This window comes from Sorghum bicolor, chromosome 8, assembly GCF_000003195.3.
Source record: "Sorghum bicolor cultivar BTx623 chromosome 8, Sorghum_bicolor_NCBIv3, whole genome shotgun sequence".
NCBI classification, from domain to species: domain Eukaryota; kingdom Viridiplantae; phylum Streptophyta; class Magnoliopsida; order Poales; family Poaceae; genus Sorghum; species Sorghum bicolor.
This window is the reverse complement of record NC_012877.2, coordinates 45893013-45965101: the sequence shown is the minus strand read 5'-3', so window position 1 is coordinate 45965101 and position 72089 is coordinate 45893013. Positions and strand designations below refer to the sequence as shown.

At 45.2% G+C, this 72089-nt stretch overlaps 3 protein-coding genes across 4 annotated transcripts; 1 reads left to right on the top strand and 2 right to left on the bottom strand.

Annotated features, from left to right (window-relative positions):
* Positions 42225–46699, top strand: LOC8063259 (L-galactose dehydrogenase). Its single transcript, XM_002443138.2, has 5 exons — positions 42225–42471; positions 42561–42792; positions 42894–43193; positions 45383–45511; positions 46200–46699. The coding sequence occupies exons 1-5, from the start codon at positions 42311–42313 to the stop codon at positions 46329–46331; spliced, it is 954 nt and encodes a 317-aa protein (XP_002443183.1). The 5' UTR covers positions 42225–42310; the 3' UTR covers positions 46332–46699.
* Positions 46650–48569, bottom strand: LOC8063258 (protein LIKE COV 1). Of its 2 annotated transcripts, none has more exons than XM_002442089.2 (6): positions 48278–48569; positions 48107–48159; positions 47888–47997; positions 47564–47731; positions 47222–47455; positions 46650–47068 (listed from the first exon to the last, which is right to left on the bottom strand). In XM_002442089.2, the coding sequence occupies exons 1-6, from the start codon at positions 48449–48451 to the stop codon at positions 46968–46970; spliced, it is 840 nt and encodes a 279-aa protein (XP_002442134.1). In that variant the 5' UTR covers positions 48452–48569; the 3' UTR covers positions 46650–46967. The 2 variants fall into 2 exon arrangements, with proteins under 2 accessions (XP_002442134.1, XP_021301916.1); XM_021446241.1 differs by having other exon boundaries at positions 46701–47068; positions 48107–48211; positions 48278–48555.
* On the bottom strand, positions 67044–70133 carry LOC110429871 (15-cis-zeta-carotene isomerase, chloroplastic). The gene is made up of 4 exons (XM_021446568.1): positions 69538–70133; positions 67963–68109; positions 67672–67881; positions 67044–67565 (listed from the first exon to the last, which is right to left on the bottom strand). Exons 1-4 carry the CDS (start codon positions 69958–69960, stop codon positions 67230–67232), a joined length of 1116 nt encoding a protein of 371 aa, XP_021302243.1. The 5' UTR covers positions 69961–70133; the 3' UTR covers positions 67044–67229.

Genomic DNA, 72089 nt, shown 5'->3' with positions numbered 1-72089 from the left:
TTTATGCCACCACAGTGAATGTACTTATGGGTTTTATACCACTCGTTTACTCACATGGGGCTTACTATTTTTTTAACATTTTTATTTTCTTTTTAGTATAGTATGAACATGATTAACTAAATGAACTATTTTAAATAATTGAAAGGGAAAGGATAACTACGAAGTTTACCTTTTGGCAAGGCGTTCGGTGTTTTTAAGTCCTCCGAACGGGACTCTCCGTTTTCTAGTTGTCTTGGGATTCGTTGGGTGGCGTAGTCGGTGCTTTCGGCAGCGCCTCCTCTTCATGTATAGTTGTCTTCTCTCTCCACACCTGACTCGGTGCTACGGTCTCCTCTGGATAATTCTGTTTAAACTGTACGTCTTCTGATCTTATCACTTCTCCTTCGTAGTCTGCCCATCCGTCCTTGATGATCTGCCACCTCTGGTTGCGGTTGCGTCGTTTCCTGACCTGCTTAGAGTCTTCAACGATATTTTACTGTACGCCGCTATTTTACTGACCCTAAGTCTGTGTAGACAAAATGATCGTCTATTTTGACAGAGACATCAGTTACTATTCTTTTAACTTCTCAAAATGTCTGATCTGCCATCTAGAGCTGAATGTATGTTGGTTTTAAGGGCATGGTTCCGAACAAGAGCCGATAGGTGACTGCGGCCATTATGTTGACGCCCGATTCGATGTCGCAAGTTGTTTTGTAGAAGTTGTATCCATTTATGGAGCAATAGATGCTTGGCATTCCTGGGTCGTCCTTCTTGGTCAAAAATGGTGACTTAAGTTGGTGATCTTGACCTCCTTGAACTGCAGTGACCATCTTAGCTGATTCGGTCCACACTTGCTTGTTCCTGTTCCTCCTCTTGGTTCTCTTTCTTGATATACGTCTGGGTTGATCTGGAATTTGTGTAGTCTTCTTCTTGAAGAAAAATGTCTCCTTCCTCCTTTTGATGTAGAAACTGATCTTGGTAGCACTAGCGTAGATGACAGCTCCCGAGGTGTTCAAGAATGGTCTCCCTAAGATGATGGGTGCTCTCTCATCATTACCGGTCTCTATCACCACGAAGTCTGCTAGGGCATATAAGGTACCAACTCGGACACAAAGGTTCTTCAATATTCCTTTTGGAAAACTTAACGCCTGATCTGCAAACTGCAAACACAAGGTTGTTTCTAATAAAGGATATGTAAAGAATTTTTTATAGAGTACCCTGGGTATAATGTTGACACTAGAGCCAAAGTCGCAGAGTGCTTCTGGGACGTCCACCATGCCGATGGAGATCGGGATGACGGGGCGTCCTGGATCGCCTCTCTTGACCGGCAGAAGGTCAGTAGTAACTTCAGTGACGGGGCTACTCCAGTTATTACCTGCATCAAACATGTCTACAAGATTTCCAGATTCTAATCCTTCCAGTTGTGATGGTATACCGGGGTTAGTAGCAGGAACAGCAGCAGCTATTTGATTTAACTGAGATTCAATCATTTTATTAAAGCTAATTTGATTCTTGATGGCAGTAGAGAAATTATCCATTCTATTATTTATATTTTCTAGCAATTTATCATTAGATGTCAATTTCTTAGATAGGTTATCCATTAGCTTTCCTTGATTAGACACTAACTCTCTCAGAGGTGGAAAATTATTATTATTGTTGTAAGAATTGTTACCTTGATAATTACTTGAGTAGTTAGGCCTCTGTTGATTCCAACCTTGATTTTGTTGAGGACGGTTGTAGTTGTTGTTGTTGTTATTGTTGATGTAGTTCACATCCTCAAGCATCTCAGGGCAGTGATTGCCTGAGTGTCCAGTATCTCCACACTCCTCACAAGTCATGTGAGAGTCGTAGATGTGCATAACTTCTTTCTTATCTTTAGCTCTATCATCGAGCTTCTTCATGAGTAGGTCTAGCTTTGCAGACAGCATGTCTACCTCCTTGAGCTGATGCATACCTCCACCTCTCTTGCGTGTCTGGGTCCTTTCTTCATTCCAGCCTTGATTGGACGCCATCTTCTCCACAAGAGTTGTGGCTTGTGGTATGGTAATTGATAGAAATGCTCCTCCGGCTGCAGCATCCATGGTCTCTCGGGCACTATTGCCGAGCCCATGATAAAGCGTCTGCATCAGTAGCCAACTCTCCATTCCATGATGGGGATATTCTAGGATGTAGTCTTGGAAGCGCTCCCATGCTTCTAGAACGGATTCATCATGTTGTTGCTGAAAACTTGTAATCTTCCCACGGAGAGCATTGGTCTTGCCCATGGGAAAGAACTTAGCCAGAAAGTTCATGGAGCAGAGTGCCCACGTAGTATTCTTCTCCTTTGTAGAGTAAAACCACTGCTTCGCTCCTCCTAATAGTGAGAATGGGAAGAGGCGAAGTAGTATAGCATCTCTGGGGACTCCTGATATGGTAAATGTGCTGCAAATCTCCAGAAAGTGTTGGAGATGAGCACTAGCATCTTTATGTGCCTTCCCACAGAACTAGTTGGATTGCACCATGTTGATAAGTCCAGGCTTGAGCTCAAAGTTGCCGTCGATCTCTACAGCCGGTCCAGTACGGATGTTGTCCGTAGTGGGAGCTGAGTACTCACGGATCGATTTGTTCGCCATGACTTCAAACTCTAAAGACAAGTTCTGGTGATCTTCTTGATTGGATGAAGCTCCTTGCTGAAGTGTTGATGATCTCTTCTTGAGCTTGGCTCTAGTTTTTTCTGAATAATGCTTCGGGATTGTCAACAAAATTTTCTGGAAGATGTCTTCTATTCATACATTCCCCTGCACAAGATAAAATAGAGAAATATCGGGGTAAAACTGTATGAGAGAATTGATAAGCTCAATCATATTAGTGATGCGAATGATAACTCAAAAATCTATATCCATTCCTGATTAGTAATCAACCTTCCCCGGCAACGGCGCTGTTGACGGTCCTTAATGCTCACATTTAACCATCAACTAATCATAGAAAAGGATCTAAATGCAACCAACACCTAGACTTAGGGTTTTATCTGACAGAATTCCACAAGTTTTGGTGTTTATCTATTTCTACAGGGGGTTATCAGGAAATATGGAAGAAAGGCCCACACGTCGGGTTTACATAGAGATATTAACGTGTCGCGCAATTTTCTATCATCTAGAAGACTCCAGAAGCCACGGGACCGAAGCGGAGGCCGAGAGGGCTCAGGCACAGGGCGCCCGCCCTAGTCCCTTGGGCGCCCGCCCACTTCCAGAGACCAATTCGGTCACGTTTCGCGGACAACGCTCCGCCGACCTAAAGGATCAAGGAAAACCTTGCGATCAATGTCGGTTTGATCCGACGGCCCAGATTCACTTGAAGGGACTATAAAACCAGACCCCCTGGCCCCTGGAGATCATACCTCTTCTACAGAATCAAAGCTAGGGTTTCAATTCTTCATCCAAGTAGAGAGGATCCCTCTAGTTCTTCTAGTTCTACCTCTAGTTCATCTAGATCTAGTTCTAGTCCATCTAGTTCTAGTTCTAGTTTCTCTAGTTCTAGTTCTAGTTAGTTCTAGTTGTAATCTAGAAAATAGGAAGAGAGAAGAGGAGAGCGGAGGAGGAGCCGGATCTGTCGGATCTTCCTCAACATTATACTTTTGCAGCATCTGGTTCGTTCTTCATCGTTCTCCAGGTTCTTCAATTCATAATTCCTGAGTTCTCTAATTACTTTTATTTACATTCAAGTTATTTATTGGATTCCCGCTTGCATCAAGTGCTCTAATCTTTGAAACATTAGAGTAGTAATTAATAGATTAGACGTGGTGTTTAGTCTTGCAATTACCTGGAATTGCACCCAATCCTGCGGATTGTTGTGGTAGCCCTAGGGTAGTGACAGCCCTATCGGTCGACGTATTCCACCACGTTCGGATCGGTGTTTGTAGGACCGTAGTCAGACCTTCCTAGCCCCCTTCTCATCTCTTTCTGTGGTTAGTGCTCTGATGTCCCGATATAGATAATCTTGAAGTAATTCTTAATTCTTAGATCAACTAGAGAACTCTCAGGAAACTTCCTCTCTTCCCACCAAAAATAATTATATAGTTATCCTTGAGCGATCTTGAGTCTTAATTAGTACACTCACGTTCCCTGTGGAAAATCGATACTCTGGAATACTCCCAGGTGAAGGCTACATCGGTATCCGTGCGCTTGCGGATTTTTCTGTTTGCGTTTAAAATACCCAACAAGCTTTCTGGCGCCGTTGCCGGGGAACGGTAGCTGTGCTAGTTTCGAACCAAGTCGTCCGTGTATCCTTTTTCTTTTTCCTTTTTTACCACACTCACCTTACCATTTTCACCACACCACATGGATTTCACTCTAAGCATTAATGAGCGTGGAGTTTATGTCTTAGCCACTTCATTTACTCCATGCTCATATGCAACATCTTCACAATCCATTGGTCTCTCCAACATCACCACATTCGAGATCTCCAACCCCCTCATCCTTTCTATTTATAAAAACTTTAAAAGGGCGGTTGTCGATGCATATGTCTATAATAAATTTTGCAGATCTCGTTGAGTTGATCTTGATATAGGTCAGCGTTGGAGGGGAAACCACTTCACTGACATAAATTGATGGTTTCCCAAGGACAAGCTTAGTGTCCTAAAATAAGCACTGATCAGATCGTAACATGAGCTTTTAATTATTTGCAACTTTACCTTGTGTTTTGAGCATATAAGGATAATTGTAAAAAAATTCCTTCGGGTATTCTTGTCACTAACCTTTCTAGGATTGGAGCAAGAAGATCGGATGGATGACAAGCACAAGGTATGTCCAACCAATCATCATACAACATTGAATTAAATTCATCCAAACTTGAATTATGCAAAATTCAAACTTGGGGGAGTACTTTATATAAAAACATCATTTGCCATGTTGCTATGTTGGTTGTCCCTACCTTTGAGACATGCTCAATTTGTTAAATAGTAATCACATTATTTCATCTCCACTTGAGTAGATCTCTATAAAAGCCATCACGCTACATTTGTTTATCCTAGTAAGTGTTAGTTTGGAAGTATTGTACATACTTCTATTGGTTTTTAAATTAAGCATGGTGCTTAGGTTAAACAGCCTTCCTTAATCTAATTAGACATGGAGTCTAGTTTGGTTATTGAACTAAAAACTGCTTGTGTAGACATTGGTATATTTTGTTGGACTAACCCCTGCAGGAAAACTTTCAATATCGACCTGGGAAGTCCTGAGATAAACTCACATTGGAGACAAAGAGAGACACACATGAAGTTTAACAATTTACACAAGGAAGGCATAGCTCACAAGAGATGATCCATGGAGGGTGCCACAAACACAATGCACAACCGCTAAGAGAGGAAAGCTTCCACAAGGTGATACTGTACCATCACTCTTCAAGTAAGGTAACATCTTAAGATACTTGACTATCACTTCTATAAGCTTCTCCTTGGTTCTGGCGTTCACATGAATAAAAGAGACAAACATGTATGATCTACCTTTGTGATCCCACACTCCTAATCTTATGAACTAAAATGTTGCACATTCAATCTTTGGAAGATATAAACAAAACATAAATATAGATAGATTATCTTTCCATTAGGTTGAGCGATTTGATCTGACAAATGTTTTAAATGTTACACCCATGATCTTATTATTCATCAACTTTGTCTTGCTCACTATGCTTAAGGTTAGAGAAGAATAAATACACTTTTGGTTTTGTTGGTGTTTTCCACCAACAGGGCCCATGCACTTGATCTCTGCCTTGTCTTTATGAGCAGGTACACTTCGAACAAAATATAAAGGACTTTTACAACTCCCAGACTCCACCAAGTGAAGAACCTAGATCTACGAGCACAAACACACTGGAGATACTGGACACTCAGGCAATCACTGCCCTGAGATGCTTGAGGACGTAAGTACTGGAGTAACCCTGTTGTGGAAGTAATTACTGACCTTCTGCCGGTCAAGAGATACAATCCAGGACGTCCTGTGATCCCGATCTCCATCGGCATGGTGGACTTCCTAGAAGCACTCTGCAACTTTGGCTCCAGCGTCAACATTATGCTCAGGGTACTCTATGAAAAATTCTTTACACATCCTTTCCTAGAAACAACCATGTGTTTGCAGCTTGCAGATCAGACACTAAGTTTCCCAAAGGGAATATTGAAGAACCTCTACGTCTGAGTTGGTACCTTATACGCTCCAGTAGACTTCGTGGTGATAGAGACTGATACTGATGAGAGGGCACCCATCATCCTAGGGAGGCCATTCCTGAACACCTCGGGAGCTGTCATCTACGCTAGTGCTGCCAAGATCAGTTTCTACATCAAGGGGAAGAAGGAGACGTTTTCCTTCAAGAACAAGACTACACAAATCTCAGAGCATTCCCGACATGAACCAAGGAAGGGGACCAACAGGAGGAATAGGAACAAGCAAGTGTGGACTGAGTCAGCTAAGATGGTCACTGCAGCTCGAGGAGGTCAAGATCGTCAACTCAAGTCGCCTTTCTTGATCAAGAAGGATGACCCTGGTGTTCCAAGCATCGAGTGCACAATCAACGGATATTTTTTTCAGAAGACACTCTACGACACCGGATCTGACGTCAACATAATGGCCACAGTCACTTATCAGCTCCTGCATGGAACCATGCCCCTACAACTGACATACATTCAGCTCCAGATGGCAGATTAGACATTCCGTAAGGTTATTGTCAAGGGAGAAGATGAGTACAATCCACCCGTCATCCTTGGAAGACCGTTCCTCAGCACCGTTAAAGCAATCATCTACATTGGAACCAGAGAAGTCCACATAAACTTTCCCTCTGAGAAGGTACGCTGCTATTTTACTGACCCTAACTATATAGTTGAAGACTCTAAGCAGGTCAGGACAAGAAGAAGACGACGCAACCGCAACCAGAGAAGGCAAAATCATCAAAGACGGATGGATAGACTATGAAGCAGAAGTTGTAAGGTCTGAAGACATACAGCTTGAACGGAACTATCCTGAGGAGACCGTAGCACCGAGTCAGGTGTGTAGAGAGAAGATAGTTATACACGAAGAGGAGGCACCGTCGAAACCACCGACTACGCCATCCATCGAATCCCAGGACGAGTGAGGAAACGGAGGGTCTCGTTCGGAGGACTTAAAAACACCGAACGCCTTGCCAAGAGAATTCAAGGATCAAAGAAGACTAACAAACGGAGGACATCCTAATCGCTGTCAGAGTGCTGCCGACATTCAAATACACCTCCGCCACCTGCTAGCTACATCAGAAGGAATTACGGCAAAATCCAGCTTGGGGGAGAGCACCCCCATTTATCCAGCTAAGTGTTTCTACTCACGTTTATACTTTACTCAAATAATAAAATGATGCATAAAGTTTGCTATGAACCCTCATGATAAGCTCTCACATGGAAATGATAGATAGTTGCTCTGCCATGACTAGTTCTCAAAAAATTGAAATCTCTCTCAAGTTTAGCCATCACTGTTATGAATTAAGATTTGCTCTAAACCTGAACTTGTGGGGAGAGTACTTGATCTGAAGTCTAAATCGTTAACGGATATGATATGGGAAGGTTGAGCTGCTGTTTAGCTGTTCCTAGAGATGCTAGAATTCTAGAGAATTTTATCTTTGAAAATCTTTAAAATGTTACATGATGATTTCCTGTATGATGAGAGTTTAAATTCCTACCACAGCCATATATACATGCTTGTTAGACTATGAACCACACATTTACATTTTACTGCTTATGAGCATTGAGTGTGGTCAAGCTGTGTAGACCCTTAGGAGCTTGTCATGTGGTTAAATCAAGATTCACTTGCACGTTCACTCACACATGCTACTTCTACTCCGGAAGTACCATCCACATATATCCATTTCCATCTCTAGAACCACCCAAAAATATTCTACTCCTAATCCGGGAGAGAATAGCCAAAAATATTTCTGTTTTTTCCCTGTGAAATAAATGCTCAAGTTATCTTGTTACTACCACTTGCTATATTATCTCATGAGATGAGTGCTCTAAAAAAAAGAAAAAAATACGAGCAAATAAAAAGGGGCAAGTGCCCGGAACCTCGAAAGAAAAAAAAAAGAGAAAAAAAAAGTGAGACGAGAGGTAAAAATAGACAAGTGTCCGACAGTAGAATTAGGGGTACAAGATACCCACCTGAGAGAAAAGAAAAAGAAAATATAGAGCATCTCATTCTCCTCAAAAAGTTTCAAAAGAGCAAGAAAGGTATGTATCCCCTCAAAAGAGCATAAGTAGAATTAGACTTCCACCATTGTTATCACCATCATCACCATACACCATTCATTCGCCACACATGCACATCTTGATTTGACTTATTGACTTGTTCTTCTGGATCCATGGTTTGACTATGCAATAAATGTCTTGTAAGTATGTATTAGCTGTCTCCCACCTATGAGCTCCAGATATCAAAAGCCTTATTAGAGTAGGGTGAGAGAGAAGGCAATGTCACTATGCCTTATACCAAAAATACCACATACTTTGAGAGAAGGCATATACCATTACTGCCTTGGTAAGGATCCAGAAATACCACAAAAGATAGACTAGAGAGAGTCATACAAGGAATCTCTGAGTTTTATTTGAAAATCTGCAAAAACTCCTGAGCTATAGTTGATCAAGAACATTAGACATGGTGCTTGACTAGACCGTTCTATCTTTTAACTGCTCAAGACACAAGTGACAGTTACAAGCCCCATGGTGAAAGGTAAATGAGTAAGTTTTAAGTCTTAACAGTTTACCCTAACCCAGAGATGAGTTCTTGTTTAAACGCATGTGTATCTTTAAGTTATGAAACTACTGCAGAAACTCTTGAGTTCATCTTTGCTCAGGGACGAGCAAATGTTAAGCTTGGGGGAGCTTGTTGACGGTCCTTAATGCTCACATTTAACCATCAACTAATCATAGAAAAGGATCTAAATGCAACCAACACCTAGACTTAGGGTTTTATCTGACAGAATTCCACGAGTTTTGGTGTTTGTCTATTTCTGCAGGGGGTTATCAGGAAATATGGAAGAAAGGCCCACACGTCGGGTTTACATAGAGATATTAACGTGCCGCGCAATTTTCTATCATCTAGAAGACTCCAGAAGCCACGGGACCGAAGCGGAGGCCGAGAGGGCTCAGGCACAGGGCGCCCGCCCTAGTCTCTTGGGCGCCCGCCCACTTCTAGAGACCAATTCGGTCACATTTCGCGGACAACGCTCCACCGACCTAAAGGATCAAGGAAAACCGTGCGATCAATGTCGGTTTGATCCGACGGCTTAGATTCACTTGAAGGGACTATAAAACCAGACCCCCTGGCCCCTGGAGATCATACCTCTTCTACAGAATCAAAGCTAGGGTTTCAATTCTTCATCCAAGTAGAGAGGATCCCTCTAGTTCTTCTAGTTCTACCTCTAGTTCATCTAGATCTAGTTCTAGTTCATCTAGTTCTAGTTCTAGTTCCTCTAGTTCTAGTTCTAGTTAGTTCTAGTTGTAATCTAGAAAACAGGGAGAGAGAAGAGGAGAGCGGAGGAGGAGCCGGATCTGTCGGATCTTCCTCAACATTATACTTTTGCAGCATCTGGTTCGTTCTTCATCGTTCTCCAGGTTCTTCAATTCATAATTCCTGAGTTCTCTAATTACTTTTATTTACATTCAAGTTATTTATTGGATTCCCGCTTGCATCAAGTGCTCTAATCTTTGAAACATTACAGTAGTAATTAATAGATTAGACGTGGTGTTTAGTCTTGCAATTACCTAGAATTGCACCCAATCCTGCGGATTGTTGTGGTAGCCCTAGGGTAGTGACAGCCCTATCGGTCGACGTATTCCACCACGTTCGGATCGGTGTTTCTAGGACCGTAGTCAGACCTTCCTAGCCCCCTTCTCATCTCTTTCTGTGGTTAGTGCTCTGATGTCCCGATATAGATAATCTTGAAGTAATTCTTAATTCTTAGATCAACTAGAGAACTCTCAGGAAACTTCCTCTCTTCCCACCAAAAATAATTATATAGTTATCCTTGGGCGATCTTGAGTCTTAATTAGTACACTCACGTTCCCTGTGGAAAATCGATACTCTGGAATACTCCCGGGTGAAGGCTACATCGGTATCCGTGCGCTTGCGGATTTTTCTGTTTGCGTTTAAAATACCCAACAGGCGCCAAAAATGCTTGTTGGGTATTCTTAACATCATTACCAAAAGTAGACTTAGTTTTCTAATTCTGAAAATGGTGCCAAAAATGCCAAACCTATCCCTCATACCACTTAAGCCAAGTTGTCATCCCCAGCATGACATGAGAGACGCGGTATTGAAATATGCAATTGCTCTTCTAAATAAATAATGAATGGGATCTGCAAGCGCACAGATTAATACCGATGTAGCATTTTAACCGGGAAGTATTCTAGGTATCGTTATTTATATTTTTACCACTAGGAAGGGATTAGCAATCATCAATGTTGATTATAGAATAGAATATGAGATTGAGTATCTATCATTGCATGTATAATTGAGAACATTTATCTAACTCTTTCATACAGGGGTAAGTGTCACATAAAGGATATATATGAAGTATGAATAGTGACAAAGATAATTAATCTGATCAGCATAACTTAGCCACATAATAAATATGATAAGCACCTCAATTAGATATTCTAGAAAGTCATTAGCATGGTATTAGAACGAACTACAAGAATATTTCCTAAGTTATTCTCAACTATATAGTCTAGCATTATCATAGTTAGTGCAAGCATACTTAGCAGTCATTGTGAGACAAGACTACGCCCATGCATAGTGATATTAGCAAGGTAAATGAGAAACATAGCAATCACTCCCCTGTAATAATATTGCTCTGCCAGCCCAATACACGAGAGGGGGACTATATAAGAATCAATGAAGTTGTCACTATCACGAACTACCCCACGATCTGGCATATTGGGTACAATCGCAGATAAATACGGTATAAGCACCACGCCTACACAATATCTATCATTTACCCATGGATCTGATGGATAAGCGCTATACGATCCTAAACATGTATATAGATCCAATCTAACTAAGCCAAGTATATAACTATGATAAACTAAGAGCAATATAATCTTGAATATAAACAAGTAGAGCAAAGTCATAAGCAATATATTGAAGTAGAACAAAGTCATATTCATAATATTGAAGAACAAAGATGATTAGAGAACAATTAGAAGAACAATTAGAGAATTACCAAGAATCCTCTTGACAGATCCGGAAACCAATCGAAGATTGACTCCTTCTAGTTCTAATCCTATGTAGCTATGCTAATCTAGATGTCTAATTGATGTGGTGGCTCTAGGCTTGATCAGAGGCTTCTTCTCCCTTGAGAATAATGAATTAGGGTTGAGAGGCTCTCTCCTCTAGGGGCCAGGGGGTCTGGTTTTATAGTCCCTTCAAGTGAATATGGGCCGTTGGATCAAACCGACATTGATTGAACGGTTATCCTTGATCCTTTAGGTCGGTGGAGATCTTTCCCGAAAGAGAGTCCTGTTTGGACTCCAGGAGGGGGCGGGCGCCCAGTGCCTGGCCCCGTTCGGCCTCCGCTTCCTGCCCGTGGCTTCTGGAGTCTTCTAGATGTAAGATAATGCGTGGCACGTTGATATCTCTATGTAATCCTGACGTGTGAGCCTTTCTTCCTTATTTCCTGATAACCCCCTACAGAAATAGACAAACACCAAAATTCGTGGAATTCTGTCAGATAAAACCCTAAGTCTAGATGTTGATTTCATTTGGATCCTTTTCTTTGTTTATTTGTTAGTTAAATTTGATACTTAAGGACCGTCAACAGTGGACCTTCTTCTTTCGCCACCAATCTTGTCCTTTCTTGAGCCGCTGCCAGCTGCCACTAAATCTAGTGCTTGTCCTCAAGTGCTCACAAACATAGAATCCACAAAGAAGTGAGCCGTAGGGTTGTTTTGCGCACTGCACGAGAATAACAATCATTAGAGCAAGTAGTAGCCCTTAACAAAACCATACCTAATCAAGTGAAATTGCACTTCACTGTCTGCATGGGCTTTCATGTTGTTACAACGACAACACGGACATATGGTTGTTGTCCGATCTAAACTCTGGCGATGAGCTTTTGCGGTTGCAATAAACTTCCTCACATGAACCAAGTACTGTGGTTCCATTCGCTTCATCTGGTACATTCATTCAAACCTATCCATACATGTAAACCTTATTCCCCAATAAAAAAGAAGTATTACAAACACGATAATAGATCGAGAACTAAAAAACCACAATTTTCTCTCTCCTTCATGGATCTAAATCTAGAGAGGCCCAAATGGTGAAGAAGTTGAGGAAATAAGGTTTAAAAAGTGTGCTCTAACCTTCTAAGGTGTCCTCCTTGAACAAATCAAGAGCAAAACTTCTGTAACACCCCAGGTGTTTGCCACGAGTTAGACTTTAGGTTTTGAGCTCAAACATGTCATGATGAGTGGTGATGATCATGTTAAGGTTAATCCATGAAAGTGAGCCTCAAGTTAAACTTAGAGAATGCACCATTGCTTACATATAGGCCTTTTTCAAAGTGCATGTTGGGTGACATTAATAGAACCTCTCTCATGTGTCCCATTTCCATCACTGCCTATAGTGATCACTCAAAATGTTTCAAGAAGTTTGGAATCAAAAGGTCACATGAAATGATGGGTTACATGCTTGTTGGAATGACCTCTTTAAGTGAATAAAACCATAGGTCATCAACCAATCCTTGCAACCTTGCCCAAATGACTCTAGATGAACTCTACAACAAAAGTCATGAAGGATACATGTTAAGCTTGTGCCTAGAAAATGCTTCAATTCGCCTAAAACCTTAGTTTGAGCTTTATTAAGTTGCTACATTGACCAAAGTGAAAGTTTGACTTCTGTACTAGTTCTGAGGTTTGACATTAAACGAAAGTTGTAGTTTAGATTCTGTAGAACAAACTTTGTCTAATGGTCAAGAGCTATTTTGGTCCCTAACCTACTCAAATTGAGTTTACAAGATTCAATGCAGCGCTGTTTTGGAACTCCAGAAATTTTGGCTGTCCTCAAGGTGCTCAGTTTCGGGTACCCTAGTTGGGAGCCTTGTATCTTCGAAATAATACTGAACCAGTACAAGGTCCTTTAATAAAAGTTGTAGTCTAGTATGTATGCTACAAACATTATTAAAGTTACTAAGTCTGAATCATCTTTTAAGCATGTCAAATAATAGTCTCAAAATAAAAGTTGGAGTACATATTGTGGACAAGAGCTTGCCAAAAGATGACACCAGTTTGATTTCGTTTTGGTCATCAATTTTGAGTTTTTCTAATCATTATCAATTCATTGACACTCATAGATTGGCATGTAATTATCTACTGATCTACAACTCTAATGGCCATGACCCTTAAATAAAAAATGTAGATCAGGCCGAGATTGACAAACTTCTTATTCGGCCCATCTCCTAATTCGGCATGGAAACGGCCCAAATTCGTCTCCCACGCCGGCCACTTCGCTGCACGCCACGTGATCGACGAAATGTTACAACGAGTGACACGCATCCAGTACGTGTCCACCATGCACAGAGCGCGCCCCCACCATTGCCAACCTTCTGTGCCACCCCTGCACTCCCCAGAGTGGACGCCTGACTATCCTCCCTCGCCTCTCCACTCCCTTGAGCTCGTCCCACACGCCGTCGCTCTCTCCATCTGCCATCACGTTGAATGGCCACCCAACTTGGACAGGGAGGTGAGCTCCAAGGCTGCCGGTGTTGCTACACTGCAGCTGCCTGCCAGCCAAGCCAGGAGAGTGCGTGTGCGCAGGCTCGTCGTGGCCCCGCCCCATGCTGCCGGCAACTCGCCATGGCCGCTTGAGCCGCCAGCAGCTCCGTATTCTCCTCTGCTTCCTAAAGAGGATGAAGAAAGGGACCTCGGGTTAGAATAAGAAACAACCCAGGGTTCCAGATGCGAAGCCAAGACTCATATGAATAGTGTTACTGGGCTGTGGCGTGATTCTTGGAAAATCCAGGGTTCCTCTTGCAAGATCTGTTTTCTTTTTCTTTTGTTTGAGCAGATTTCTAGGTGAACTTTGGAAATTCATAGAAAAGTCGTAAAATAGCAAATATGGACTTTTTGGAATCCTTGTAAAATTCTCTATTCAATAGATCTATAATATGCCATGTTTTAGTTTGATGTTGTAACGGTAAAAATAGATTTGTGCAGTTCGGTTTTAATTGCTTGTTATATTTGTCTTTTTCATAACCAATGTATTATTGCTCAAATAAATGTGAACATATTGTGGCATGCTTTCCATATGATATTTGATGTCTGGTAAAAGTTTCATGAATTTAGGCATGACAGATTAAGAGTTATAAAAATAACAAATGCTCTGTGTTGCCTTGCTCCTATTCTGACTGGATCTGCATGTTTATATTGTTTGACTCAGTTAGGCTGTGAATCATGCCTGGATAAAAATATATGAGTTGTATCCTTTTCATAAGCTTTCCATCAAGATAAATAGCATAATTTTTGGTCAAGCATATATTTAGTTATAGTAGTTTAAAGTACTATTTCAGTTTCTGTCTAAACCCAGACAGGGATGCATTGTTTGTTATGTAAGACCTTGATAGTTGTAGATTTAGCTCTAGATGTTTATAACAAAGTTGTTCACAATTTAGTAAGCTTTCTAGAAAGTACATAACCATAATTTATGGGCATATAAAACTCATGTTATGGCTGTTTAATGTGACATGATAGATTCTGTCCATGTTTTGGACAGAGATGTCTTTATGGATCTTGATAAATGGTTTATAATTATAAATAATAATATAAAAATGGAAAATGTTGTCCAGTACAATCCTATGACATTGTTGTATCATGTTAATATATAATATGGTCAAGTGTTTGATGAAAATATGAATTGTGCATTTATCTTGCTCTCCCATGGTTAATTGCAATAGCAATTTGTCTTTTTCATAGATGTTGCTATGCTTATTCAAATGCATTGAAATTTATACAGTAAACTATGGATGGTATGTAGAAGCTACTGTAATTGTTGTAGAATTTACTGTGCATGTTTGGTATATGTTCTTTAATTCACCTCATTATACAAATAAATTAAGAAAGGCATTAAATAAATTTATTTGGTAATGACCACTATGTTTTCTGGTGTTCTTTAGATATATGCAAACTGTTGGTAACAATGGTTTTGCTCAAATGCATGTTTGAAACATAAGTTAATAATTAATTGTTTGCAATTGTTGTTTCTGGACAGTTTCTGAAACTGTTTGGATTACAATATGTAATTATGTTTTCTGGGAATGTTGTTATCATCAAAGTTGTAGATAATTCATTTATCTACCTGCTGTTAAAATTTGGTAGTATTTGTCCTTATGGTTTGTAAGTTGTGTCTGTTCAAAGTTTGATTCCAGAAATGGCTGCTCTCTGTTTGTCAGGGACAGATTCTGGAAATTTATAATTTTGACCAGCTTGAGTTGAGAATCATGCTTTGATGTCTAAAGATGAATTGTAGATAATGTCTTAAGCTTTCCAGAATGTCTTCTTGCATGTCTTTTGGAGTCGTGTAACTCAAGTTATGATTTATTTTCTTAGCTGCTGTTAACAGTGCTAAAAATGGTAGATTCCTGTTATTGCCATTGCTTGGTATATTGCTATGTATGACTCATGTCTTTGATAATGGCCAAGTTAATATACCTGAGACCTTGTGAAACATGTATGCCATGTCTAATATGTTTAGTGTTGCATTCTTTGTTGACTTAGCATGTTGGTTGTGTAATCATTGAGCAGTGAGATGTGCTTAAGTATGTTTAGTGTAACCATGCTTCTTGTGTGTGATGCTTTGTCTATTGCACTTCTATGTGTTCATACATTTGCATCTTGCATCTCATTTAGGTACGCTAGATGAACCACGTGAAGGACATGATGGTGGACATATCAGGATGATGGAAAGACTACACAAGTGTTGTGAACTTGGATATCGTCAAGATGGCGCAAGCTAACTAAACTGACTTGTGTCGGATTCCAGGCAAGCCCCGGAGCATTCTAAGTCTCCTACCCTCTCATTTAATAAAAGCACAAGAGTATAACTTCATATGATGCATTAGGTGATAGGAGTTGAATGAAACCGTTGGTGCATATATTCCTACATTGTCCACTATATGAAACTACCTGAACCCTTACTAGTATAAGGAAGACGTTCTATGCTTAGCTATGCTTAGCTCGGTAGAAGCCAGGTAATTTCCTGTCACCTGCGAGAGATAGGTGGATACCTGATCACGGTTGGCTATATTTGCTATCGTGGAAATAACCATGTGCTAATAATGAATTTGAGACCGGGCGGGATGACGATAGTGAAGCAACAAGGCATGGAGGTCTTGGGTGTGAATCTATCCCCGTCTGTGTCGGTTAAGGACCGATTCGCTGTACGTCCTCGTGTCATGTTGAACGCATGCCTACCACTTAGCTGGCCGGATAAGTCGTTCCGACCGCGAAGCCTACGAGTGCAACTCCGGCCGGATACCCCGATCTGGTTAAAGTGCGCACCCCGGTTGGTAGTAAGGATGTGCGGGGAGTCAATGGCGTAAGACCGAGGAGTCAGGTTAGAGTCCTGACCCTGGCAGATTGGCGGTCCCTGGGGGTGCGGCGCCGTACGGACCCGCGAATTGGTCCGGAGTTGTGCTAAAGGTGATCCAAGCTACTCTAGCTAAGTACGCCTGGGTGAGTGCTAGGAATACCCCTCCAGCTGGATAGGAATCGATTCAAATCGCCGTCTCTCCCGGATAGTGAGAACTTGACTCGGGCAGTGGCAACGTAGATAAACTAAATGAAACTTAATGGTTATGATGATGATGATGGCTACATGAAAAAACCGGATATGGTTATTAATGTGATGCTTATTAATCAAGTGATTGCTATAGAATAGGTGCAAAATCTAGCTATGGTAGCTTAATTGAACTTGATGCTAAAATATTGATTAAAAGGTTGAAAGTAAGGACTCATGATAGCAATGCTCTTTTTGGCAAAGTTATGCTATCCAACCAACTCCACCAAAAAGCCTTGCATATCCTTGAGAGTCTTTTATTTTCTCTCCTGTCGGGTAAGTCTAGCTGAGTACATTCGAGTACTCAGGGTTTATCCCACCATGTTGCAGGTGAAGTCTTCAGCCTGATAAAGATGGTGGCTAACCGCCGGTGGGCTCGGTGATTCCATATTGTGTTCTCATCTACATGCTTTTGTCGGAGGATGTCACTTATGCTAGAAATGTATTTATAACTTATGTTATTGTAATCATTTGAAAGCTATGTTGTTTTCTAATCGATTTGGAAAATCCAAACTTGTATTATTATTTGTGAACTCTTTTGTAATATTATTTCCGCTGCAAATCTCCGTGTATGTGATGTGTATTTGCTTAATCATGCGATCTTGGTGTAAAGTTGATTTACCGAGGTCCTTCGTGACACTCGGCAGACTACCGGGTTTATATAAGTGAGAGTATGCGCGTGTCAACGTGTTAAACGGGGACAGTCATGCTTAAACTTGTATAAATTGGGCTGTTCTGTCACAACTTCTCCCCCTAAATTTTTCTCAATTTTTAGGGTTTTGGATGTCACACCCGGTTTTAAAGAATAAAAACCACGCTGGTCATATGTGTGCCCAGGAAGTCCACACATATAACAACAGAATGAAATATATCAAAAACAAGGTTATATAGCGAAAATATACTTATAATTAACACTTACATCAAAGTATCGCGGAACGATAACTAATCTTCAGGCTCAATCTTCACAGAGACGGCTGACTGGGGATAACATATGTCTAGCACTTCATGTATTCTGAGAACATCCTTCAAGATTCCATCGCTCTTCTAGTCAACTCTTACTCATAAACTGGAGTAGTGGGAAATTGCAAGAGTGAGCACATATCGTACTCAACAAGTATAACCAGGGGTTCATGAGGCTCAATTAGCTGACACTAGTTTGACTGCATTTAGCTTTTAATAGTGGATAGCATGTTCATAATTAGATAGCAAATGTCAAGGTAGCATAAATAATCCTTTAATCACATGATCAATTGTAAGCATAATTAACTCATAGCATAAACGATAATCAATTAATATAATAACATAATAAGCTCATCATCTTAATGTAGATGTCCCCAAGGCCGCTCCGGAGTCCTGACCGTGAGCTCGGCTAGTATACTAGTTTTAACACTCTGCAGAGGTTGTACATCTTTACCCATGAGTCATGATTTACCCTTTTACCCGAGGTGATCAGCCTCCTAACCCACTACCAAGGAAGGTCGACAGGGATCACTATGAAGCCTTTTAAAAGTTCGTCTAACATGTTAGGGCCGCAAAGTTTCCCGGGCGCGCAGATATAGATGCCCCCTTCCAAATGGCATAATGACGCGCAGCCTATACACATAAGGACAAAGGCTCGTACTATACCCAAAACGGTTAGGCCCCTCTAGCGCCCTTTCGGGTAACCTCTAACAAACTAGAAAAGATCTTCATACTGAGCTAAAGCCAGAGCCATTATAGCCCTCATGGTTGCACTGTTATCTCGGGTGATCACGTACACACAAGATCTCATATAGTTATTTGTCATCCTTTTATGTTTATTGCATAGCTATTAATCATCTTACAAGATCATGGATTATATCAAGCACTAGTACAACTACACCAAATGCATATCAAGTAGGTAGCAAGGAATCCAGGTAACAATCATCTATGATTTTGCTAAGGTCGACAAGATGGAAACATGCATATGATATATAGGTGTAATTATAAGTGTATAGATAACAAGGATGATCCCAAGTTATACTTGCCTTAAACACTTGCACAATTCTCACATCATCAGCTTTTAGTCACCACCCCCTGGTCTTCACCACTCACAAGCGATTCTCGTCTACTCATAGATCACAGCAACCAGGCACACCACAAATATACAAGCAACAAATAGAAACAACTAAGAACAGCACACCAGACAAGGTTAAGCAATATACTAAAAGAGGGCTCGCTGCTACGGTCACGAGAGCGCAAAAAAAACACTGAGAACAAGTCTACAGTTAAAAAGAAAACAGCTATAGGAAGTTCTATATTATTTTATTATTCTATTTTATAAAAGAAAAACCTACATCCTTGATTTATTTTGATTTAGCAAAACCATAAAAAAAGCATGTTAATTTAGATTACACAAATTATATCCTCGTTTAGGAAATGAGCTAAAACTAATCAACATTTATCTATAATATTATCATATTATGGATTAAACAAGTTAAACAAATTCATGACAAGATATATTTTAATTATAAGTAATTATATATCATTCAAGCCATTTAAGCATTTATAATTTAGAAAGCATAAATAAAATGAGAGCAACTAATTAAAATCATCATGTGTTGAGGTTTATCTAAGCAGATCATATTTCAAAGGACGTTAATGTTGGTATTGTTCATATTAATATTCTTTATTAAGTCCAAGCTTATATACCTGGATCACTTTAGATTGAAGATATTAAATAAATATTAATTATATTACATCTAGATTGACTTTATATGAATCATACTTCAACTAGGAAACCTATAGTTTAATAAATACATATACATATTTAAGTTAACAGGCAATTATAAAAAGATCGAACATAAAACTAAATTGCTTTTAATTAATTAGGAAGGACACTAAACAAACATTAATCAAATTAATTATATTCATAAACATGAGACATAGAAAATAAGGTTGCTAGTATGTCGATTAAGTCACTGTGATCGCAAAGCAATAAACACGGAATTATGACTACGTCGCTTTTAATTACAAAGTTAGTTACATATATGTTAATTAATTAATTTAATAAACAACTATTTATAGAAAATCATGTGACATGAAGAGCATTAGCACTATTATGTAAAGCACATCGATACGAATCTAACGCAACCTGAACCATTTAAATCACGATTAAGCAGCGAAGATTACGAACCGGTGCCAATTCTGTAAATACACCATCTTCCTCCTTGAGCACTTGTACGGACGCAGCCATGGCAGCTTGATGCGTACGTTGGGGAAAAGAGGGGTTCCAGTCGCGAGAGGAGATGGCCAGCTGTAGCAGCGGCCGCTTGCTGCGGTGTGCTGCCCACGCACATAGGGCCTTGTCGGCCAACCACAGGGACGAGCCGTGCGGCCACCGGTACCGAACCTGCTTCGCAGGGACGCGGCATGGAGGACCACAGGACGGGGCGGCTGGGTGCTCAGCATGGCCTAGGATGGCGGCGTGGGTAGACCCTACAGGTGCGCTATGGTCGCAGCCATGATCCACGGTGACGGCAAAACAGATGAAGAAGGAGCTCTCATGGTGGTTCGCCGGAGATGAAAAAGAAAATTTGAGGAACGGTCGACGGACGATGGATTCGCATAAAGTATGACATGCCGTGGTAGAGAACGACGAGACGAATGTTTAGGTGGCAACGGTTTTCACAGAGAATGTCTGTCGAAGATGGCCGGAAAAGCTCGACGAACCTTCGTTCGTCGGAGGTCTAGGTTTCGAAACTTCGGCGTTAGATTTAGAACGATAGGGGTGGCGGCTCACAAAACGGGTTGTACTTCTGAAATGAAATCAACGCGTCGATGGATATTTTATTATTTTCGAATTTAATTAATTTCGTAATTAAAAATAATTTCAGAAAATCCAGAGTTGATATTTAGGGTCTGAAAAATACTCCAAACTCGGAGACACTTTAGAATATGAGGAATCTAAATAAAGTATTTGGAGCTCATGATAAGATAATTTAGATAATCTAAAAATTAGATTATGTTCATAGGAAAGTGGAAAAGAATTTCAGAAAAAACTGGAAAAACTCCCGAGAAATTTTAATAGATCGATTGATGGAAGATATACTCAAAAGATTAATCTAGAGAAGAATAAAGGGATATGAAAAACTCTAAATAAAAAAATTAAGATCGAGAAGGTGGGAACTTGATTAAAAAAATGACACGGATGCACCGGAGACAGATCAACGACCTACTCAATGCGTTTTAAATGTTTTACTCACTGATCACATAAACTCATGCAACAAGCAAGCATCACATCACATCATCAAAAGTCCATCATGTTAATTCAGAACAATTTGGAAATTCATATTTTTTTCTATAACTAATTTGCACTAACTCAACTAAACTTGACAAATCTTATACAAATATTAAATTCATTTTATATTTATTTTGTATTTTCTATATATACACAACCAAAAATTGAAAATTTTGGGGTGTGACATTGGATCTCAAACCCTAAAAATTGAAGGAGTCGCGAGGAGGAAGAAAGAGTCGTTGGTTGCACATTTATAGTTCTAGGAACAATGAAGACAGACAATGCAATAACGGCTGCCTCGGTTAATCATATGTTAACTGAGACGGTTCATTTAAAGTGTCCGCCTCCAGTAAACTATTAATGGAGGTGGGCAAGTTAGTGGAGGCGGCTTTTTTAAAGTGCTCGCCTCTATTAATGTTTGTCGAGGATATCAGTAAGGGGTACCTCAACCGATATGCATAACGAGAATATTCGTACGCAAGTCGAGGCCTCCAACTCGACGCCCTACCCAGTTATACGCCCGGTCCTCGACGACCGTAACCTCGAACAAGGAAAGAACGTCCTGCGAATCGACCAGGGCTCGAGCGCCGGCTACCGTCGAATATGGAAACAGGCTCGAGCGAATCGGAAAGGCGTCGAGCGCAAGGACGCCGCCCGCCGCCTGACACGGGCACGGGAACCATGGCATTTAATGTGTCTGCCGCGCTCTCACCTAACTCGCCAGTCACGGAAAGCGTGATAGGGAACAGGCACCCGTCCTGTCGTTCTTTTTGCAGCCTTCCCCACCAAACGAGCCAGAACGTAGCAGGATGTAGAGAGTGGGGCGGAACGTCCAATCAAGACCCCCCTCGAGACGCCCAAGGTCAGCGCTCTGGCTAAGAAGGCGTTACACGGCATCCGACCCTCGAGTAGGCACGTTTCCTTCCTAGGGAAGGGTCGGGCGTCGAATGACAGCGCTTCAACCACTCCGACGTAGCTGCTACCGCGACGTACAAGCATGCAACGCATAAGTCAGTCCAGGACGGCGCACAGGAGCGGGATTCAGGGGCACGCGTAATCATTATCAAGACACCAAGACGGAACGGCTCGAGGCCACGCCGGTTCGGAGGCCTCACGTAGGTCAGCGCGCCATACCTCTATCGACCGCTACTCTGACGCCTATACATGTACCCTGGGCCTCTCCTTGGAACTATAAAAGGAGAGGCCCGGGAGCAGATACAAGGCGGGCGAGACGAGGAAACACAAGTCATACGAAGTAGAGCAACCTTACTCCACCTCAGTTCTTATCACTCTTGTATTCACCCCTGTACAAGCACTTAGGTGCAGAATAATACAAACACTCCCCCCCCCCCGCTAGACGTAGGGCCTTCTCTTGCCCAAACCAGGATAAATCTTTGTGTCTTTCTGCATCACCATCTGGAAAAGGGAGCACGCATACAAGTTTTACTCGTTGGTGTGACCCCCCAGGGGGAAAACACCGACAGTTGGCGCGCCAGGTAGGGGTCCTGCGTGTTTTTTCACCGATTTCCCATTCTTTTCCAGATGGCCACCCCCATTTCGCCAATTCCGCGCTCCACGGTGATTTGATTCGGGAGACTCGAGTTCATGTCTACTGGTTCCGGCTATGACATGATTCTGCTCTCGGTCAAAGGACCGGGAGGAGCTCGCATTGTTAAAGCGCGATTGAGAGCACCGAGACGTCCTCTCCACCACGCCTCCCCGCCCAAGAAGAGGCGTGGACAGCGCAACCATCACTCTTCTGCCTCGTCACGACCGACGGTTCGTGCCAGGTAGGAAGTGACTCAGGAGCCGACAGCCCCGCGCGCCGAAATCGCGGGTATGGCGGCCCAACACCACGAAGACCGCACGACGACGATGGGAGATGGCGCGGACCGCGCGCTCTCCCCCACTGCTATGCTACTTCCACACGGGCTGTTCGCCCCAAGAAAAGCACTGTCATACGATCTGGATAATGCCGCGGCGTCGCTCGCCAGGGCGATATGTCCAAACGCCCAGACATATGTAGAGAGACCAATGGTCCTCCCATGCGATACTGAAGCGCAGCAACGGACGTCCGAGCTGCCGGATTTCTCCCAAGTACGAGGCCTCCGTCGCCTAGGGCCTGGGCGATACACGATCACCTCACTCAGGCAACGGCTGCTGGAGGAAGGACGTGGATGCTTCTACGCCGCCGAGCCGGACTCTGGCTCTGAGTCCGATAGCTACGACCCTACTAGGTAATGCTTCAACATCGACGGGGCAGTGGAAACCACCGACGAGACACAGGATGCCGTTGCAGGTGGTCGAGTCCCTGCAGCAAGGGAGGACCCCAGGACACCTAGGAATGACAGTCAAGTCGACCCCCCTCCACAAGAAGACAGAGCCGCGCAAATCGCACAGCTGCGAGAGCTCAAAGCAAAGCTCGACGAAGATCGTGAGCGCCTTGTTCTGCTTGAACAGATCCTCGAGCAGGACTTGCCTTACCCGCCTGGCGGAAGTGTCCGCAGATGGGCTCGAGAGGTACATCGGCAGATCATCGGAGACAGAGAGCCTGAGCAGCCCATCAGCCGATTCCCTCGAGCGGGCCAGAACGTTGTGGCGGCGACAATGCTGCTGCGTAATATGCCCGAGCCGTCGAACTCCCAGGCGCGGCGCATTCGAGACGAGGTGCAGACCCTGCTCCAGGTAGCGGAAGTTCAGCAAGCCGAGAGCTCGGCCTCTCGACATCGAGGGGCGGCCACAGAAAAACGTAAAGAGCCGGCCCAGAACGAAAAAGAGGTGTCGGTCCATCAGCAGCCGCCCCCATGAGGGAAAAAGACGGCACTCATCCTCCCCATCGACAACCAACGACGACACGACGCACGACGCGACATCGACGAGAACCGTCGCCGTCGGTATGGAGATGCAGAAGAGCGCGGGTACAGCGCCCACCGCGGCGGGAGATACGACAGCGACGAGGACCGGATGGCTCCGGAACCGCCGGGCCCTCGGGTGTTCAGCAGGGCAATCCGCAGCACACCGCTGCCCAGCCCGTTCCGACCACCCACCAGCATTGCTGAATACAACGGCGAAACCAAGCCAGAGCTGTGGCTAGCAGACTTCAGGCTAGCCTGTCAGCTAGGAGGCGCTCGAGGGGACGATCGAGCCATCATCCGGCAGCTACCCCTCTTCCTCTCCGACACCGCCCGCAGATGGCTCGAGGAGCTCCCGGCCAACCAGATCCACGATTGGGTTGATTTGGTCAGGGTGTTCGAAGGTAACTTCAAAGGAACCTACATAAGGCCCGGCAACTCGTGGGACCTCAGCAAATGCAAGCAGAAATTAGGTGAAACTCTCCGAGAGTATGCTCCACGCTTCTCGAAACAACGCACCGAGTTGCCCCACATCCCCGACCATGACGTCATCCTGGCCTTTGTCTCTGGCACCACCAGTCGAGACTTGGTGCAAGAACTAGGCCGGAATCGCCCTCAAACCATCGATGAGCTGATAGACATAGTGGCAAACTATGCTGCAGGGGAAGAAGCAGTCGCCGCCTTTTTCAGCTACGAAGGAAGGAAAGGCAAGCCGTCCGCTGATGATGATGAGGGTCCCAGTCGAGGAACCAAGAAGAACAAAAAAAAGAAGAAAACACGGCCATTCCAGCGGGAGGACCTCGACGACAATCTTGTCGCCGCCATGGAGCGCAAAAGGCCTCGAGGACCCCCAGAGGGGGCTATCTTCGACAAAATGCTCAAGGAGCCATGCCCTTACCACAAGGGAGGTGCAAACCACAAGCTCGAGGACTGCCGTATGCTGAAAAAGCTCTTCGACGGCCTGGGGTTCAAGAAGGACGCCCGTGACGACCCAAAGAAAGAAAAGAACAGCAACAAGGGGGACGACAAAGGCGACGAAGGTTTCCCTGCCGTCCACGACTGCTACATGATCTACGGTGGACCCTCGACACAACTGACCGCAAGACAGCGCAAAAGGGAACGCCGTGAGGTCTTCGCGGCAAGGATGGCGGTGCCCAAGTACCTCAGCTAGTCGAGCACCCCCATCACCTTCGATCGAGACGACCACCCCGACAAGGTAGTCGCCCCTGGCGTCTACCTGCTCGTCGTCGACCCCATCATCGTCAACACTAGGCTCTCAAAGGTACTGATGGACGGTGGCAGCAGCCTGAACATCATCTACCTCGAGACACTCGACCTCCTCGGCATCAATAGGGCGCAGCTCCAACCAAGCGCCAGCGGATTCCATGGTGTCGTGCCAGGAAAGAAGGTGCTACCGGTAGGTCGAATCGACCTGTCGGTCTGTTTTGGCACGGCGGCCAATTTCAAAAGGAGACCCTCACCTTAGAGGTGGTGGGGTTCCGAGGCACGTACCACACCATCATCGGGCCCCCGGGCTACGCTAAATTTATGGCTATCCCCAACTACACCTACTTGAAGCTGAAGATGCCCAGACCCAAGGGCGTCATCACCGTCAGCTCCTCCTACGTGCACGCATACGAGTGCGACGTCGAATGCATCGAGTATGGGGAAGATGTCGAGAGTTCCACCGAGCTCGCCTCAAAGCTCGAGGCCCTGGCCGCAGAGGCTCCAGAGCCCAAGCGCTACGCGGGCAGTTTCGAGCCAGCGGAGGGAACAAAGAAGATCCCACTCGACCCCAACGGCTCCGATGGCAAGGTGTGACGATCAGCGCCGACCTCGACCCCAAATAGGAAGCCGTGCTCGTCGACTTTCTCCATGCAAACGCCGACATGTTTGCATGGAGTCCCTCAGACATGCCAGGCATACCGAGGGAAGTCGCCGAGCACTCCTTGGAAATTCAAGCCGGTTCCAAGCCAGTGAAACAACGGTTGTGTCGCTTCGATGAGGAGAAACGCAAGATCATTGGCGAGGAAATCCACAAGCTTTTGACGGTCGGATTCATCAAGGAGGTCCATCATCCCGACTGGTTAGCAAACCCTGTACTAGTTAAGAAAAAGAATGGGAAAATGAGGATGTGTGTCGATTATACGAGTTTAAATAAAGCATGTCCAAAAGTTCCTTTTCCATTACCACGTATCGATCAAATCGTTGATTCTACTACGGGATGTGAAACCCTTTCTTTCCTTGACGCATATTCTGGTTACCATCAAATAAAAATGAAAGAGTCCGACCAGCTCGCGACATCTTTCATCACGCCTTTTAGGATGTATTGTTATGTAACCATGCCATTCGGGCATCAAAACACGGGGCCACATACCAGTGCTGCATGCTCCACGTATTTGGCAAACATATAGGGTCGACAGTTGAGGCATACATCGACGACATCGTCGTCAAGTCAAAGCAACGGGGAGACCTGATTTAGGACCTCGAGATTGCTTTCAGCTGCTTACGCGCCAACAAGATCAAGCTCAATCCAGAGAAGTGCGTCTTTGGTGTCCCCCGAGGCATGCTCCTGGGATACATAGTCTCCCAACGCGGCATTGAGGCCAATCCCGAGAAAGCTCGGCCATCACAAGAATGGGGCCGATTCGAGACGTCAAGGGAGTGCAAAAGGTCACGGGGTGTTTGGCGGCGCTGAGTCGTTTTATCTTGAGGTTGGGAGAAAAAGCATTGCCACTGTACCTCCTCCTGAAAAAAGCAGAGCATTTCTCTTGGACCCCCGAAGCCGAGGAAACCCTCGATAATTTGAAGAAAACACTGACCTCCGCCCCGGTCCTGGTCCCGCCCCAACCTGCAGAACCTCTACTTCTGTATGTTGCCGCGACGACCCAGGTCGTCAGTGCGGCGGTGGTGGTCGAGAGCCAGGAGGGGCATGCACTGCCAGTCTAGAGGCCGGTCTATTTCATCAGCGAGGTGCTCTCAGAGACCAAGGCGCGGTACCCACAGATCCAGAAGCTAATCTACACCGTGATCCTCGCCTGACGCAAGCTACAACATTACTTCCTTGGCCACCCTATCACGGTGGTCTCATCCTTTCCTTTGGGTGAGATCATCCAGAGTCGGGAGGCCACAAGAAGAATCGCCAAGTGGTCGATCGAACTCATGAGTGAGACCCTCACCTATGCGCCTCGTAAAGCCATCAAGTCTCAAGCTCTGGTAGATTTCATCATGGAATGGACGGACTCCCATCTCCCCCCGGCTCAAGTTCAGGCAGAGCTGTGGATGATGTATTTCGACGGGTCACTCATGAAGACGGGAGCTGGGGCAGGTCTGCTATTCATATCACCCCTCGGCATTCATATGAGGTACGTCATCAGAATACACTTCGTTGCATCAAACAATGTCATGGAGTACGAGGCCCTTGTCAACGGTCTGAAGATCGCCATCGAGCTAGGAGTTCGACGCCTCGACATTCGAGGCGACTCCCAACTTGTCATCGACCAAGTGATGAAGGCCTCCAACTGCCACGACCCAAAAATGGAGGCCTACTGCAAGGAGGTACGTCGACTCGAGGATAAATTCCACGGCCTCGAGCTCATCCACATCGCCCGACGCTACAACGAGGCAGCTGACGAGCTCGCTAAGATCACGTCAACTCGAGGCACGGTCCCGCTCGACGCATTCGCGAGAGATCTCCACGAGCCATCCGTCGACTTGGGCTCAGGGGCGGGCGTCGAAACCACCGCCCCCCCAACAAACTGACACCATCGAGGCACTGCTAACGGCGGCCGAGGTAATGGAGGCAGAGCAGCGACCCGGTCGACCGTTCGACTGGCGCACGCCTTTCCTCGACTGCCTGATTCGTTGTGAGCTACTAGAGGATCGATCCGAGGCCCGCCATATCGCTCGACGGGCCAAGTCATATGTAATCTACAGCGAAGGTGATGAGCTATACCGACGAAGCCCAACAGGAATCTTGCAGCGCTGCATCACCATAGAGGAAGGCCGAAAGCTCCTCGAGGACCTACACTCGGGGGCTTTTGGCCATCACGCTGCCCCGCGGACCCTCGTAGGGAACGCTTTCCGACAAGGCTTCTATTGGCCAACGGCTGTAGCTGACGCCATCGAGCTCGTACGCTCATGCCATGGGTGTCAATTCTACGCCAAACAGACTCATCTTCCTACCCACGATCTCCAGATGATCCCCATCACATGGCCATTCGCGGTATGGGGACTCGACCTGGTAGGGCCTCTACAGAAGGCAGCAGGAGGATACACCCACCTGCTGGTGGCCGTCGACAAGTTCTCCAAGTGGATCGAGGCTCGACCCATCACGAACATCCACTCCGAGCAAGCCGTCCTCTTCTTCACCGACATCATCCACCGGTTTGGAATCCCCAACGTCATCATTACTGACAATGGCACTCAGTTCACTGGTAGAAAGTTCTTGGACTTCTGCGATCGGCATCACATCCGTGTGAACTGGTCCGCAGTAGCCGACCCTCGAACTAACGGCCAGATCAAACGTGCCAACGGCATGATTTTGCAGGGGCTCAAGCCAAGAATCTACAACTGCTTGAAGAAATTCGGCAAGAAATGGGTCGAAGAGCTCTCTTCGGTCCTATGGAGCCTGAGGACGACACCGAGCAGGCCCACAAAATACACCCCATTCTTCATGTTCTACGGCTCCGAGGTCGTGCTCCCGACAGACCTCGAGTACGGGTCCCCTCGACTCAAAGCGTACAACGAGCAATCAAACAAGGAAACTCGAGAGAATGCGGTCGATCAACTCGAGGAGGCTCAAGACGTGGCCCTCCTCAACTCCGCCAGATACCAGCAGAAGCTTCGACGATACCACGACAAGCACGTGCGCAAAAGAGATCTGAACGTGGGCGACCTTGTCCTACGGCGGCGGCAAACCAACCAAGGACGCCACAAGCTGACTCCACCTTGGGAGGGCCCGTACGTGGTGGCCAAGGTCCTGAAGCCGGGGACGTACAAGCTTGCGGACGAAAAAGGGGCAATCTTCACCAACGCATGGAACATCGAACAGCTACGTCGATTCTACCCCTAGAATTTCAAGCTTTATGTTCTAATGTACATTTTGTACCAAGACATTATGAATGAACGCATGAATGAATGAGATCTTTCTCTCGAGTAATTTACTTCTTTTTCGTTGGTCGAAGTTTTGACGTTAGAAGGGAGTACCAACTATGTCCCATCATAGTCGATACCCCCTCGGGGGCTTGCAGGGGGGTTCCCCCCCCCCCCAAGCGTCGAAAAAACCAAGTAATTCTTTCGTTCCTATCAGTAAACCCCACACGATCGAGTGGTAGAGACACCTCGAGCCCCTTAAGGGCCGAGGGACAACGAGCCTGAGAACTCCTATGCCCCGAGGCTATGGCAACTCTACTCGCTTCCTTACCCTCGAGGCAATCGAGGTCGCCTTAACAAAAGACCAAACGGGAAACACAGACACAGGCAGAAAAAGAAACGAAGGAATCTCGAGCGGAAAGATAGGCAAATATTCACAGATCTCACAAACCACTTAAAAACACTGTATTACTTAAACACAAAATAGCAAATACTATACAAGGGGCCTTAGCACCAAAAGTAGGCTCGCAGGCCTCAGTCTGCGTCTCGGCCCCCACCACCCTCGTCCGGACCCGAGCTAGTCTCGAGAGGAAGCACTTCCGACTCGAACAACTTGGCCAACCTTTCCCCAGGGACCTCCGCGTCTTCGATCAAGGCGTGGAGCCTCTCCTCGTTCTCCGTATCAGTCTTGGAGATGTCGGTAACGAAGCTGTGAGACACCACCTCCATGTCGTAAGAAAAGCCTGAGCAGACTACCGCCATCGCCCGCTTCACTCCGATATGAAGAGCGTCCCGCACTCGATCCCTTAGCGTTGCGCCTAGGTAGCACAGCTGATCAACCAGTGCGTCACCTCGAGCCTCCTCCCTCGACTCATCCATGGGCTCGACCTCCCAAGAGGTCGAGAGATCGCTTATCGTCGTCCGCAGCCGACGGTTCAAAGCGACCTCCCCCTCGAGCTGGGCTTTGGCGGAGCGGGCCTCGACTTGGGCGGCTAGCAGCTCATCTTTAAGCCCTGCAAGGACCAACACGGAGAAATTAGATAACACAAAGCACACCTCGAAAAGAAAACTCGACAATAGAAAACGTACCGTGAATACTCTCCTCTAGAGCCGTATTCTCGCCCACCAACTTGGTGTTGGCTCTCTCGATCTCTTTGCTGGAGCGCACCAGCTCGGTGTTGGTGACGCACAGATCCTCGATCACCTTACCGGCCTGCGCGATGGCTCCATCTTTCTCCAGCAGTGCTCTCTTCAGACGGTCCACGTCATCAGAAAGGCTGCGAGATCGAGTCCGCTCCGCCTCAAGATCCTCAAGAGCCTTCTTTTTGGCCTCCTCCGCGGTGCTCCAGGCAATCTCGCCATTTACGCACTCCACCTTCATCCTTTGGAAGGTCTCTCGGGCGGAGGCAAGTTCAGTCTTGAGGAGGCCCTTCTCCTTGTCCAAGTCAGCAGCCGCACTCTTGTAAGACAAGGCCTCGTCCCGGGCCTTGGACGCGGCCTCCTCAACCATCAGGGTCCGTTCCCTCAGCAGCGCGGCTTCATCCACAGCCCTCCTCGAGGCCTCTCGAGCCTCGGCTAGAGCAGCCTCCCTCTCCTTCTTCTCCTCCTCAAGCACCAAAAGCTCCTTGTAGGCCTTAAGGAGCTTCTCCTGTGATTCCAGGAGCTGATCCTTGAGGAGAGGGAGTTGCTCCTAGCCGCCCCTTGTTGCATGAATGAAGCTCGATTTGATGCGGGAGGTCTCTTTCAGGTCCTGCGAGCCAATGATTGGGTAGTTAGAACACGAAACCCAACGTTCTACAAGGGTTAAGACCCAAAAAACACTTACAAAGTAGGCCGGCCCGAGCCCGTTGTTAACAACGTCGGCCAGGAGCCCCACCACATGCTTCATCCAGAGGCGAAGCTCCTCGACGTGTTCCCACTTTTCAGCCTCCTTCCGATCATCTAGGAAAATGTTAGGTTCAGACGGATCGGTGGAGGCCCGAATGCAGATCTGGTCGGGGCACCAGTTCTCCATCTCCTAGTCGGCGCACGCCTTAATGCCCCGGATGAGTTCCTCGACGGTCTCGAGCGACCCCCCGTGGCGCAGGAACAAGTCGACGAGGGAGGGGAACCGCCCGTCGTCATCCACCGTCTTCCAGGTCCCGGTCTCCCTGCCACCATGGTCGCCTGACGTCCCGATCTCATCTTCCTCGGCGGGAATGCGGTCCTCCCTTGACCGACGCTCCTGGGGGAACCCCGGAGCAATTCTGTCCATGCCGTAGATCGTGCACCTGATCTCGGACTGAGGGTCGACCGGGGTACGCATCATACAAGCGAGTGCCACCACGCCGTCCGCTCGCCCCGACTCAGCTGGGATCGAGGCAGGCGCTCCCGGACGGAGCCACGCCTGGGTCGGCGGACCATAAACCGGCAGACCCTCCTCCCCGGTTTCGGGCTCCTGCGGCGTTGGCGGCACCGGCTGAGGCGGACTGTGAGGTGGCGGCTCGAGCAGTTCCTCCAACTGCTGACTCCTCAGCTGCTGCTGCTCCTAGAGCTCCCGCAGCTCCTGCTGCCGGTCTTGCTCCAACAGCTCCTCGAGCAAGGGACCCCCAGACCGCCGCTCCTCCTCTTTTTCTTCCTGCTGTGGTTGCTGTTGCCCCTCCTACAGCTGTTGCCGCATCTCCCGCTCGCGCTCCTCCTCCTCCTTCTTCCTCTGCTCCTCGACAGAATGGAGCCCGATGGGCCAAGGCGTCCGCTTTGTGGTGGGAGAGGCCTTGACCTCCTCGTCCATGGGGTGGACGTCCTTGGAAGACCCATCGCCGTCGGACCCGTCACTTATTGTGATAGGATCCTCCTCGACCCCAGAGCGGGGAGGCTCGGGGACTCCCTCCTGCTCTTGGAGACGGCGCGCCTCAACCCGCCTTGGCGACGGCGGGGCGGACTCTCCCACCGATGAGCGAGGTAGAGCGCCCTCGATACACGTCGACGGCCGAGGGTCAGAGGAGCCTGCAAGCACTCGATAGCAAAAATCAGTCGCCATAATAATCAACACGAAGTTAGGAATGAACCGCTAACCTCAATCATTGGAGGCCGCACCCACCTTGAGCCTTTTGGCCATCGAGGGCTGAGCCTGCTCGAGTGTCCGCTTCAACCTGAGGAAGAGGAACAAGCGTAAGAGAAGCTGGGAAAGTGCAGAGACATCGAAGGATAGGAATCATGACATTGAAACCTTACCCCACATGAAGAGCAACCCGCCTGCCGGTACCTCGACCAGCAGGCCTCGAGCCGCCCCGCGTCAAGGCTCCAGGCCCCTCGCGGGGGGCCACGGGCCTCGGCTCGGTGTCTCTCGCCTGGCAGGCGCCAGGACTGGCGCTCCTACGGCTTGCTTCACCTTTGCTAGAAGCCGCGGCACGGCCGCGGGTTAATGGCCCCGTCGCCAGGGATGTAGCCCGATGGCCCGCCTTAGGAGCAGGAGGAGGTTGAGGATGGGGGATGTCGGTGTGGGAGCGACGTGGAGAGGACGCCCACTGTTGACTCTCACGAGGTCCGCTAGGAGCCCCCTTTGGAACTCCCGCCTGCGGTATGTCAACACCGGTCTGAGGTGGACCCTCGAGGATCCGGTCGAGGCGAGACGCCATCCCCTCGGAGTCGTCGCTGTCGTCATCACCATCGCTGCCGTCGTCCTCATCGGGGGATTCTTCCTCAGGCTCCCCCGTCTGTCTGGACTTCGCTCTGCGTGTCTCCAGCGCTTGGCACTCGAGATTCTTTTTCTTCACCTTCTTCTTTTTCAAGTCCATCGCGGACTTCTGCTTTTCCGCGGACTCTCGCCACTTGTCACGGTCGACCTCATCCTCCTTCACTGGAGGTCTCGAGGATCGAACGCCAATCGATCCCTGTGCAACCAAAGACAAGCTTTAAGAAGCATCGAAGATAATCCGGAATCGAAGCCATAAGCGGAAGGGGAACTCACCAAGTCAACTGATCCCTCATCAGGCCTCATAGGGAAGCCGTTGACATGCTCCGGCTGGAAGTCACCAGCGACAGCCGCCCTGACTCGGGCCGCGACCTCGTCGTCCACCGGAGCCTCGTTAGACATCCAGCAAGCCTCAAGATCCCAGGACGAAACGCCGAGACCCATCTCGTCCATTCTCAACGGCTGAGACATCAACGGAAGAACCCTTCAGTGGTGGACCGCCGAGAGGACGAGAGCGGCTGTCAGACCTTCCTCGCGTAGCTTCTTCAAGGCGTCGAGGAGGGGGTCGAGCCGCGGTTGATGGACTTGAACCACGTCGTACGTCCAGTGGTCCGGGCGCTCCGAGATCAAGCGACCGGTGTATGCAGGAAGGAAGCCGTCGTCGTTCCGCAGGTAGAACCATTGGGAGTCCCATCCGGCGTGGTTCGAGGACAATCCCACCGGGATGTACTCACGCGGCCTCTCTATTTTGCCGGTCTTCAGCACCAGGTTGAGGCACCCGGCCCGCACGGGTTTCCTCACACCTGTAGTTCCGGTGGGAGCATTGAAAAGCTCGCCCCGGTACAGATGGAGCCACAAATCCCAGTGGGGCATCATCCCCAAGTAGCCCTCACACAACGCGGCAAAGACCGCCGCGACGGTGATGGCGTTTGGGGAGAAGTGCTGGAGCTCCACCCCGTAGTGGTGGCAGAGCGCCCGCATGAAGCGACTCAGAGGAGCGCCCAAGCCATGGCGGTGGAACAAGGTGAAGGAGACCACGTAGCTGAAAGCCCTAGTTTGGTTTTGGATAGTTGATGAAACCCTAGTACTAACCTTTATACTAAGTGTGTGTAGACTAAATGAGGTTGGTACATGCCAAGTGATGAAGCAAGTGTTGATCATGGTGATGATGGTGATGACCACAAGATGATCAAGTGCTCAACTTGGAAAAGAAGAAAGAGAAAAACAAAACCCTATGGAGATCAAGGCAAAGGTATTGCTTAGGGTTTTGGTTTTGGTGATCAAGACACCATAGAGGGTGTGATCACATTTAGGATAGATAGTTGTACTATAAAGAGGGGAATTCTTTGGCTAAGCGGTTATCAAGTGCCACTAGGTGTCATTGTTCATGTGCATGCATTTAGAACCTAGTGAGCTAACTTAACTCCTTCTAAGAAAATGATTGTGAAAATGCTAACACATGTGCACTTGTTGGTTCACACGTTGTGGTGTTGGCACACTTTGAAAATGAGGTGGAGTTTCAAGGGTAGAGAGAGGATGTTGGCACACCGGACTCACACGTGCACTTGTTGGCACACGTTGTGGTGTTGGCACACTTCATTCGGCGCTTTTCGAGAAAATGAAGTGCATATTTTCTATTGCGCCGGTGGGAAAATTGGAGAAGTCACGGGAGTGTTTCTCGCTGAGGAACACTCACCGGACGCTGACTCAGAAGCACCGGACGCTGTTCCTGTGCGTCCGGTGAGCAGGCAGCCTGACTCAGTTAGGGTTAGGCACCGGACGATAGGCACCGGACGCAGCTTGGAGCGTCCGGTGGTGTGCGTCCGGTGTGAGGAGGTTTTGCAAACCTCTCTGCGCATGAGTCCGGTGAGCACCGGACGCTCAGGGTGCGTCCGGTGGCTCGCGTCCGGTGACCATGCAAGTTTGCGGAGCTCTCTACGCATGAGTCCGGTGTGCACCGGACCGTCCGGTGCTCACTTGCTCAGCGTCCGGTGCACTGCAGGTGACCGTTAGATTCTGACACGAGCGTGACACGTGGCTGACGTTGGAGCGCCGGACGCTGGTGTTGAGCGTCCGGTGCCCCTTTAAGAGCGTCCGGTGACCCCGCAGTTTGCCCAGTGAAAGAGCCAACGGCTCTATTTGTTTGAGGGGCTATATATACGTGTTTGGCCGGCTTGGGGCACTCTCTCTTGGCATTCTAATATACTTGACATCCTTGTGAGCCTAAGCAAACACCTCCCACTCATCTCCTTCATAGATTATACATCTTTGTGAGATTGGGAGTGATTCCAAGTGCATTTGCTTGAGTGATTGCATCTAGTGGCACTTGGAGATCGTTCTAGCTGCGGTTTTCTTGTTACTCTTGGTGGTTGCCGCCACCTAGACGGCTTGGAGCAGCGGAGGAGCTTTGGCACAAGTTGGTGATTGTTTGTGGCCATCTCCCGGTGATTGTGAGGGGTCTTGTACCTTCCCCAGTGGAGAGCCGAAAGGTAACTCTAGTGGATTGCTCGTGTCATTGAGCTACCTCACTTGTGGGTAGGTTCTTGTGGTGTCCTAGTGAGGACGAGGTTCGTGCTACACCTCTTAGCCACCGAACCACCAAGTGTTGGTCGACACAACGGGGACGTAGCGTGCCGGCAAGCACGTGAACCTCGGGAGAAAAATCGGTGTCTCAATTGTGTTTGAGTGGCATTCTCCCGGTGCTTGATTGTTTATATTGGTGATTGGTTCATCCCCTACACGACGGTATAAATATCTCATCTTATCTTTACTTACCGCAAACTAGTGTAATTAGTTTAGTTGCTTACTTTGACTTGTGTAGCTTAGTTCTCTAGTGTAACTAGTAGAGACTTAGCTCTTGTGTGCATAGTGATCATAGCAACTAGATTTGTTGGGTAGGTGGCTTGCAAACACCCCTTTAGAGCTAGAGCAAAAAGCTTCGCTTTGTTATTTACTAACCTCTTGCTCTAGTGTTTTTGTAGAATTTTTAAATAGGCTATTCACCCCCCTCTAGCCATATTAGGACCTTTCAGTAGCCCTTGGGCGGCCTTGGCTCCCGGTGATCCGCCGCCGGCGCGATCGACTCCGGCCGCGACGACGAAGTGCGAGGGTGCAGGAGTCCCTCCCTCTCGAGCTCCAGCAGCCGGCGCTCCGTCATTGACGACGGGCGCCAGTCATCGGTAGCGATGAGTCTCACAGGCATTTTAAGGCGGAAGGAAGGCAACTCTACTACTGCTCGAGGGTGCGCGCGCGTGAGATGGCAAGAGAGCTGAAGCGAGAATGGAGGCAGAAGGCGGAAGGAGCGACAGCAACGGAACCACGGTGTATTTATAGACGGCAGCCCGCCAACGGACAGATCCGAAAGATACGGTAACTCATCCCATAAATGTGCCACCTAACGGTCCTTATCCCTCTCACAGACGAGACGCTATGAATTCCGCGTCGATACAGTGTCGCAACGGCTCCCGCCTGAAAAGGCGCGCCCAACGGGCAGAAAGGCGAACCGCCACGGCCCTTTCCTTCCCCCGTAAGCCAAGGTACATACCCACGAAAGTCTCGAGAGGTCGCAGGCTGACCCGCCGGATGGGTTCGACAGCCGATCTCGAGCACCAAAGTCAGGGATGCCCGACGAGTGGACGGAAATCGAGGCCCGCCTCGAGAACTCGCTGGAGATGTCCAAGGTAGGGTTGAGATGGTCGAGAGGAATCCCCCCGAAGGGAGGCATCGAGCCACTGGACTCTATCGAACGAGACCAACATCCCCGACCGCGTCGACCACGCTTTATGAGAACGCCTCCGAGCTGCAGCTGACCCCTTCGAACGGGGCACAGGTTCTCACTTGGATTACCCGCTAGAAGCTCAATCCGGGGTAGATGACGCTCGCTCCATCGGGAGTACGTCGAAACCCCTGCACGGAATAACACGGACGAAGCCTTTCACAACGGACGTCGAGAGTGCTTCCGCAAATTGGGCAGTATAACCCTCGAAGGAGTACAAAAGACTCCTCCAAGGGCTCGGGGGCTACCCCCGCGGGGTCGCTCGCGCGCCCCCACCGAAACTCAACCACAAAAATATAGTCTCCACTCGAGCGCAAGCGCTCGAATGGAGACACGGGGGCTACTGTCGAGGATATCAGTAAGGGGTACCCCAACCGATATGCATAACGAGAATATTCGTACGCAAGTCGAGGCCTCTAACTCGACGCCCTATACGCCCGGTCCTCGACGACCGTAGCCTCGAACACGGAAAGAGCGTCCTGCGAATCGACCAGGGCTCGAGCGCCGGCTACCGTCGAATACGGAAACAGGCTCGAGCGAATCGGAAGGCGTCGAGCGCAAGGACGCCGCCCGCCACCTGACATGGGCACGGGAACCATGGCATTTAATGCGTCTGCCGCGCTCTCACCTAACCCGCCAGTCACGGGAAGCGTGATAGGAAACAGGCACCCGTCCTGTCGTTCTTTTTGCAGCCTTCTCCACCAAACGAGCCAGAACATAGCAGGATGCAGAGAGTGGGTCGGAACGTCCAATCAAGACCCCCCCTCGAGACGCCCAAGGTCAGCGCTCTGGCTAACAAGGCGTTACATGGCATCCGACCCTCGAGTAGGCACGTTTCCTTCCTAGGGAAGGGTCGGGCGTCAAATGACAGCGCTTCAACCACTCCGACGTAGCTGCTACCGCGACGTACAAGCATGCAACACATAAGTCAGTCCAGGACGGCGCACAGGAACGGGATTCAGGGGCACGCGTAATCATTATCAAGACACCAAGACGAGACGGCTCGAGGCCACGCCGGTACGGAGGCCTCGAGTAGGTCAGCGCGCCATACCTCTATCGACCGCTACTCTGACGCCTATACATGTACCCTGGGCCTCTCCTTGGAACTATAAAAGGAGAGGCCCGGGAGCAGATACAAGGCGGGCGAGACGAGGAAACACAAGTCATACGAAGTAGAGCAACCTTACTCCACCTCAGTTCTTATCACTCTTGTATTCACCCCTGTACAAGCACTTAGGTGCAAAATAATACAAACACTCCTCCCGCTGGACGTAGGGCCTTCTCTTGTCCGAACCAAGATAAATCTTTGTGTCTTTCTGCATCACCATCTGGAAAAGGGAGCACGCATTCAAATTTTACTCGTTGGTGTGACCTACCGGGGGAAAAACACCGACAATGTTTAACCGAGACGGGCCTACTGCCGGCCGGTGGATGCTGGCCTTGGTAGGAATAATGGAGGCGGGCAGTCGTCTCCATTCTAAAACCCAAAATGAATCGTAGTGAGCATATAGCGTGGTTTGACATAAAACATACAAGATGCTGCCTCGCAAAGCAGTTCTTCTCCTCCTGCTGTTGTTTTCAACGCTAGGTGTTCACCAATATGTGAACGGTGAGCCAAGAATATGTACAGAGAGACAGAAGGAGGCCACATCCTCCACACCTGCAATGCATTCATCACTTGGCGGAGTTCTACCGCAGCGCCACCTGATCGTGATAGTCTGTGCTGCAACTCGGTGAGACTCGTTTGGAACATGCATGGACACATGGGATTACAGCGAAGAAGAATTACAGAGAGACAAAAGATGATGAAACTTATATATGACTGCTGCAGGTAACCTAGCTTCTCATCACCAAATAGAATTTGCTGTCCTTGCAAGAGAGTATCAATCGCTAGCTCAAGTACATAGGAGTGCTATTACCAATATCCTTCTAACATTTTTCCTTCATGATGATGTTTTGTACCCAGACCGTTTGTCGGACCACCATGCATCCCGCTAGTTAGCTCACCGTAACCTGGAGATCGAGAGAAGATACAGCTTCTAGTTTGTAATAAGATCCACAAAAAGAGTATGAGACTATATGATGTGTATCTTCTATTAAGTGTTTGATAACTGCTTCAGGTTGATTAAGATTCAGTTTGGCATTACGCGGAATGTATATGCTGGTGTATCCATTACGTGGAATACGGAACGTCTGCCACATTGACACTACCCGTAACAAGTGTCCTAGTCCATCTTGATGAATAAACAAAAGCGAGTAGCAAAAAGAAAAAGAATAAATAAAAGCATATAAAAAATGGGAGTTGTTAAAATTCAGGTACCTGACTTCTGACTTTCTTTCATATAACGGTTATTGCATATATTTTATATTAAAATTATAGTTTTAATTCATTGTAATTTTTGTAGACATAATATACAATTTTCGGATCTAGGAATGAAAATCCTGATAGACAAAACTACAAACCCCACAAAATCTAATATACGTTGATACAAAGACAATTAACAATTCACAACTTTTTCTATAGTTAAACAAGGACAACAAAAATAATAATATATTGTAACACAAGCAATGAATAAACTATAAACAAATACAACGTGGCTGTGCCACACGGACAACTCATCGTCTCAAGTAACTCAAATTTTCAAGATCCTGACGTTTAGAAAAAGTGATAAAAAAAGAACCGGGCATAGAAATTGTTCGTTATAAATATTTTTTTGGGATAAAAGTTTATTTTCCAACAGTAACTTGCTCGGCGGTCCAACTTTCAATTTTGAATTAGGAGAATGAGACGGTACATGACAATTTTCCTCGCTCAATGGATAACGAGCCAACATGACTTTTCGTTGAGCTTTCTTAACTGATCTGTTCTTATTTATCATATAGTGTCACCGCACACCACAAGAATTTAACATAAAAACATTCGAAAAAGAGGTGGTGAATAGTTTCAGGAGACACCTGCAGTCTTTTAGAAACACCTGCAGTCTTTTAGAAGTCCTTTATTGCTAATGAGCTTTGTTCCTGCATGGCATGCATGTGTAGGCTGATATGTATGTGTGCCTGTGTTTGCAATGGCTGAATGTGGCAGTTGTTTACGTTTTTGTTTTTAGGAACATTTATTTCCGTACTATCGTCTTTCTTATCATGGAGATTAAGAGAAGCGGAAGAAGTATTTTGTATAAAATGATTAATTTTTGTAAAATGAAGGCCAAATATGACGGAGAAGCCTTGAATTTTTGTAATATGTTAAGTTGATTTGAGCTTGTGATATGTTTAGTTGATTCAGAATTTTGTACGAGTTTCAATTTTTATACGCATGTCCTTCATATATGTCAATAGCTTGTGATATGTTCAGTTGATTTGAGCTTGTACAATGTGTAACTATTAGTTGATGTCTAGCTCGGCAGCTTGTAAAAGCAACTTGCATATTTGGGTATGAGCAGAACATAAACCGTAGGTGGGAGTGGATTCTTAGTGGGTTTAAACCACAATTTGGTCAATAATTTGGTGCAGTGCGGGCTGAAATATCAATATGGTCGGGGGTGGACTAGTTTCTATATACGTGGGAGTGGATTGAGGTGGCCTAATTAATAGAACAAAGCACGTTTAGATAGGTGTGGGTTAGGTGTAGATCTCAGTCCACTTCTAGGTTTAGTTACCAGCAGATTAGCTACACGCACGTGCGCGCGTCATCGGCACCGATCGGGATGGTTCAAACATCGTACCACCAGTTCGGTAAAAACCATCCGCTTCATCCAATTTTTATATGTTCAATTGTATAAGCTGTCTTTAAATTGAACCCAATTATAATAGTCTTTGGTTTGGTCTTAAACTGGTCAGACCGATGGTCCAATATGATCATAATAACTAGAGAATATTCCCAACCTAGCGATTAAGATAGTTTTGAAAGAATTAATTATACTGTCAATCATCAAAGATCTAGTCCGGCACTAGAGTTACGAAAGGGGTTGTTTGCATATATGGACTAAAGTTTAATTAGGAGGTGTTAAAGATGTCATATCGGGGTATAACATCGGATGTCACATAATAATTACAGGAGCTGTGGCTAATTTGCGAGACAAATCTATTAAGCTTAATTAATCCATCATTAGTACATATTCACTGTAGCACTATATTATTAAATCATAGACTAATTAGGTTTATAATTATTCTATGCTCCAAATTAATGTCAAACATCCGATCCGACGGACTAAACTTTAGGATGTGAGAACACGTGCTTTAAGAAAAGAAACGACTAGTTTTAGCGTTGTGTCACCTTTTTCGTTCCATTGCAATAGAGTTTCCCCTATGTTTAGATCCGCTGCGTCGCGCTCTTGTGCTGTTTACACACTGCAAAATTTAGCCCCTGACGCCGACTCTTCCCATGCTGCAACCCAAATCGCAAGCCTATGCTTCGGCAGAGGAACATTTTTGTTCTCCATTTGTGCAATGAAGCATATCGACACTAAGAACTATTTGCATGGTTTAATGGGTGTTTAAAAATGCTCCACTAATGCTAATCCACAAACTGACAATACCTTTTTTTCCTAGAGCTGTTTGGTTCAAAAACATAGAGTGAAACTAAAAATATAGAATGGAGCAATTCCAAACACCCCTTAGAAAATCAATCCATTTATACTCAAATAAAGTGTTTGGGTACAAAACATTATATAGGAACTATTTATAGTTAAAGAACTGTTCGGTTGGCTGACTTTCGGCAGTTGTTGATGATGATTTGTTGTGAGAAAAAACACTATGGCCTTGTTTAGTTCCGAAATTTTTTTAGTTTTCCGAATTGTATCACTTTTGTTTTTATTTGACAAATATTGTCCAATTATGGAGTAATTAGGCTTAAAAGATTCATCTCGCAATTTACAGGTAAACTGTGCAATTAGTTTTTATTTTCGTCTATATTTAGTGCTCCATCATGCATGTGCCGTAAGATTCGATGTGACAGGAAATCTTGAAAAGTTTTTGGTTTTTTAGGTGAACTAAACAAGACCTATTTCATAACTAAAAAGATAAGTCCAAGCGAACATAATCTTAACTATTATCCGTGTGTACTTAAAGAAGCAGATCGACACTCAAAAGCTAATTTTGATATAACGAGGGAGTATATTAAGGTATATTTGATCCATCTAACTAAAATTTACTTAGCTAAAATTTCAAAACTAAAAGCTTTTTTAGTTAAATTTTAGTTGAGGTCTAAATTTTAGCTAGGTTAAAGCAGTTAAAAAAACTAAAATTTAGCTGGTCTTTTACGAGTGCTCTTTGAATCCGTATCAGGAACATATCCTGTGCAACCCAGCTTCGTGTGCAACCTATGCAAGCATTAATTAAGGCAACAGGATCTAGATCTAACGTCTGAGGTTTTTTTTCACTTAAATCTTCTCATCTGGATACACACGGGTTAGATTTAAACCCACAAGTGGAGGGGTTTAAGTGAAAAAAACCTCAGACGTTGGATCTAGATCCTATGGTCTTAATTGGTGGTTGCATAGGTTACACATGAAACTGGGTTGTATATAATACGTTGCCCACTTAAATCGCCTGCAACATATAGTGTATGTTTGGTTTAGGCTGTTAAAGTTTAATAGTTATTGTAATAATTTTGTTACAGTTAACAATTAGTGTCTAATTATAAACTAATTAGATTTAAAAGATTTATCTCGTAAATTACTCTCTAACTATATTTTTAATTTTATAAATAACTTATATTTAGTACTCCAAGCATATTCCAAACATTTGATATAACACTGTGGGTGGATGTAGACAGCCAGTTTGCTTTTTGGTGGGGTCCTTCCGTCGCGCGGAGTTGCTCATCCAGTCATCCACTCCACTCGACGCCGCCCCTCCAATCCGTCGCCTGCCATGGAGCTCCGCGAGCTGGGCGGTACGGGCCTCCGAGTCAGCGCCGTCGGCTTTGGCGCCTCCCCGCTCGGCAACGTTTTCGGGGACGTGCCCCGCGATACCGCCCGCGCCGCCGTCCGCCGCGCGCTCGACCTCGGCATCAACTTCTTCGACACCTCCCCGTACAAAAACCCCTCGCCTCCTTTCCTATCCCCTCCCATCTCTCCTCGGCCGCCGACTGATGCCGATCCGACCGCCCACCCGCGCTCAGGTACTACGGCGGCACGGTCTCGGAGTCAGTCCTCGGCGATTGCCTCCGCCACGCGGCCGTTCCGCGGGACCGAGTCGTCGTCGCCACCAAGTGCGGCCGCTACAAAGACGAGGGTTTCGACTTCTCCGCCGACCGTGTGACGCGCAGCATAGACGAGAGCCTCGCCCGGCTGGGGCTGGACTACGTTGACATCCTCCACGCCCACGACATCGAGTTCACCCATCTCGACCAGGTCCGGCCCCCCGCCCACCACCTGTTTGACGAATTGCCAGGCTTCCGTGCAGTGAGCTTTAACCTCGAATCTGGGCACACTGACTCTCATTCTCGATGTAGATTGTGAATGAGACAATTCCCGCGCTCCAGAAGATTAAGGAGAGTGGGAAGGCACGTTTCATTGGCATCACCGGGCTGCCCCTCAGCATCTACCCTTATGTCCTCGACAGGGTAGCACCAGGCTCGGTGGACCTGATTCTATCTTACTGCCACTACGGGATCAATGACACCTCCCTTGTTGATCTGCTCCCCTACTTGAAGAGCAAAGGTGTTGGGGTTATCAGTGCTTCGCCACTCTCCATGGGTCTTTTAACAGATAATGGGCCACCGGAGTGGCACCCTGCACCAGAACAACTTAAGGTATATCCTTAAATCTTTTATGTGCCTGTTGATTGAACAGCAAGCTTTTGAGAGTGCAGTTTTATTTTTTATGGCTGTTGCATAATGAATTGTGAAACACAATATTTTTACTGTCCTAAGAGGCATGGTGACAGTGTAAAAACCCCATATTTAGGGTGACCTGTATTTTTTCTTGTGGCCTGTATTTTTTTAGTTCTGCATTTGTTTTCCATAAAGGATTTTTGGAGCTCCATAGATGCCTGAATTCTACTTAGGAAATGAAAAAGGTACAATTCATATTCATTTATTTTTCGGTGATTGTATCAAATCACAGGGAAGGAAAATGTTCATAATAAGAGGTGCAACATTAATTTGCAAGGATTGCAAAGTAAACATATTTTTATTTTATAGTTTGAGGATTTAGGTTATATAGCGCTTATGGCTACAAATGAGAAGAATAAATAAAAATTAAGGGCCTATGATGACGAGATTTTGAGTGGGGCACTTGTGCAAGGAGAAGGTGTAAGGGATAGAGGGAGGGAGGGTCCAGGTCCTTCTCTGGTACCAGAAAAGGGGAGGGACGGGTGATTGTTGTCACTGAAAATGTGGGCTTGGTCTAGGGTGGGTTGTGTCCTAAGAGAGAAGCAATGATTTTTTATGGGATCTTAACATTGGGCTGGGAAATGATTTTAGAAAAGCCTCATGGTCATGGATTACAGAAGACAAGCGACACTAGGAAGTTAGGAGCCATTTCAATCATTTTTAGTTTTTTCATTAATTTTTGTTGTTTTGGGTAGTGAAACTTATTTTTTTGGTTTACGGAAAATAGGATTTTAAAATTTAGGAAAAAATTCCAGAAAACAAGTTTTTGTTTGTTTTGGCAAAAGCATCGAATGCTGCATAATATGCCCATTGGCTTGGAATGTACTCCTTTTCTGGTATAGTTTGACAGATTTATCACCCTCTATTGACAGTCCTCTGCAGCTATCCTTTTCTTACAATAGTGTTATTATTGAGTTACATAGCTTGTCTATCCACTTAATAAGCCTGAACAGGCAACAATGCCACAATTTGTCCTTTTGTTGTAAGATGATTAATCAGTTAAGTGGAACTATCTTTCTTGCCTGCTAGCTGAGTAGTCGATCCTTATACAGCTTCTTCCCAGTGCCGACCCGTTTCCTTACTAGTTCAGAGATTTCCATACATGGGGCATTGGGGCCAACCTTGTCACCATCTACAGCTTGTCATATTCCCAGGAGATATCAAAACTGGTAGCTGTGGGTGATGGCAGGCTGTTCTTTGACAAACTTCCTTGAACTAGGTTTATGGGACATGATTTTGGGGGATCGACTGCATGCTGCAGATGGGAAAACAGTGAACAGGATGAAAGATCATATAATTTTCTTATTGCTTGATTTTGACACTGACAGCAAGGACATGGAGCTAACAAATCCTATCTTGTTCCATACTTGAATAATCTTATGAATCCAGTCTAATTTATCTATCTTAGCTATTTTTGGAAGAGGTAGCAGAGGGATAGAGGATCAAACCTGATCCTTGTATGCAGAGCCAGGGCAGGCTTCTTGATGCACCCCCACCTATGTCTGTTATGGGCCATGTTGGGAACTCCTGTGATACTGCCTCTAGTCGATATTAATTGATGTTTCAGAGTCAAATTGGTCTGCAGTTAGTTCAGTTTTTCTGTAAGAATCTCCAAGTAATAACAGCCAGAGGGAGTACTTATGTCCCACATGGTTTTTAAGTTGTTGATCACGTCCTCAAGTCATCAATTCAATATAGCATATATTTTTTGTGCACAGTTGATGCACACCACCGCACCACAGCAATGTATTCTAAAGTACCTAAACTAAATCATACATAAGTGTAATTTATTCAAGCTGAGTCCATAGGAACTAAACAAGTGCCACGACACCACAATGTTTTTTTTCTTGAATCCACAGGGTAGTTGTGTATCATTGCATTAACTTAATACCACACCCACACACTCAAGCAAAATATATATCTTAACTGAACTCTCAAGGATAAACCATCCCTGTGGAAATAGAGAACTCTGTTTGGCATAACAAATGTTCATGTCGCCTTCTATATTTTGCTGAAGTTTTTTTTTGGTTTGTGTTTGTTTGTTATACATACTGTTCCAATCAATGCTAGAAATTTTTTTGACAAGAATAATATTGCCTGTTTATCAGTCAGCATGCAGGGCTGCAGCAGATCACTGTAGAAAGAAGGGGAGAAGCATTACCAAGCTAGCTATGCAGTATAGCTTGATGAATAATGAAATCTCGACAATTCTTGTTGGAATGAACTCTTCAGAACAGGTAGACTGGATTTTTTGGGCTTTTGCTTTCTATGCAGCATATCCATATTATTGCTTGATGAATAAATAATATATTTTCAAACTGGAGCTGCTAGAGCATATTCTGGTTGGTTTAGGAAATTATAAGAAATATTATTATCTAAGCTTGAATTTTGAATATCATATTTCTGTGCTTCCACAATCTAAACCAAATGTGAGCTCTGAGCAGATCTCCTGTTGACCTCTAGTATATTTGGCTTGAACTGTATCACATGTGGCCTAAAAAAATTTCATATTTCTTTGTTGAATTAAATAGGAATACTGGAATAGATTCATTGTCGTCATAGTTTTATCACTGTGTTGAGCAGTTCATCCTTCATAAGGTAATAATATATAGAGGATATCCATGTTAGTTGAGGCCTGTATTTTTCTTATAATCACATCTATAAACTAGTTCCTATTTAGTTAGTTGGTTAGTACTTAGTACATGTTTGTAAAATTTTGAAAAACTAGAAGAGCAAAAGATTGCCAAGCCATTTCTCATATCTTGTACAAACTTTACAAAACAAGGCCAGCATTGGGGTTTCACAGTCCCATTTAAAGGTTGCTGTGTCACCATGGAGAATCATTCAGTTTGCTTGTTGGGACAGAAATTTAGGATGGCAATCTAGTGATTTCTGGTATAACGTCTTGTGTTTCCCTGATACAAGGTGGAGGAGAATGTGGCTGCTGCACTGGAGTTGTCAACATCAGGCATTGATGAAGAACTTCTGCGTGAAGTTGAAGCAATTCTTGAGCCTGTGAAGAACCTGACTTGGCCTAGCGGCATCCAACAAGTCTGATGGCCAAAAGCTGCTTGTCTGATTTGAGAAGCTAGTGTGATGGACGTATCACTGCTGTTCGATTTAGTCAATTGTGCACGCAGCATCATTGACTGCTGATTGGGAATTTGCAATGCCGTATAGCTATTGATGAAAGGGGGCCATTGGGACTGTTGGGCTTTTATGGTTGGGTCCTGTGGTAATTTAGACGTGTCGAATGAAGGCGACACGAGCAATAAAAGATCGATGCTGATCACTGAATAAGCGTCTCACATGCATCTGGAGTGGAGTAACACTAGTTAATTTGGTTGCGCACCACATTTACAGGGAAACAAGATGTTGCTGAATTATGCACCAAACATGGATTTGTTTTTCATTTACTTGTTCTCATGAGTATCAGTGCAAACTTATGCTGTTTACTTTGTGGACACAATGTTTTGTCAGTTCATACAAAAACTCACAGGAAAGAATTTATACAACAAAAGATCGCTAGTTACTAAAACTGTATTTTCGTATGGCTGATGAAAATTGGAACACGTCTAAACCTGCCATCTATCTAAGACATCGAGAACCTTGAACAGAACCTCCCAGAGCAACCCAAAGATTGTGACGATGAGAAGGAAGCGTCAACTGTCAAGGAGTTGGAAGAAGTGTGAGCTAGGAATCCTTTATTGCTAAGCCGTGGTCGCCGAGGCCAACGGCCCCCTCCACCGCCGATATGATCTTTGGTACCGACATGCCACCTGAAAGAACAATCTCTGCAACAAAATTCCCCATTCAGACCAAGAAAACAATTTCTGCAACACAATTCTCCCCATTCACATCAAGAAACTCGTACTGCACGACACGAGGAGAGGAAGACAGGTGATGCACTGATATGATGCTGCCGTTAATTAGTTATTATATATTACCGATGGCCTCCCGGACGGAGAGGTCCGGGATAATGACGTCGGCGCGGCTCATGAGGAAGATGTCCCCAAGGTAGAGGTTGTTGGTGGGCACGTAGACGCAGGCAAGGTCCTGCTGGTCGCCGCGGACGCCGGCGCCACGCAGCGCCACCGTGGACGTGATGAAGCCCAGCGCGTACTCGCCGATCCTCGGGTGCCGGATGATCACCACCTCCTTGAAGGCTCTTGAGCTCTGGTCTGAATGAAACCGTCATGCATCAAGACGATCGATTAGAGACGAATAATAATCGGCGTGCCATCAGCGTGTGCATAGCATATATATGTCATAATAATTTGGTACCTAACCTGGCGATATTGCGGCGCTGATCTGCTTGGAAGCCGAGTAGATGTGGCGCACCAGCGGCATCCTCTTGATGCAGAACTCGCCGAGGCCGAGGAGGGAGGCGCCCAGCCACGACGACATGAACACGCCCACGAGGAAGATGAAGCTGATGGAGGTGACAAACCCGAGGCCTGCACAGAGAGATGATGAAACGTGTTCATGCATCATCGTCAATATAGTAGCAGAGAACGCTAGCTGACGCGATCGATCGATCAATCATAGTTCATTTCTTATCGCAGCATCAATCTCTTATATTGGATCAAGAACGCGATTGATTATATTATTACCGAAGAGATGTATCCCGAGATGGACGTAGATGGGCGAGAAGAAGCCGTCGACGAAGCGGATGAACCACCATGTCGTGTAGAAGGTGATGGCGATCGGGAGCAGGATGACACTGCATGCATGCGACAGGACAGAGTGCCCAGGCTCAGGCTCAGGGGATGACGTGCAAATGCGAAGAACTACAGTGTACATTCATACGAGGACGAGGTTGCGCACTATACCATCCAGACATAAACTTCTTCCATGCCCAGCTCCGTATCACTCTCGAAAACGCCTGCACCATGGTTGACAAATCAGCAACAGCACTTGAACCAACTATCCTCTGTCTGAAATCGCGTGTGTATAAGAAAAAAAATCTCGATCTCCTGTTTATTTATTTAAATTAAACGCACCTCGATGCCGGTGGGATGGTGGTGAAGGTGGAGCACGCGCGCTGACGTCGTGGGCGGCGGCGGCCCGGCGATGATGACGGGAGCGGTCGGCTCCGAGTCGTCCTCGTCGCCGGCGACATGCTCGCCGGCCACCACCGGGAGGAGCATCTCCCGGTCCCTCTCCCTCCCGGCCATCGCGCTCCCCGATCCAGCAGTACGTAGATACGTGTCTCGCGCCCTGCCAGTGAACGTGGCGTGGCCCAACCGCACTACTACTATTTTTGCGCCAAGCCAAGTGCGCCGTCGCAAACGCCGGATCGGTGACCGCTAGCTAGTGGAGCTGCTGATAACTGCTGATGCAGCAAGGAATTGCCACGTGAGATCGAGCTGCACGAAAGTGCCGATTGAGGGCGTTTTGGTTTGAGAAACACATCATCTTAGATCTTAAATTAGGCTATGGATCACAAGTTTATCTACAGTTTCCATGCTTGGCTTAAGAACTGACGTCATTTGTGGCTTCCGTTTCCCCTTGGCTTTAGAGTTGATATTTCACAAGGAGATCATGATCCTTCAAGGCACCAGGGGCAGAGCATGGGCCAAATTTGAGCAGGGCCAATCTTACTGTCTTACCATTACTAATTAGATGCCCAAAGGGAGTCTCTACATTAATCCTCACTAGATGTGATAGGAAAAAAATCCTTAACATTCTTACAAAAAATAGAAAGATCTGACCGTCAATTGGATGGACTCTAATCCCCATTGCTATCAATAGCCATTAGATCTATTATGGGCTTGTTTGGCACAACTCAACTTCACTAGTAAAGCAGTTTTTTTAGAAAATAGCTTCATGAAAAACTTTTTAGGTGAAGCTGAGCTGTTTTGGAAAAAGTGTTTGGTAAAATAGCTTCATCAACTATTTCATGCATAGACGAGAGAGAGAAATGAGAGAGAGAGCTGCAATAAGCTACTTTTTGCAGCTCCATTCCAACTCATGTCTTTGTGAGAGGAGAAGAAAAACAGCTTCACCCATGAAGCTGTTTTAGAAATAAGTGTTTGATAAAAAAAAACAGATCACAACTGCTCATGAAGCTGTTGTGAGCTGTACCAAACATGCCCTATATTTTCTAAACAAATTACCCATCATTGCTATGAAAATACCCTAAAGCAACCCCTAAATTATAAATTATTTATCTGACTTAGCCATTATAAATCAAACATTGATGAAAACTCGCAACGCATGCCCAATAACAGATCAAATTTATATATAAAAAGACAGATCTAACTGAAAAGGAAAACCCTGATTATATTATTCCTCTCATACTCTGTCTCTCTCTCTCGTGGTATTAGCTAGAGCAAAGCCCCACCGTCACTCAAATATAGTCGCTGAGCTTTCAACCAGGAAATGAGGCGGCGCTTCCTCCCCAGTTACATTGTGCCGCAGGTTCTTGGCAACCCTGGCCTGTGATCGATCTATATATATTTGGAGTAGTATATGTTAGATATTTAAGCAATTTCCATGTTGATTTAATCTAGAAAAATAACCGCATAAAACTGATGACATATAGGTAATTTATCATGGCGATGATATTATCATATATTGTTAATTTAATCATTCCATCATGATTAAAAACATGTGAACATAGCATGTTTAAATTATGTATTATCGTAGCAAGCATAATCATATTATAATCCATAGCAGCAAGAACAACCGGATGTTCGTAAACCATATAAACACAATGATCTAGAGCATGATAAAACAATATAACATATATCATAACAACAGCAAAGTATAGATTGAGAGTATACCTAAAGGAGGGTCCCATGCCGAGGGCATTGTGGAGGATCCACTCTCACTAGTACCAGCCATGGAAGCAGTGAGTTTGTTTGATATCGTGGACCTCAGTCGATGCATGAAAATGTTCGTAGTGCCGAATCCCATGAACGCAACGCACCCAGAGAAAGAAGACGATGATGATAGAGAGAGCAGTCGTGTAGTCGCTCCCTAAAAACCTAATAGCCCAACAATCCTGAGCAGGATTCTCAGACGAGCGGCGGTTCCGAAGGCACCTGCTCTCCTGATACTCCGTGCGTGCGGAGTACTAGGACGGAGATCGCCTTTGAGGGTGGATTCTGGTGTTTCTCGGTTAAGCCTTTCTCTAGACGGGACTCGACTACATATCCTCGCAGGCCAAGGGAGGAGAAGAGACTTGTAGATAGGTGAAGAGAAAGAGGCAGGCGAGAGGTTTTTATAACAGCATAATTAATCATCATAATTTAAAAGAGAAAATTCCTGAAATTATGACATCACGGCACGGCACACCCACAGCCCGGCCAGCGGCGGTGGCGACGCACGCGCACATGTGGCATGTCTTCGTTCTTTTCTCAACTTCTCAATATAGACGAATAAAAATCCAACCATATAAGTCGACTATTAAGGTTTAGTCAATATCTTGAACGGTATTATTTATTCATCATGTTATGTTACCGACCATAGAGTTTAATCATTTAATTTAAAATAGGCCAAACCCATTACAAATCCAACAGTTCAAATAAACTTTATCTTAATAATGAGCAGGTGCCATATCTCTAATTCAACCGCACCACCACACGTTGATATGATTGTTTCTTAGCTTAGAGGGAATATATATAATGTATCCTGGTCTCTATATTTAAGCCATATATGTTGATGTATATGTTAAAATATTTGCATAGGACTACATGCCATGTTCCATATATGTGTATTCATATGTTCTCAAAGATACAGTTTTGGCCATACACAAATGAAAATAAAAGTAAAGAAAAAACTATATGCTATCTTTATACATGAATATAATCAACACTTGGTCCCGCACAGTGACAGAGCCAAAAAAAATATAGCTAGGGCTAGTTCTAACGTGAAGATGAACGAAAAAGCTTATGACACAAATTGCACAGTATTCATCGACTACGATTGCAAAAAATATATATAAAAAAAACTAGAATCACAAAAGTTGTTGTGAAAAAAGCGAACGAACAACACAAGATGTTACCACAAATTTGCAAAATAAATTAAAGTAACCGGCAAAGCTGCTGCCCCTACCAAGTTCCGCTTCTCCTCCCTCCATCGTTCCTAGCGATGGTGGCGAGCGGATGGGCAGTGTGCTGCGCTGGCATGTAGCAGTGGCCGGCGAGGGTGGCGACAAGCACGTGGCTGGTTCCTTGCAGCGGGCGGCGGAGTGAGCCACGGGCGGTGCCTGGCAATGGGTGGCGGCATCTGCCTTAATACGGAATTGGGGGTTCGGGAAGCTAAGCATGAGAGCCAGACCGTGTTGCTGGATAGGTGATTTAGGGAGCCAAATTGGACCCTTGTTGGGCCCTTGGGCTAATCTTAACAAAAAAAGGCTTAGTTCCCACTTCCCACTACCTAGTAGAACCAGACATTGTCTTTTTCGATACTCAGTGTTGCGGCTCGCTCTCGCTCGGCGCCATGTGTTCTTCTTGTTTCAGAGCGGCCTCTCCTTGGTAGCTCGGTAGCCGAAGCTAAGGAAGAAGAGGGGGTTCCGGGTCTTGGACGACGCTGTTGGTAGCTGGGGGCGGCCGCCCCACCCCACCGCTAGGGTGGCTCCATCATTGGTCCCACAACAAAATGTTAGAAACCCATGTTTATTAATAGAATTGGAGGGAACCTCATGTTGCGCTAAATGAAATAGTGCATCAGAGGGAAGAGCAAAGAATGCTAATCCCAACATATATATTCCTATATATTGTTGGCACACAGATTTTATTACTTTAGAAACAAATTTTCTAATGACTTTCCGACCGACGAGGAGATACCACCTTTAGAATCGGAACAGCAACTCCAGCAGAGCCCCTACTTAGGCCACAATAGCTAAATATAGAGGCTTAGGCTAAAAATCAAACTCCAGCAGGGCTCCTACTATAGACCTCAAATTTGTTGGCCCAACAAAATCTACCTCAGCAGAGCCCCAAAACGTCTGTTGCAGCTGTTTTCCTCGCGCGGGCTTTCTTCCTGCTCGCGACGAAAGCCGCGCGCACCGCCGCTTCCTTTGCCTGCTCATACTGCTTCCTTCCCATCGACATGGCGCTCGTATCTTCCTTCACCTCGCGGATAGAACTTCCCCTCCCCTGCATCTAGCTCGCGCAGGCCCCTTCTCGTCCTTCCGTGAGCAGGAAGGAAGACGGCGTCGCCAGATCTACTAGAACTGACCGGCGCCGCCAGGTTCTTCCCTCTCCTCGGCTGGTTCCGCTCTCGGCCAGCTCCCACCCCTGCCTTGCAGCTGTGCTTGCGAGTGAGCCCTTTCCCTGTTCGTCCGTCCGTCCCCTGCAGCTACGCCATCGTTGAGCGTGTGTTGCCCCTGCAACATCAGAGCACAGGTCGCCGGACACCCTCGTCGAGATCCACCCGCCCTGGATGCTATCGAGTGGACGTGACATTGCCCCCATCCTTTCCAATGTAACAGACATGCTCTATTTTTTTCTTACTTTATTTTTGGGTAAATCTGCTGACAAGAGTGGCAGTATCTGTTGGTCTACAATTTTGCACGGACTGATGACGAGGATGATTTTTTGGAGCAATGGTGGGAGGAAGAAAAATCGGATGATGATGATTTGGTTGCGCTGCTGCTAGTTCTTGTTGAAGACAGAAAGGAGTCATAAGAGGATTTCAGAACAGGAGCTTTGTTTTGAGGGCTCTTGCTGGAGTTCATTCTAGAGAATAGGACCCTAAAAATTGAAGGAGCACCCAAATAAAAAGTAGGGACCATGTTTTGGGGCTACTGTTGAAGTTGCTCTTTTAAGGAGCCAAATTAGACCCTTATTAGGCCCTTGGGCTAATCTTAACAAAAAAGACATAGTTCCCACTTCCCACTACCTAGTAGAACCAGACATCGTCTTCGATACTGTAACATCCTAAAAATTCACATTCAAAAATCACTCGCATTAAAAATTATTTTCAAAATATATTTCAAAAACTATAAAATAATTTGAGCTCTATAGTATCTCCATCTAATCCATCCATATTTTTCGCACACAAATAACAGCGTGTACCAGCAAGCTTACATGCAAGAAAACATAGCAGTGCACCTACATGAATATATATCTCATGCATGCATGCAGGACGAGCATGCACCGTCCATTTGCATGCACCTGCATGCAAGGACACGGTGATTAGGCACCGTCCATTTGCATGCATCGTGCATGCAAATTAGGCACCGACCATGCGCTACAGTAGCATTTTTAATGGCACGCAGCTGAGCGCTTTGGCCTATAAAAAGCCAGCCTCGGGTGCTCACTCTCACCACCCGAGAAGCACATTCACTCACTCGCTCACTCACTCTCACTTCGCGTATACCGTATACGGCCATACGCACAAGCCGAGCTCACTGTCGTCGCAAGACGAGGTGAGCAGCTCATGAGCATCTCCTTGCTCTTCTCTGTCTTTCTGTAGTATTTTTCTGTATTTTTTCCTTGTATTTGTCTGTACCGGTTCACTGCCAAGAACGCCACGAATAGAACCATGACATACAGAAGAGCTCTAATGACCCCTGCTAATTTCTCTCTAACCATGCATGTGTGGGCCATAAGCATTAACTCCAAATAGTACATGCATGCAAGCAACATGCACTACCAGCCAAAATTCATCTCGTGAAGCATGTATTTATTAATCATCGTTAGCCTTTTTCGCATGATTAAAGTCCGGCCATTTCACAAATGCCACATGCTAACTCTGATTTTAATAATTCTTTTTCCTAAATTCATCTAAAATCATGATCTACCTCTCATATTAATTTCATAATTTTTGGAGCTCATTTGAATTTATATGATTATTTATCTGTACCTGTTGTCTGTGTCGTTCGTCGCGTATTTTAGCTGACGGAGTGAACGAGCCGGAAAACGAGAACGTTGGAAACGAGTACCGCGAGTTTGACGCCGAGGACCCGGACTGTCAGCAGGAGTTTGCCGAGGACGCCGACGGAGGCAAGTCCAACCGATCCCCTTTGATGCATATTGATCCTATTTTTAAACACAACCCGTAGAAGCCGTTTTAAATATTGCATGTACGATATATGTACGAAGTATTTCCACTGCTTAGTTAAAACCTGTTGAATAGCCATCCTTGAATTGATATTATCCGGTAATTGTCTTGTTCGAACCTACGAACAAATAATATGCTATGACAGAAATATTATTATTTAGTATGCTTAGGACTTGTTACTCATCCCGGATACTCATCGCTATATTTTCTCAAATATAATGATTTTAAAAGTAAAAGGTGTGAGTGGTGAAAATAAATTGTGGGTATTGTGAAAGGGTTAATGAACAAGTTATAAATGTGATTACTATGTAGATGGGGCGGATGGGGTCTCTTTTGGGGATTCCCTGGTGTTGTGGCTTATACCTTGCGGGGTTAAGCGTGAAGATATCCGTCTTGTCTCGATTAAGGACTGAGTTGATGATTCATCTTGCCTAACTCATTTATCGTACAACCACTCGTCTTGCATGGGAAAGGCTTAGTCTAAATTCCTCTAGTTAGTATGGCAATCACCTGGAGGCAGGTGTGCAACGGGACACTAAGTGATGTATCTGAAATTGTGGAAATATATGAAAAGAGCTTTGTGAATTATTGTGGTATCATGAGATGTGGCCTTAGTGTTCCCGTGGTGAGCGCCATTACTTAGCTATGGAGGGTAATGACTTTGATGGATCTGTGCTTGCACGACGGTGTAAGTTATGGTATCCTACTTGTGGGAAAAGTGTACAACCTCTGCAGAGTGTAAATCTATCTGGATAGCCATGTCCGCGGTCTCGGACGGGTTATGGTTTGGTTTCAACAACTAGATGGGTTGGGATGAGTGAAAACATGTGAGAGAGTGTGATTTTGGAAATAAATGGTTGACTGCCATGGTATTGTGGGAACAAGGGTTCAACAACACTTAAAATTGTGATCAAACCCCCATTTTCAGAAGTATTATCATATGTGGAAAAAGAGTTCTTTTACAACAGTACTTGTGAAATGAAACCTTGCATATGTAAAAAGATAGCTTTATGCAAATAAAACTAAGCCTCATCCTTGATTTATCCATATGCATATATATTGTTATCCCCTTCCGTAGGGTAAGGTTGGATTTGCTAAGTACTTTGTACTCACCCTTGCTTTATTAAACAGAGGAAGATCCGGACTTCGATCCCGAAGTGGCGTTCGAGTAAGGTCGTGTCTGCACCCAACTAAGCCTGTGGCATTGGGACTCGTCAGATGTTCGATTGTGATATCGTTTGTTTCTGGGTCCTTTGGACCTATGTTGTATTTTGGTGTCTTATTATTATAGCGTGTCTTCCTTGTCCACGCTTACCGAGACTACTGCGCTGAAACTTATCTGATGTAATAAATGTGTTACTAGCCTCCTGGGACTAGTATTGTATCACATTTGAGTTCCTGGTTTACCAAGGGCGCTTCAGGTGGTGTCAAAGCCGTAGTTGGCTGTAGGACGCGACCTTAGGCTTTTCTGGACCAGTATTTTACTAAATAAACGTATTTTATAAAATTTCTTACCCTCTTCCCTCTATTTGAAAAAAAAAATTTACTCTCATCTATGTCTTTCAGATGGCAGAAGGAGTTTGGACCAGCAGTTACTGTCTAAGTGTAGAAGGCTTTTCCAAGCTCTTGTATGCTACCATGCAGAAACTTGGAATCAAGGATCGTCCAGAATATGAAGGTAGAGAATATGAAGAGCATGAGACCGAGCGGTGTGAAGTTACTGTCTATATTGGGAAAAGTGAGGACTTCCCTAATATAGCTGAAGCTTGGAGCATGACTGCGACCGGATTTCGGTTTGCAGATACATATCAAGCCGTCGCCCGCAAAGCCTTGAGATACCTATGCCAGATCTACGAGAAGCCCATCACCCGTACACCCATGAGGTTCTTTCCACCCGACGAAAAAGACCGACCAGTTTGGAGAACCCGCATGGAGCTCTTGCAAGGACGTTACTCACTTGAAGATGACCCAACTGTGGTATTCATGACCACATACCTACTTGCTCTAGATAAGCAATATGATGAGCAGGCCTCAGAGTTAAGGAAGTGCATCCATCGTGTGTAGGAAGCCGAGATCATAGTTAGAAAGCTCCATGTGCAGCTCGCGGAAGCTCAGGCCCAAGCAGCTGCAGCCGAGAGTCGTGAAACCGCCATTGCTGAAGTCTTGAAGGCAGCTAAAGACCGCCATGCTCAGGAGTTGAAGGATGCCTACCTTATCACCAGGATCAAAAGAAGGATGTTAGCAGAGGAAGACCAAGAGCCCATAGTCCTAAAAGGTATCCCAATCATGTCCCTAAAAACCAAAAGAAAGATGGACATAGAAGGGTCATCAGCTCCCCCACCCACAGAAGCCTCTCATGAAGCTTTAGAGTTGGAGCCCAGTAAGGAAGAAGGATTTCCCCTCCTCACCCAGCCGGCACCAAAAGAAGATGGTGACCCACCTCTTAGTCCAAAAGAAGAACCACAGATACCAAAAGCATGATCCACCTCAACACCAAGGGAATGAAGCCGTTCCGTCCGAAGAAGTTGAAGATTAGTATCACCTAGTTCCTCCTTTTTGTCTTGGGGAAGTGAAGTTTACTTCACTTTTGTTCAACCTCCCCAAAGTAGATGAACCGTATTGTAGTACGCTTATTTCCTCCATTACTATGTTGTAAACCGCCCTCTTATTCAAAATATATATTTGTGCTTGTTGGTTGTGCTAAATAATTGAGTGCTCTATGTTGTTCCCTTACGGGATGGCAAGTCTTAAAACTTGCACCTTTTTAAAATATAACGCCTTAACAAAAAAAAACAACATCACTCAATAGATCTAACCCTTATCTAATGCTTTCTCATCTTAACCAACAGATGCCTCCCAAACCAGCTACCCGCTCTCAACCAAGTGGTCGTGCAGCTAGTAGACAAAGCCAAAATCCAAATGGAAGTCAAGCCAATGCAAATGTTGATGGTATTCATGAAGATGAAGTGAGTCAGACTAGGAACCATAATGAAGGAGATGACTTGCCCCCTCCTCCAGTAGTTGACTTAGCATAAGTCATGGCAACTCAGACTCGCCTTCTAGAGACCTTGGCTCAAGGCATGAACCGCCCTAGGAACAACCGTGGAGCCGGAGTCCAAGACAAGATGACTGAGTTCATGAGGCTTAAGCCACCCACCTTTACTAGATCTGACAACCCCATGGAAGCAGATGATTGGCTTAAGGTGATTGAAAGGAAATTGGACACAATCCACTGCGATGGAAGGGATAGAGTTCTGCTAGCATCTCATCAGGTGACAGGAATTGCCCTTTCTTGGTGGGAAGCCTATAGTGGAGCTGTGGACAATGCCAACACGATCACATGGGAAGAATTTGTGGATGAATTTCGCCGGTACCACATTCCAGATGGGATCATGAAGCTGAAGGCTGATGAATTTCGCAACTTGAAGCAAGCAAATAAAACTCTGAGTGAGTACATCTTCCAATTCACTGAATTGTCTCGCTATGCCACAGAATTGGTCAACACTGATGCCAAGAAACAGACAAAGTTCATAGAAGGATTGACATGTGAGCTCAGAACCCTCATGACCCCACAGATTTATCCAGATTTCAACACATTGATGAATAGGACCATTCTGACTGATGTGGCCAAGACTGAAGAAAGGAAAGAAAACAAGCGCAAATTTCTGGAGCGCAAGGTTCAAGATGGTGCTAGATCCCAGAGGCTGAAAACCTTTAGCCAACCAAGCCAGCGGAATCAAGCTCCAATGCAGTTTCGCTCTCCTGCTAGTGTCTCCAATAACCAAATGCAGTCATCATATCAGCCCAAGACAACCTATCAGAATCAAGCTTATGGCAAGACTCAACAGAACAGCACTGGTCAAGTCACAAACAATGTGAGAACTTGCTTTAATTGCCATGAGACTGGACACTACATTGCCAACTGTCCCTACAAGAACAACCCACCAGCAGTATCCACTCAGTCCCACACTGTTAATGGACCAAGACCTGCAGTGTCTGGAGTCAACCGTGGTTTCCCTCGCAACAATAGCAACACCAACAATAATAGCCAGATGATGAAGCAACCGTAGAGCCCGTGTCAACCATATTCATGCTCAGGATGCTCAGACTGCTTCAGGAGTGGTACTTGGTGAGTTCTTAGTCGATTCAGTACTTGCAACAGTATTATTTGATTCTGGAGCATCACATTCATTCATATCATCAAGTTTTGTTGAGAAGCATCAAATACCCACAGTACTACTAAAGTTACCCCTAATAACCCGAACACCTGGGTCTGACATCAAATGTCATCTAGGTTGTTCAAATGTAAGGATCATTCTAAGTGGGGTAGTTTTCTTAGCAGACTTAGTAGTGCTCAAGTCCAAAGGAATAGATGTTATCCTTGGAATGGATTGGTTAACCAGACACAATAGAATTATTAGTTGTGCAACCAAGGAAGTATCATTAGTTAACCATGAAGGGATTAAAGTGAAATGCCAAACCCGAGGATCTAAAGTTAATCCAATGGTCTTCAACTTGGATGCAAGAACCATAGAGGAAGTACCGATAGTGCAAGAATACCCTGATGTATTCCCTGAGGAACTACCTGGAATGCCACCAGACAGGGATATAGAGTTCATCATTGATCTTATCCCCGGGACTGCCCCCATAGCCAAGAGACCTTACAGAATGGCTCCGGCAGAGTTAGCTGAACTAAAAGAGCAGCTAAGAGAATTGCAGCAGAAAGGTTATATTAGACCTAGTTCTTCACCATGGAGAGCCCCAGTCTTGTTTGTAAAGAAGAAAGATGGAAGTATGAGGATGTGTGTGGATTATAGGTCCCTAAATGAAGTCACCATCAAGAATAAGTATCCCCTGCCAAGGATAGATGACCTTTTTGATCAGCTTAAAGGAGCCAAGTATTTCTCTAAGATTGATTTGAGATCAGGTTATCACCAACTCAAGATCAAGAATAGTGATGTCCCCAAGACAACCTTTGTAACCAGATATGGACAATATGAGTTTACAGTGATGTCTTTTGGGTTAACCAATGCCCCTGCCTATTTCATGAACCTCATGAATAAGGTATTCATGGAAGAGTTAGATAAGTATGTTGTATTCTTCATTGATGACATACTTATCTACTCTAAGAGTGCTGAAGAACATGGGCAACACTTGAGAGTAGTGTTAGAAAAGCTAAGAAGACACAAGTTGTATGCTAAATTCAGCAAGTGTGAATTTTGGCTTGAGAAGGTTGCATTTCTAGGCCACATCTTGACAGCTGAAGGAGTTGCAGTTGACCCTGAGAAAGTAGAAGCTGTCTCCCATTGGCAGGAACCCACCAATGTGAGTGAGGTTAGAAGTTTTCTTGGATTAGCTGGATATTATCGAAGGTTTATAGAAGGATTTTCCAAGATAGCCAGACCCATGACAGAGCTTCTTAGGAAGGACAAGAAATTCACTTGGACAGAATCATGTGAGAAGAGTTTCCAAGAGTTGAAGAAGAGACTAACAACAGCACCAGTGTTAACTTTGCCAGACATTCACCAAGATTTCATCATATACTGTGATGCCTCAAGACAAGGTTTAGGATGTGTTCTCATGCAAGGAGAAAAAGTGGTTGCTTATGCATCTCGTCAGCTTAGACCTCATGAGCAAAATTACCCTACCCATGATTTGGAGTTAGCAGCTATAGTGCATGCTCTCAAGATTTGGAGACACTACCTCATTGGAAACAAGTGTGAAATCTACACTGATCACAAGAGTTTGAAGTACATTTTCACACAGTCAGACTTGAACCTAAGGCAAAAAAGATGGTTGGAGTTAATCAAGGACTACAACCTTGAGATTCATTACCACCCAGGAAAGGCCAACGTGGTAGCAGATGCCCTAAGCAGAAGGTCATATGGTCAGCAGTTGGTGCCTAAGAACACTCACCTACAAGAAGAGATAGCACACTTGAACATGCATATAGTACGCCAACCTCAAAATGGCAGTCTGATGGTGCAGCCAACTCTTGTGGAAGAAATCAAGCAGACACAACATAAGGATAAGGATCTGATGAAGATTCGTGAGCAAACTGGAGAAAATAAAGCTCCATACTTTAGAGTGGATAACAAAGGAGTATTGTGGTATAAAAACAGGATTTGTGTGCCCAAGGAGGGAAAGTTTCAAGAATTAATCCTTGATGAAGCCCATAACTCAGCTTATTCTATCCACCATGGTGCCACCAAGATGTACATGGACCTAAAAGAAAGATATTGGTGGAATGGCATGAAAGCTGATGTGGCACGATTTGTTGCACAATGTGATGTATGCCAAAGGGTTAAAGCAGAGCATTAGAAACCAGCAGGCTTGCTCCAGCCATTGCCTATTTCTGTTTGGAAATGGGATGAGATAGGCATGGATTTTTGTTGACGGTGGATATACCATAGAAATCCACATACAAAACACCGTCAACATGCCTCGGTTGCAAGGGGAAATGACATGACATGAACATATTTTATCCATAACTAGTTCCACTTGTACTCTTAGCTTGTTTATGCAGGAACAACAAATTCAAGACATTATTTGACAAAGCCAACATCAGAATCATCAAGAGGAGATCGAGGGGACAACAGGTGACACCCTGGGCCCACAGGGAGGGGGTCGCCCGACCCCTCTTTGGTGGGACCCAGGTGTGCCACCTACTCCACCGACATAAGGGACCATTGTGGACACTGCTGGTGGGCCCAGGTGGTCAGGAGTGGGGTCGCCCGACCCCACATGTAAGGCGGTTTCAGGGTCGGTGGCCTCCCACCGACCTTCCCCACATGTCTCACGTGTTGGTTTGCCCCTGCCGTTGATCAAATGGCGGTTGTGAAGTCGGTTTGATCCAAGGGTGGAGAGGCATGATCACACGGATCGATGACGTGGCGGTGGAGTAGCCCCTACTCCACCTCTCCCTATAAATAGAGGCTGATTTCACCCTTCCAAGGCATGATGAATTCAAGGTTCAAGTATCCAAGCTAGATACAAGTGAATAGTAGTAGTAGTAGTCTAGTGTGGGAGTTAGAGTTGAGTCGAGCGAAGCTCGGGGTCTCCGGAGTCGTCTTCTGGAGAGTCTGGTATAGCTCTTGTATCTTTTCTCCTGTAAGACTTGTTTTCTTAATATATTCTCTTTCTACTTTTCTAAGTATTACTTTGTGCAATATTATTCTTGCAATAGTATTGTAGTGTTCTATCTTGTCCTTTAGTAGTTACATATTAGATTGTGATCCTGTAACAAGCTCGTGGCTGTTTCCCATCGCCTTTAGCAAGGTGCTATAGTTGTTTGATCGCAGCTAGAGTAGTGAGAGTTAGCGTAAGCGCGGTGCTTAGGCTAGGTCTTGCCTTTGGGTGTCGCTGGCTCGGACGGAAAGTAGGGGCGCACTCCCTAGGAGGTGACAGATCGTGGGCGGCATTAGGTTCTCCTCACGTACGAGCTAGTTCTTAAAAGATAAGGCGTCCATAAGCCCAATAGTCGCTTTCGGTAAGGGGTTAGGTGAAAAACCTTTTAAGCGTCTTACCAGCTCGGCTATCCCTGGTAGCCATTAGTAAGGTATCAATCTAGTGTGTCTCTGCTATTTGATTAAGATTAGTTCACGAGAGTAGAATTAGATATCCTAGGAACCTGTACTCACTCGTTGTCCTCCCACCTAGCTACTCTACTCTAGTTATCTTGTAGTTATCCTTTTTGATTATCTCTGGATCATCATCATCCCTTCCTTCACCTTTCGTTACCACCTCTCTGCACTAGTTGTAACTAAGTTGAGATAGGATCTCTTTTCTTACAAGCATTTCTAGCTATTGCTTTCCCTTGGGAAAATATAAATTACGATACCTTGGAATACTCCCGGGTGAAGTGCTACAGCGGTACCTTCTGTGCGCTTGCGGAATTATCCAATAGTTAATAGAGTTACCACACCAGGCATTTCTGGCGCCATCACCGATATCCGGTGGTTGCGTTAAGAAGTGCCAACAATTTTGTGAATGGATTACCCAAAACTCTGAAAGGAAATGATTCAATATGGGTAATAGTGGACCGCCTTACCAAGGTTGCTCACTTCATACCTGTGCGCACCAAATATAGTGGAGACAAGTTAGCCCAGTTATATGTGGATAACATAGTCAAATTGCATGGTGTGCCAAGTAGGATTGTATCTGACCGAGGTACCCAATTTACCTCTAAGTTCTGGAAAAGTTTGCATGAAGCTATGCGAACCAAGCTAGATTTTAGCTCAGCTTATCATCCTCAAACAGATGGTCAGACTGAAAGAACAAATCAGATTATGGAAGATATGCTAAGAGCATGTGTGCTCACATATGGTAAAGATTGGGAGAAAAGCCTAACTTATGCAGAGTTCTCCTATAATAACAATTACCAAGCTAGTTTGGGCATGTCACCTTTTGAGGCCCTATATGGAAGAAAATGTAGAACCCCATTGATGTGGTCAGAAGTTGGAGAACGAACCTTCCTTGGACCAGCCCTTATAAAGGAAGCAGAAGATCGTGTAGAAAATTGAAAGAGGCACAATCACGTCAAAAGAGCTATTCTGATAAAAGAAGGCGAGAGTTATGTTTTGCAGTTGGAGATTTTGTGTATATCAAAGTCTCGCCTATTCGAGGAACTCGAAGGTTCCAAGTTAGAGGCAAGCTAGCACCTCGGTATATTGGACCATATCAAGTATTACAGAGGATTGGAGCTGTAGCCTATCGTGTTCGGCTACCTGAAGAAATGTCAGATATACACAATGTGTTTCATGTCTCCCAATTGAAGAAATGTCTCAGAGTACCAGAGGAACAAATATCGCCAGACACAGTTGATTTACAAGACGACCTAAGATATCAAGAAGTGCCAATAAAAATCCTAGATACAGTCACCAAGCAAACTCGAACGACAATAGTCCGAATTTGTCGTGTTCAGTGGAGTAGACACACTGAAGCAGAAGCAATATGGGAAAGAGAAGATGCCCTGAGAAAAGAGTTTCCCCATCTATTTAGGACCCAGCCGAATCTCGAGGACGAGATTCCTTTTAAGTGGGGTAGGTTTGTAACATCCCAAAAATTCACATTCAAAAATCACTCGCATTAAAAATTATTTTCAAAATATATTTCAAAAACTATAAAATAATTTGAGCTCTATAGTATCTCCATCTAATCCATCCATATTTTTCGCACACAAATAACAGCGAGTACCAGCAAGCTTACATGCAAGAAAACATAGCAGTGCACCTACATGAATATATATCTCATGCATGCATGCAGGACGAGCATGCACCGTCCATTTGCATGCACCTGCATGCAAGGACACGGTGATTAGGCACCGTCCATTTGCATGCATCGTGCATGCAAATTAGGCACCGACCATGCGCTATAGTAGCATTTTTAATGGCACGCAGCTGAGCGCTTTGGCCTATAAAAAGCCAGCCTCGGGTGCTCACTCTCACCACCCGAGAAGCACATTCACTCACTCGCTCACTCACTCTCACTTCGCGTATACCGTATACGGCCATATGCACAAGCCGAACTCGACTGTCGTCGCAAGATGAGGTGAGCAGCTCATGAGCATCTCCTTGCTCTTCTCTGTCTTTCTGTAGTATTTTTCTGTATTTTTTCCTTGTATTTGTCTGTACCGGTTCACTGCCAAGAACTCCACGAATAGAACCATGACATACAGAAGAGCTCTAATGACCCCTGCTAATTTCTGTCTAACCATACATGTGTGGTAATAAGCATTAACTCCAAATAGTACATGCATGCATGCAACATGCACTACCAGCCAAAATTCATCTCGTGAAGCATGTATTTCTTAATCATCGTTAGACTTTTTCGCATGATTAAAGTCCGGCCATTTCACAAATGCCACATGCTAACTCTGATTTTAATAATTCTTTTTCCTAAATTCATCTAAAATCATGATCTACCTCTCATATTAATTTTATGATTTTTGGAGCTTATTTGAATTTATATGATTATTTATCTGTACCTGTTGTATGTGTCGTTCGTCGCGTATTTTAGCTGACGGAGTGAACGAGCCGGAAAACGAGAACGTTGGAAACGAGTACCGCGAGTTTGACGCCGAAGACCGGACTGTCAGCAGGAGTTTGCCGAGGACGCCGACGGAGGCAAGTCCAACCGATCCTCTTTGATGCATATTGATCCTATTTTTAAACACAACCCGTAGAAGCCGTTTTAAATATTGCATGTACGATATATGTACGAAGTATTTCCACTGCTTAGTTAAAACCTGTTGAATAGCCATCCTTGAATTGATATTACCCGGTAATTGTCTTGTTCGAACCTAGGAACAAATAATATGCTATGACAGAAATATTATTATTTAGTATGTTTAGGACTTGTTACTCATCCCGGATACTCATCGCTATATTTTCTCAAATATAATGATTTTAAAAGTAAAAGGTGTGAGTGGTGAAAATAAATTGTGGGTATTGTGAAAGGGTTAATGAACAAGTTATAAATGTGATTACTATAGAGATGGGGCGGATGGGATCTCTTTTGGGGATTCCCTGGTGTTGTGGCTTATACCTTGCGGGGTTAAGCGTGAAGATATCCGTCTTGTCTCGATTAAGGACTGAGTTGATGATTCATCTTGCCTAACTCATTTATCGTACAACCACTCGCCTTGCATGGGAAAGGCTTAGTCTAAATCCCTCTAGTTAGTATGGCAATCACCTGGAGGCAGGTGTGCAACGGGACACTAAGTGATGTATGTGAAATTGTGGAAATATATGAAAAGAGATTTGTGAATTATTGTGGTATCATAAGATGTGGCCTTAGTGTTCCCGTGGTGAGCGCCATTACTTAGCTATGGAGGGTAATGACTTTGATGGATCTGTGCTTGCACGACGGTGTAAGTTATGGTATCTTACTTGTGGGAAAAGTGTACAACCTCTGCAGAGTGTAAATCTATCTGGATAGCCGTGTCCGCGGTCTCGGACGGGTTATGGTTTGGTTTCAACAACTAGATGGGTTGGGATGAGTGAAAACATGTGAGAGAGTGTGATTTTGGAAATAAATGGTTGACTGCCATGGTGTTGTGGGAACAAGGGTTCAACAACACTTAAAATTGTGATCAAACCCCCATTTTCAGAAGTACTATCATATGTGGAAAAAGAGTTCTTTTACAACGGTACTTGTGAAATGAAACCTTGCATATGTAAAAAGATAGCTTTATGCAAATAAAACTAAGCCTCATTCTTGATTTATCCATATGCATATATATTGTTATCCCCTTCCGTAGGGTAAGGTTGGATTTGCTGAGTACTTTGTACTCACCCTTGCTTTATTAAACAGAGGAAGATCCGGACTTCGATCCCGAAGTGGCGTTCGAGTAAGGTCGTGTCTGCACCCAACTAAGCCTGTGGCATTGGGACTCGTCAGATGTTCAATTGTGATATCGTTTGTTTCTGGGTCCTTTGGACCTATGTTGTATTTTGGTGTCTTATTATTATAGCGTGCCTTCCTTGTCCACGCTTACCGAGACTACTGCGCTGAAACTTATCTGATGTAATAAATGTGTTACTAGCCTCCTGGAACTAGTATTGTATCACATTTGAGTTCCTGGTTTACCAGGGGCGCTTCAGATACTCAGTGTTGTGGCTCGCTCTCGCTCGGCACCATGTGTTCTTCTTGTGGCAGAGCGGCCTCTCCTCGGTAGCTCGGTAGCCGAAGCTAAGGAAGAAGAGGGGGTTCAGGGGTCTTGGACGACGCCGTTGGTAGCTGGGGACACCGTTGGTAGCTGGGGGCGGCCGCCCGACCCCATCGCTAGGGTGGCTCCATCATTGGTCCCACAACAAGTAAGAAACCCATGTTTATTAATAGAATTGGAGGGAACCTGATGTTGCGCTAAATGAAATAGTGCATCAGAAGGAAGAGCAAAGAATGCTAATCCCAACATATATATTCCTATATATTGTTGGCACATGTATTTTATTACTTTAGAAACAAATTTTCTAATGACTTTCCGACCGACGAGGAGATACAATCAGAACCTACAACGATGTTGCTAAGATCAACAAGGTAATCTACCTATACTCCTCCTTTCTTCTATAGATAACGTTTTCCATTAAATACCACATTGTTGATTATTATATAGATCCAATTATTCTCACATCTATTGATCATACACTGCAAAAGCTACATCAGAGAACATCATGCCAACCCACGAGGTCATATATAAATCAAATTACCAGGATGGAAACACAAAAAATGTTATCATCACCTTTTCAAGGGTGAAATAAATACACAAATAGTTTGAATGGTGCAATGGAGATATTTAAGGATATGGAGTAATCACATTAGGTGAAATACATCTTCGATGGGAATAATAATTCTATTACTTAAAAATCCCATGATTAACCGGAGCTCTATTACTTAAAAATCCCATGATTAACCCGTGCAGGAGCACAGGTTGGTGGACTAGTAAAACTAATTAGGTCCCAGGAAAAGAGCAAAAGCCTACAAAATATTGCAGAATGAGCTGTGTATAGATGGAACACATCCATCATCAACATATAATCCAACACAAGGTGTACAAATTAATCAATAAAACATGTTTAGCGATCATTGTGTTGGATAATTAGGCATTGGCAAAGGTTATATTCCGAATATAAATCATTACAGAGGCATTAAAGGCATGATTACAGTACTAATTAAATAAGCATGGACTTTCTCATAAACTAGTAGACTATTTGAATGTTGTCATTCGATTAAAATTTATAAACAGACAAAAAGTGACACCAACAGGATATGATTTTTAATGTGGTAGATCATAGATAAAGGTTTTGAACAATGCCATATACAAAAGTTCCCCTTACACGAAATGGCGTTCATCTAAGTATACCGGAGGAGCACATATTTCTCTTCTTTTTGTTTGTGGTACTTTCAGTACTGAGCATATATGTACATAGATTTATAGCATTACCAGGGAAGTTGGTAGCTGGATGCCTGCATCAATGGATGAGCAAAGTATGCACCCAAGGTTAATATTGTGATTGCTACATATGGTAACCGAAAGAACTCCTTGTGATAATCTTTGGGCAGTTTCTGCCGTCCATCAACGATCGCAGCAAAGGGCACAACACTTGTTCTCTTCTTCAGGACTTCGAAGGCTTCACCATAGCGTGACACCAGCCTCCTGTCACCGTTCCAAGCACCAAAGAGATGGTGGCCAATAAGTCCGACAGAGGCCGCAACGGCAACTGAGTTGCCAATCCATAGTGTATGAGCAAGGCACCAAATTACCTGACCAACCATCTACAGGATAATAGTGGGTCAGAAGTCTGTAAGTGGTCATAAGAAACTGCAACGCAATCATAGAGAACACCTCTACATATTTTACATAGAACTAATGAGTAATGACCTGTGGATGTCTGGTGATACGCATTATTCCTGTTTCCCACATATGTAATTTAGGCTTGTCCACAGCTGCCACTTCCAAAAGATTGAATGTAGATGGATACAGAAAGAAGAACGAAATGAACGATGATAACCAAACAAGCTCATGAATGCCAGTGGTTCCCTGAACTTGCCATAATTGGATACCATCATACCGATGATTTATGAAGTATACCTGAAAAGATATGGAAACTGTATAAGATTTAATAATCATTGAGGTCTATCTGTCTTTAGGAAAAGAATGCTGAGCCCTCACAATAGTAGTAACTGCTAAAGGCAGTGAAATTCCAGCGAACAGCACACGGTAAGCACGCTCCCCTAGTATTTTCTCACCACTTTCCCGTAGGCTTGCCATACCACTATGAACTAAAGCAAAAATTATGGTAAGGAGCAACATAACAACCTGCAAGAGAATCACACATGGTTAAAATGTTTATCTATTATATATTATACAATACAATCTGCCAATGTAACAAGTAGGGCAAACAAATTAATATAACACCATACAAATATGTAAGTCAAATTTGTATACGTTTGAGAAATAGTGAAGCAAAAGGTAATGATCAAACAAAAGACAGATGAAAAACAAATGCAGAAATACAAAATAGAGAAAAATAACACTACAAGTATATAAGTCCCCAAACATTTTGAATATAACTATGTTTATACCTCAACATTTCCCAGATCCTTAATTTTTCTTGTTCAGATTAAATTTATCATTGATGTTTTAGTGTTAGTTTTATCATTTGGTACAAAATTACAGAAGCGATTGTTAAAATCCCAATATTCATTGTGAACTTAGTTAGGTTCTGTGTATACACGTTCCCGTACTCATGTGGTATTTTTTAAACGTAAAACTGCTCTTGTTAGTTCCTCTGCTTTCTTGCAATAATTTAACATGCCAAGGACCATAAAGCTCGTATTTATCCAAGTCATGTATATATCTTCCGACCCCAAACAAAAACCAACGACCTGATTACCCAATGGGTAAAGGCGATCTATGGTCACAATGGACCACCTGCCTAGCGCCTACAGCTTTTTAAAACACATAGTAGTAGGTAGGAGACTATAACCATAAAACAAAATTTATATATCTAGAGCTTGTGGATTCCCAGCTCTCATAAGATATCCACATAGAACATTATTATTCCATTAAGGATAGCCGTCCAATCCGCAAAATACGCGATATAATGCTGTTCAATGAAGGTTGGTTGGGGTTCTGCCCACTTCACCCACACCCGAGACTGGTCCTTGTTCCCTACACCTAGAGTGCTGAGTGAGCCAAGCAGCAAATGAGTCGGCACGGCCACAACCTCCTCCAGCTGCACCCCTCGCCCTGCCCACCATTGGTATTCAGAAGGACCTATATTATTTACTCAGCCATGAACAATTGAGATGGAGAATTGGACACATATACAGATATACCAATACACCAATATTACTCAATGCCACATAGTAAGAGAGGAAAGAATATGAATGCCTGGCACATTTTATCTTTCAAATTTGAAACTATGGCAATAACAGCAAAATGCGTATTTAATTTCTTAGACACTTGAGACAGGATTGTGAACATGTTGCCATTCAGAATTTCGCTACCTCAGGTACTGCAAGAAACATATGTTGTGATAATGTTTGTCCTGACCTTAAATGCTGCTCGAGCAACATCCCTGTGCTACAATAATACACATCATATTTCATACAATATATGAATATATCGCTTCGTACTTTCAAAAAGTCGCTTTCTAATCTCGTGAGACGGTGAGTGCCAGTAGGCTCGCGCAATTTTTTCTAGTGAAATCCGGAAGCCCCGTAATAAATAAAGAGTGCGTACCTCGTGGCTATCGGAGACGGAGGCGACAGCGTCGAGGAATTTGGTCCCGACCCCGGTACCGGGGTCGATCCACAGCACGTTGAGCGCAACGAGCACCGCGGCAAGTATAACGGCGAAGTAAGCCCACGACGCCATGCTCTGGTCCTTGAGCTCGAACGCAGCGGAATCCTCCCCCACGAGCAGGGGCTCCTCCCCGCCAGACGCCTCCCCCTCCGCGACAACACCCTCCTTCGGCTCGACGCCTCCCCCGACCGCCCAGGCGGGACGAGCGTGGGAGAGAACGCGTGGGACTGGGAGAGCGGGGAGCGGCGCTCGGATTGGGTTTAGGGTGGGGCGGAGCGGCCGCGGGAGGTGCGGTCGGCGGCGGTGCGGAAGGAGGAGAGGTGGTGTGGCCGCGAGGTGGAGGCGGAGCTGGGAGGCCATGGCGTGGACCGCGGAGAGCGTGTGCGTGTACGGGTGGAACTGGAGCGGTGGAGGGGAGCGGCGGTGGCGAAGGCGGTAGTGGGAAGTGAAATGGGGCGGCGACGAGGTCGCAGCCTCAGTCACAGAGACGATGGTGGCATCTTTGGGGGAGGGTGGGCGGAGGATGCGGTGCGCGTCGGGTTGGAGCGTGGTGCGCCCAGCACCGGGTCAGTGCCAAGTCACGTGAGGGTACGTTGTTTGAGTTTATTATTATTATTATTTTATTTATTTAGCTTAAAAACAGAAACGCAACTGTCAGCATGCTCTCTAGCTACTAGTTTTTAGTACTAAAAACACATCCACATGTTGTTGTAGGCATCGCGAATAAATTTCAACAGATGATGTGGCTAGATGAAATTATTAGTGGTATCAGAGCCTATAGTCAAAATAAACCTAAAACCTTCCAAAAAAAAATAAACCTAAAAAAATCTCACGAGTCACAAGGTGACGGAGAGCTCTCTAAAGTCTCGAAGGTCACATGGCTACGTTGTGGACTCCAGTGGACTTGGGCCCGAGGGACGCCGGCTCGTGGTTATAGTAAGCTAGACCGGATTCTAGTGCGCACTCTAACATAAATAAATAACCCATGAGATATTCTAAAAGATGCAACTTCCATATTAATCACCTAAAAAGTTCATCAAATCAATTTATAACTCTTATAATCCTAAACTCTGCTAACTACTCCCTCCATACCAGATATAGATGACGTTCTGGGCTCTGGACCGATTTTTGCAATACATGTCGTTTAGCTCATACATGTCGTTTAGCCTGGGTGAGCTTGAAGATGGACGCGAGTGCCCCTGCTGCCTCGGTCCCCACCTGCACGCGGCCGCCTCGGGCCTCTCACGCATTGACTAAGCGAGTGCCCCTGCTGCCTCGGTCCCCACCTGCATGTGGCCGCCTCGGGCCTCTCCTGCATTGACTAAGCGCCTCCCCTCCCCTCCCCTCCCTAATCGCCTAAAATAAAAAAACGAGTGGGCACAAGACTCGAACACCAAACCTCTAGGCTCAAAGGCCTTCAGCCCCCCTTGCTAACCAGTTCACATATTAAGATTTTATGTCTAGTATGCATCGACTGCAGTATTTAATAGGGGTAAAACTAGAAGATTACCCTCTAATTAGTGACTCATTGGTAAGCACAATCATGTCCTAAACGTCATGTATTTCTAGTATGGAGGGAGTATTTCTCTAAGCATGCAAGTTATCCACCTAAACAATGCACTACCATATTCAATTAAAATCCACTAAGTAAAATCTCAATAACTATTTATCTCAACATGCAATGCACTACCACATACTCCCTCCGTATCGTAATTAGATGACGTTTAGGACATGAGTACGATTACCAACGGGTGATTAATTAGGGGTTAGTTTTCCTGTTTTGCCCTTATTAAATACGGCTGAGGGCGCTATCTATACAACAATTTATTACATCTCAGTTGGCCAACGCTTCACAGCCTGAGGCATTAGCTTCAGGGTTCGATCCCGGGTAGCTACGGTATAATTTTGTTGTCGCTATAATTTTTGCATGGCGCTGTGAGCAGCGGGTCGGAGTCCACGGACAGCAGCGAGTCGACGACGTCCTCCGCGGTGACCTCCTCCGACTCCAGCACCATGTCCTCCGCGGCGAGCACCTCCGACTCCGGCGCCACACGATCCGCGGCGACCAGCACCCGCGCGCCGCCAGTCTCCATAGTCTGGGTGCTTGCTGTGAGTAATCTGCGTCCGTGCTGGTTTGCGAACGTGCGTGCCTGGGCAGTTGCGAGCGTGCTGTGGAGTAATTGCGATTAATGACGAGGAGACCATGCATGCGAACGGACGGCGCGCATGTGTTAGCTAGGGGTAATTGCGTACAAAATTAGCTTCAATACTGTGAACGACATGCTTTGCCGCAAATTGCCTGGCCTCCACAACGACATCTAATTACGATACGGAGGGAGTATACAACTAAAATCCAATAGCACACATAACAACTGTAATATCCACTACTACAGAATGAGGCATTGGTCGATGCCCAAAATGGCCAAAAACCTCGGCCTTTTTGCGGACCGGGGTTAAAGGCCCCTTTAACACCGGTTCGTAACACGAAC

Excerpts from the sequence above, each read along its gene's own strand:
- LOC8063259 (XM_002443138.2), top strand. The coding sequence starts at position 42,311 with ATGGAGCTCCGCGAGCTGGGCGGTACGGGCCTCCGAGTCAGCGCCGTC. Across the intron at positions 42,793-42,893 it reads AGTTCACCCATCTCGACCAG|ATTGTGAATGAGACAATTCC; the intron begins GTCCGGCCCCCC and ends TTCTCGATGTAG. Across the intron at positions 43,194-45,382 it reads CTGCACCAGAACAACTTAAG|TCAGCATGCAGGGCTGCAGC; the intron begins GTATATCCTTAA and ends CCTGTTTATCAG.
- LOC8063258 (XM_002442089.2), bottom strand. The coding sequence starts at position 48,451 with ATGGCCGGGAGGGAGAGGGACCGGGAGATGCTCCTCCCGGTGGTGGCC. Across the intron at positions 48,160-48,277 it reads ACCATCCCACCGGCATCGAG|GCGTTTTCGAGAGTGATACG; the intron begins GTGCGTTTAATT and ends ACCATGGTGCAG. Across the intron at positions 47,069-47,221 it reads CTCCGTCCGGGAGGCCATCG|AGATTGTTCTTTCAGGTGGC; the intron begins GTAATATATAAT and ends ATTTTGTTGCAG.
- LOC110429871 (XM_021446568.1), bottom strand. The coding sequence starts at position 69,960 with ATGGCCTCCCAGCTCCGCCTCCACCTCGCGGCCACACCACCTCTCCTC. Across the intron at positions 67,882-67,962 it reads CTTTAGCAGTTACTACTATT|GTATACTTCATAAATCATCG; the intron begins GTGAGGGCTCAG and ends ATATCTTTTCAG. Across the intron at positions 67,566-67,671 it reads GTATCACCAGACATCCACAG|ATGGTTGGTCAGGTAATTTG; the intron begins GTCATTACTCAT and ends ATTATCCTGTAG.